Source organism: Syngnathus typhle, linkage group LG1, assembly GCF_033458585.1.
Source record: "Syngnathus typhle isolate RoL2023-S1 ecotype Sweden linkage group LG1, RoL_Styp_1.0, whole genome shotgun sequence".
Classification (NCBI taxonomy): domain Eukaryota; kingdom Metazoa; phylum Chordata; class Actinopteri; order Syngnathiformes; family Syngnathidae; genus Syngnathus; species Syngnathus typhle.
In genome coordinates this window covers 9,822,844-9,884,060 of record NC_083738.1, presented here as the reverse complement: position 1 = coordinate 9,884,060, position 61,217 = coordinate 9,822,844, and the positions used below count along the sequence as shown (strand labels likewise).

Here is a 61,217-nt window from a genome sequence, read left to right as displayed (position 1 = left end):
ATGTCCTTAATCTGCTGATCGGTGATATTGTTTGTGCGGAGAGGCATGTCTTTAATTTTCTGAATGATCTCGGTTTTATTTTTGAAGTCCGAAAATAGCCACTCTGATATTTTAATGAATGAATCCCTTCATGTACTCGGTGTATTCGGTGAATGATTTTCCGGATTGCAACAAAACTTGCAGCAGTAGTAGAGTTTGGAGATGCAAACTTCTTGAAACTGTTTTTTCGGGCTTCAAATGTCGGTAGCAAATTTAACATGCTTTAGCTGAAAATGTCGCTCCAATTGCTCTTTTTGTTATTTGACAACTTCTCATTGCAAATCAAACATGCAGGCAATGATTTAGCATTGGCAATGAAAGCAAATAGTTCAGTCCATTCTTTCTTGAAGCCTCTGTTCTCATCAGCAATCTTTTTCTTTTTTGCCTTTTGAATCCATGACCCATCACTCACACACCTGTTTGTTTACAACTCACCTGTGCTGTGTCGCAAACGATGACGCAATTTTGCTATTTGACGTCATTCTTAAATTCTGTATTTTTAATATATTTCATCTACATACATTTTTACAGCATAAGTATGGTTGTGTCGTGATTACCATCTAAAAACCATATTTAAAAAACCACCACCACCAACAACTAAAAAGAAGTATTTTTCCATTTTCACGCATTTTTGCAAAAACTCCAGGGAGATGCTAGGGGAGTGCTAAAGATGCGGCTCTGGAGCCGCGGGTTGCTAACCCCTGCACTATACCAACGGTTAAAAAAAATAAATAGAAAAAAAACACGCCAGGATGGATGCATGACGCCAATCGTGACCTTGCCAAGGAGGTACCCGCTTTTTTTTTTTTTCAGGGAGTTCGCAATCTTAACCTGACACCAGAGAGCAGCATTTCCCCGACAATAATTTCCGATGGCATTAAACTCTCCCGGCTTCAGGTTTCAAGTTTCAAGCTTTAATCATTATATGAAGCAAGTACTTCGCCGTAATGTTTTGCTTTTGCACATATTGCCTTTAAAGGCTCTTTAACACCATGGTTGAAATAATATTAATATGCATTAGAATTCTGCTTTCCCCCTAAAAAGCCAACGTTTTACTAGATAAACAGAACATTTCCTAAAAAAAAAATAATAAAAAAGACAGAGGCATAAAATGTTACAGTTTTCTTAGGAAAAATTATTTGGTCAGTAAAAGGCTTCACAGTCTTAACAGGCGAGTTATCTTTTACCGTGCAACATTTTAACATTTGCTTGAAAAATAACACAGAAATTTGATATTTTCTCACAGCAAACACCAATGAATAAAAAATGATTTGCAATTGCATCATCATGGCAGCATCATAAACACCATGTATCTTCTGTTGTTGTCTCCCACTTGGCACATTAAAGTTTTACACTCCGAACCTGAATACAAATTGAATCATCATAATGTTGTTGTTGTTTTTGTGGCTGCAGTGACATAAATATGTTGCTGCCAAATTTGCACCGATGATTTATTGCTGCATGAAAGTTGAACATTTTCAGTTACAAACTAATTAAAAGTTGCCAGTCTTCCAGCACAACAGATGATGAGAACATGACTCACTTGCAAGAAGAACACTTAACTTGTCATCACCAAATGATTATCCCTTATGCCTTGCAAAGGAGTACACTGAAGAAAAGGGGATGCAATTGGGGATGCAATTGTATTCGTACAATAATAAAATGTGAATAAAGGTTTCTAATTATTGACTGGGCTGCAATGTCCGATCCAAGGAGAAAATAATGATAATCGCAGTTGCTTGTTTTTTCTCTCTTCCCAGCTCCATATGTTTTCCAGGTATTTTTAATATGCACGGGTTAGGCCGTCTGCCTCACAGTTCAAAGGTGCAGAATTGATTTCGGCTTGGGCCTTCACCCGGTCACCCCACTCTTCCACCCGTGGGGCTGTCAGAATTTTGACATTTGGCGATAAGGGCTGAGAACAATAATGGCGCAAATTTATTCAGATATACAAAAAAGTTGGGTATCTCAACAGCAGGGATTTCTTTTTGACATACTGCATCTCATAATTCCTTCTTACGAAGTACTCTCAGTTCTATGTTTCAGTTTTTAATGTCAGCCTGCCTCGGTCGATCTCGCTCAGTGCTTCACCAGCCATGAATCTCACCTGTCTTTTTCTGTCTCTTTAAAAGCAGAATAGAGTAGGACTCTTGTATGTGGATTCCAGCTGCACTCCTTAGTTCAAATGTCAGTGTCATGCGGTGCATTTCTTTCACCGTTAGTCAACATGGCCACCTTTTGTCCACCATTTCATTCATTGTTAGTCAACATGGCCACCTTTTGTCCACCACTAAGCGCACCTGAAATGTCAGAGCAGGCAGGCGAACGCACACTGCTGCATTTATGCTCGCTTCTTCTCCTTCACTATGATTGCATTTGGGGAGGATTATGAAATAATGGCTGCCATTTGTTGCTTTCCCATCGATTACAGTGTTGAAGGCAGCAGACGTATTCTAATTTTAGCTGCCAAGACATTCTTTTCTTTGATGACCTGGACAATTACAGAGATGAATGCTGAGACACTTACACTCAAGTGATGCCAACGTGTGTGTGTGTGTGTGTGTGTGTGTGCGTGTGTGTGTGTGTGTGTGTGTAAGGACACATGCTGCTCTGTGGATGTAAATCACAGCATGCTGCTAAAGTGTTGTACTACAGGCGTTGAGGCCAGCTCAGTGGCCTAGTGGTAGAGTGTCCTCCCTGAGACTGGAAGGTTGTGGGTTCAAATCCCGGCCGGGTCATACCAAAGACTATAATAATGGGACCCATTACCTCCCTGCTTGGCACTCAGCATTAAGGGTTGGAATCGGGGGGTTAGATCACCAACTGATTCCCGAGCGCGGCACCGCTGCTGCTCACTGCTCCCCTCTCCCCCAGGGGATGGATTAAAATCACACGGGCATGGGCTAAATGCAGAGGACGAATTTCACCACACCCAGATGTCTGTGTGACGATCATTGGGACTTTCACATGGGTTCAAAGAGATAACTAGACTGAGAAATGAGGGTTTTGAGCCTGAGTTTGGCCATGATCTACACAATACATTGCCAAAAACGTTATTAAAAGCCAGATCTTCGTTCAAATTTATTACAGTAAGACGATGAATTGCTGCCGTTTTGTTCTAACTACAGTATTGTTATTGTTTTTTAGAATCTCACATTGCATTGTTTTAAATCAAGACAAGATTAGGGTTTGAAAGGCGCGGTTCAAATCTGGGTTGCTATTTCGTATTAGGGTTTGAAATAAGGGTAAGTATTTCTAACTACGGTCTCAAGCCTGGGTTAGGTTTTCAAAGTGGGGAGGGTTAAGCTTTCAACTTTGAGACTGATGTCTGAGTTAGGCTTTTAAAACAGGGTTTTAAGTAAGGCTTAGGGATTCAAATGACGGTTTTAAGACTGGTTTACATAGAAAATGCAAACGTCCACATATAGCATATGTATATATATGGAGAGAGTGGGTGTCAATAAAGTCTCTTTTTATTTACAGTATTTTACAAACTGCGCTCACTCACTCACTCTGTTCCAATCAACAAAAACAACAACAGATAATCGAAAAGCAAAGACATCAAAAAACATTGATTGAATGAATTTTAAACATTATATTTTTCAGATTGTTCTTGTGTGTGTCAAAGTGCTCGTGCTTCACACATGGGTGAGCTCACAGCTTGAAAAGCAAAACACCCCCCCAAAACAAAATCATGAAAGTAATGCAGTAATCCATCAGAAGTGAAACTACACAAAATAGACAAAAGTATTGGGACATCCCCGAAAGTGATTCTTCTAAATCAGGGGTCACCAACCTTTCTTAAACCAAGGGCTACTTCCTGGGTACTGATTAAGGCAAAGGACTACCAGTTTGACACACACTTCTGAAATAGCCAATTTGCTCAATTTAGCTGAAACTATGTTTTATTATTAATTGTCATTTCCAGTTCACGTGTAAGTGTGATTTAAACAAAAATAGAAAAAATAAAATAAAATAAATAGAAGCCGCTATTTCACGAGGTCCTCACGGGCGACCTGTTGCCCGTGGACACCGTGTTGGTGACCCCTGTTCTAAATTGTCTTCTTTCCTGACTTTTAGTTCAATCTCTTTTGATGAACTCGGGAGGTGTCTCGGGACTTTATTCCACCCACTGTTTGTGAATGGAAGGAAATGATTCATTAAATGCCATTTGAGTCCACCCATTGAGAGTTGTAGGCAAAATCTAAAATTGCAGCTTCAAATCAACATGGCAGAATTCCCGTGTCTTTAAGGCATGGCTTTGTGAGACCTTTGCGTTGGTTTTATTCATGACACTAAAATTTCTTCTTCCAACCACAATAGCAAACCCTGTCCGTGTCTCTTTTCAGAAATAGCTTCTTGAGATGTTTTTGTGAGAAATGTCTACGAAAATACGAAATTTCCATTCTCAATTTATTAGAGTTTCTGTTTTGAGAGTCATCATACGCATTGAGAAAAATATTTCCCAATTTAGTGGCATCCATTTGTGTGGTACAAATTTGGTAGCGATCAGGCAAAGTCTAAAACACATTTGTTTTTGAGGGACTCTTGAAAATTGACAATTGAGCCTACAATGGTGACAAAAAAATGGCAGACCTTTGTCTTTTTGTGGTTGGCTTGTTGAGACTTTTTGGGGTCTCTTCACGACATACTACATGCCAACCAACTTTAATCATGCTAAGTCAAATGGCGTCGAGGGCCTAAATTAAAGACCAAAAAAAATCAACAACATAGATTACTAAAGTTGCATTATGTAAACATGTTTGAGTACGTATACGGTCCTCTACATTCCCAGTCCTGGGGCCAATGGGTCATGTGACACGCGGAGGAGGCATGGGTGCAGCATGGAATGACGGGAGAGTACTGTTCACGCACGCGCACAAATGGTTGTAAGAGACAAAAAGAATCCCACATGCCTCACCGTGAAAACACACATGTGCAGGCATGCACATACTGTTGGAAGGAATGCACACGCATTCCTTTGCACTTATCTGAGGTGTGTCAGAAATATCCCGAGACTAGCGTCACAAAAGACATCTTTCAAAATCCAAACTACGAGTTTTCCCCTATGAAAAGAACAGACGGGTCTATAAATATTGGGACTTTGACACAATTCTTATCTTTTTGGCTCTAAACACCACCGTAATGGATTTGAAATGAAACCAAGATATGCTTTAATTGCAGACTTTCAGCTTGAATGTGAGGGTATTTACAAGTGATTGCTTTGCATTTATTTCTGATGTGATTGCTGACATGAATTCTGATGGGGTTCTGCAGGTATTATATGTTCATATTTAATCAAATGCTTTAAAATGCATTGGATGGTGCGTCTTAGTGCAGATGGACAATGATGACACAAAGCTCACTGCGAAAGCAACCTTAAGGCAAAGAAGTGGAATGTTACGCAATGGTCGAATCAGTCACCAGACCTGAATCTAACTGAGCATGCTAGTTTGCTCAAGGCAAAACTGAATGGAAAATGCCCCAAGAACAACAGGAACTGAAATCGTTTTCATTCAAGGTCTGGCAGAGCCTCACCAGATTCATTTCAGACTTAAGGCAGTAATTGACTGCAAAGAATTTGTAACCAAATTGAAAGCATGATTTAGGATTGTTAACTCCCTTTTGGTCCCTACAAAAGTGGGAGGCATACACGCTTTATAGTATAATCCCTACACCAGTCACCTGAACTCAAATCAAAGATGAAAGTCTGCAGTTAATGCACATTTGTTTGTTTGCGTGCACCAACACATCCATGCATACACACACATTCATACAAATGCATAAATACACACAAAGTGCACACACGTGCACACAAATTCACACACGCACGTGCGCACGCACACACGCACGCACAAAGAGGTGATATAAATGTACCGTTAAATTAACTACCATATTAACATTCGCTTCGGAAATATCACACCCTCAAAGTCCCACAGGTGGTGCTTGTTTGTAGTCACATTGGGGCCAGAACCAGAGCCAGAACCAACTAGTTTGGCCACGGTCCACCAGACTCTTAGCAGCCGTGGATCTAGGCCGAGTCGGCGTTGCGCACCATTCCCGCATATGGGCTTCATGGAGGTGTGTGACGACGCGTCACAAGCAGGACTCTGCGTGGTCGTGCAGCTTTTCCTTCTCCTGTGCCACATGGTTCCCATTTTGAAGCACCAAATACCTGAAACGCACCACATAAAAGAAGGCACAACATGTAAAAGAGGGACATGAAACAGGTTTCTTCATCCCAAATCAAAATCATGTGAAGTTGAGGGAGTGCCCTAGGGCTCCACTAAATACAATGCTCCTTCTCGATCCAAATCAAAGTCCTTTTTCACAAAGAGTTGGTCAATAGCGTCTCTGGCTGAGAATTACAGTAAATCAAGCTAACAGGAATGGGAACAAAAAAAATGCAGTAACCTAACCGAACTTAACCGAAGTAGAAGAGTAACTAACTTTAACTCACAAAATAACACTTAGTCGGTCAGTTGCTTGCTCGCTCACTCACTCGCTCGCTCACTCACTCACTCACTTGCTCACTCACTCACTCGCTCATTCACTCACTCGCTCGCTCGCTCGCTCATTCACTCACTCACTTACTCACTCACTCACTCACTCACTCACTCACTCACTCACCCAACACACATGAAAATCAAGAATATATTTGTGAAAATCGCGGGTTTATTTGTGGATCCAAAAACCTACTAGGAAATCAGGAATATATTTGTGGATCTGAAAAACACATGTGAATATTGCAGACGTATTTGTGTGAATAACCTTGACACAAACTAGGTGTTGAGGGCACTGCACTTGACTGGCTTACCACGTATCTAACCAACAGAAACCAGTTCATCTCTCTCTCCGGTCACACATCCATCCTCTCCCCAGTTACACAAGGGGTCCCCCAAGGCTCAGTTCTTGGTCCCCTCCTATTCATCTGTTTCCTCTTCCCCCTTGGTACTGTCGTCCGCAAACTCAATCTGGACTTTCACTGCTACGCTGATGACACCCAGATCTATGTACGTACCACACCAACCCGTAACCCTTCCCTCACCCACTTTGAAACCTGCATCTCTACAATAAAAACATGGCTGACTCACAACTTTCTCAAACTCAACAGTGACAAAACAGAGCTCCTCCTCATAGGCACTAAATCCTCCCTTAATAAAACTGGATCCATCACACTCACCATTGACTCCTCAAACATCACTCCCTCCCCTCTGGAACGCAACCTTGGCGTTATGTTTGACTCCACACTCTCCTTCCACCCTCATGTTAGCTTAGTTGTCAAGACCTCCTACTTCCACCTCCGACGCATCGCCAAAATCCGGCATTGCCTCTCTCTCCCTGCCGCTGAATCCCTCATCCACGTCCCGTGAACACATCACTCCTGTTCTCCACTCTCTTCACTGGCTCCCCATTAAGGAGCGTATCATTTTCAAGATACTCCTCCTCACCTTCAAAGCCCTTCACCATGTGGCTTCCACTTACCTATCCGACCTCCTTGTCCCCTACTGCCCTAACCGTCCCCTCCGATCCTCCAATACTTCACGTCTGACAGTCCCAAAAACTAAACTAAAATCCTTCGGTGACAGAGCCTTCTCCTGCGCATCACCCCGACTCTGGAACTCTCTCCCTCTGTGACTCACCCACACTCCCCATATTTAAGTCCCGTCTAAAACTTACCTCTTCTCCCAAGCTCATGACCTTCCCTACCCATAACTGGTTTCCTCTTCTTAATTTTATCCGATTGTTTCTTCCCCGTCCCCCTCCCCTCATGTATGTCTTTGCTTGTTTCCTGTAAGCGTCTTTGGGTTTTTGAAAAGCGCTATACAAATTTAATGAATTATTATTATTATTATTATTACAAATCTCTCCCCATACATACTGGCACCGGTTAATGTCACAAATCGTTATGGAGAATCCAAAGCGCATTAGCAGCAGCATAAAGCCAAGAAGCCAATCTGTGTGTAGTCGGGCAGAAAACCAACAGAGAGATGATGATGACTGCGGTCTTGCTATTCCTACAACCATGGAACACCATGAACGCATCACGCACTAGATTTAATGAGGAACAACAGAGGAAAAACTTTTACTGTCTACTACTTAAATGAGTGTGTTAGTGGGTTTGCGTGTATATGTGCATGCATGCTTCTGTACGTGCATGTGTGTTTAGCATCTCACAGTAGATTAGAGATTCATTCTTTCGAACGAGTGACAGCCGTGGCGCACCATTACACCACTAACTGCTTTCAGGAGAGATTCTGAGCGTGTGCATGCATGTGTATGTGTATGTGTGTGTGTGTGTGTGTGTGTGTGTGTGTGCGTGCATGCGTGTGCGTGTGTACGCGCGCATGTGCTCAACAGCCATGACGGTGTCCAATGAGGCATCATCAGGTCAACACCCTAACTTGTTCCTTTGAAGTTTAAGTAAACAAATGTAAAATGTTCACTCCTCGTATATTTGATTTGTCGTCATGGCAACAATCACATTCCCGTTTACGAGATCTTTAATAAACAACAATTATGCCCAGACGTTACCTAAAAGGCCATGTGGTGAAAATAAACCTCAACCAGTTAAAGGCCTTTTTGGTCATATCAGTCTCTAGAATTTGTTTCAAAATCAGAATGTTGCTATTATGTTAGCACTCAAAACCAAAATCTGTTAAAGGAGTCAGTCTTTGAAGGTTCCCGTAGACAATGCAAAGCCTTTAGAGACTTTTTGTGGGTCTACACATGATAGAAACTTCTTCTTACTTTGACACACCCAAAACACATTGCTCAATCGAATCGACGTTGGGGGCTGAATTTTCAAAGGGTTATGCGAAGGAACTGGGCAGCTTGCCAGATCAGAAGAAATGTACATATTTTGGCATTAACAATCTTCAATCACAAGACAGGATGTGAAAATGAACATGGAACTGTATCTGCAGCATCACAGACGATGCAAAGAGAGCAGAAAGCTCCAGGAGCTGAGCTGAACGGCTTTTCATGCAATCACATTGCAGCTAAGCTTCAGTGTTGCCCCCGGCAACAAACGCTCCTCAAAAAAAAGAACCATTTGTGTCATTAAATGTGATCCTTGGTGCCATTTACCCTTCATAAACCAGCCAGCGGGAGCACACGTACACGCACAGAGCTACAATTAACCTTTTCAATTAAAATAGCACGATATTTGACATCAATACGCTGCACACTCTGGTCAAAAACAAATCAGATGCTAAGACAGCATAGCATTCAGATTGCAGAGAAAAAGGTCAACGGGGTTGTTTGTTCCTTAAAGGGCACAGTAATTCCTGGTCGATGTACTATATACAGACCTCAAGGGCTAAGATAATTAAACTTGGGTGAACTATCTTGAGACAGTTTAGATTACAAAAATGCAAAAAACATTCATCGCCACGAATGCACGAATGAACACACGCACGCACACGCACGAACACCACACACACTGAAGCGTCGAAGGAAATCTGTCTCCGGCGAATCTCTTCATCGTCCTGTGGCGTGGGCGTGGGGGGTAGGATTTGGACACACGGCCGCTCAGCTGTGTGCATACTGCAGTACCATTCAAAGAGCTATAACCAAGGGCACTCACTTATAGCTCTGAAAATGGCGCTGCCATCTGCACCAGAGGCTCGTGGGGAAACCGGTGGATTGATTGTTGCATATGGGCGCACACAATTATTCTTCATAAAACAAAAGAGCAAAGGAAGTCTTTGGAGACAGACATACAGATACGTCAGCAATCGTACATTGGTTGGGATCTACAATCAGCACATATTTATTGACTCAAAATGAAATGTACATGGAATGGATGAAAGTCTTGGGAATACAGATATTTTTTAAATTCAGTGTACTGTCATTTAAGTGAGTTCAAAACATTTGCATTTAATGTTTAGTTTACGTATTTGTGTAAGAGCATTTTGATTTCATTGATGTGAAATACAAATTAATAGAATCATTATTTAAGTACATTTACAGTATTTCCTTTCATACACTTAAAGGTGAGATTCCAAAGATTATTTTAGGGTCAGTTAAAAAATCCACTGGAAGTGGCAATGAACAGTTTAAAGCCTCTTCTTTAAAGAATTGACATTGTGAAGCGAGTTGAGTTGCATTCACTGCCAGCTCGCAACAAAACATTTGGAGAAAGCTCATAAATTAAGATGCTTGTATCTGAAGGCACTGTTGACTGTTGGTCAAGGCCCACATTTGAAAAGAGAGCAATATTTGTCACAACCGCCCAATACAAACACAAATGAAAACTTCTTTTTGTATTGCAATGTTAATTTACCCCAGCCCAAATTTACCTGAATGCCTAACCCCAAGTTACACTAACAAAATTACTAACCTGATGACGAACTATTGATTGATAAATGTAACCGTTACCAGCTGCATCTTAATACTTTTGTTCTCACAGCATACTCCCTCTCATAAAAAAATATATTTCAAACTCAATGGGAGACATTTTGCCCATGGGTAATGGGATAAATAAAAGGCATTCAGAACAAGGCAGTTGTATCAGTTGGTTGGTTTATCACCACTAAGTAATTAGGAGCCCTGTGGGGTCAGCAAAAAGCAACCGTGACACATACATTAATCACACTTAGCTTGTCTTTGTGCACAATTACTGTACTTTCTTTGATTAGACTCAAAAGTCACAACAGACTGATGACAAAGAAGAAAAATGCACCGCTCGCTAATTTATTGAATTTTCTTTCTCATGTGATTAATAGACACTATCAGTATTCTCCTTGTATCATTAAAATGAGTAACTATAGTGTAATTAATAATAATAAATTAAAAAATAAATAAATCGCAAACAATTAAATCTAAGTGTTTCATTGTGGGATTAAAATTAGTACAATTATTCACGAATATTTCTTTAATATTTAATATCTTGTTTTTGTGGTATTGAAATGAGTAAACTAAACAGTTTTCAAACGAGTTAAATATTAAATTATTGTAAAGTTTATGCAAATACAAAACTATAAATACAGCAGGGTCTTTTCTGTGTTCAAAATTATGAAAATGATTTTGTGCCGCCACCAACCGCAGCAATTGATATCATTCAACCCAACGTGAAACTCCAGGTGTGAAAGTGATTTGGCAGCTGCGTATTTTGCTACTATGGAGGCGCTAGTATATACGCAGCAATGCACCAGAAGCAACTACTGAAGAAAATTCAGAATGCCCCCAAAAAAGGAGTGCCAGTGGCGTTCCGACTGCAGACACAGTGCACGTATGCTGGCCGCGATTGGAAATGAATGGGAGCGGAGTGCACTCTTCTTTCCAAATGTGCAGTGTGAATTTCTGAACGTGCCCAGATCATTTCTTTAAATGATTTTTTTCCACTTTAAAACTAAAATAATAGAGTTTAGATGGATAGTTTTAGAAAGAACTGTGCCTGTAAAAAAAAGTGAGTCAGTTCATACAATATATGCACATCATATGGCTCATTGTCAGGTTGGTAGCGAATCTGCTTCAATTTAAGCCAGCAAAAACGCTGTACAGTATTGCATTGGAGGACTAAAAGGAGTACAAGGAATTAACAAATATTTGAATAAATGTATGCCTCTAGACTAGACAGGCCGCGGGTGGTGAAAGCTCCGCATCCTAACCACTGGACCATCCATCCTAATTCATTAAATTACTATCAAAATGAGTATGAGTAAGAAAATGTTCTTCTCCATGTGAGGGATTAAAATGGACACAATAAACAAAACATAACACAAATAAATAAATAAAAAGAAAATAGTTACCGTAATTTTCGGACTATAAATCGCTTTTCTTTTCATAGTTGGGGGGGCGACTTATAATAAGGAGCGACTTATATATAAGATAAACGAAGCACGATGTAGCAAGGGATTACTGTAATTTGAATTTCAAGTGACGTCAGCAGCGCGACGCGCCGTGGCGCAGCGGTTGTTTACATAAAGGACAAAGATTGATCACGGGATGACGAAGATGACAAAGGGCCCCTGGCGTTTGGCCGGGTGGCTGTCCGGGGATGGTGGATGGGGCTCAGTCATGGCTTTTACGCACGCCAGGTCCTATTCTATGGAGCTCTCTTCCACTTCCGTGGCTGGAAGTCCACGCCGCCACACGCCTGGAAGTTTGGTTTGTTAAATAAAGAGCTGTTTACCAAACCCACGTCTTTCCTTGTACTTTGTTAACGCTATGTTCTAGTTATATACTAGATCTGTGGAATAACGACGAGGCTGACGTCAGGGTTCACGCGCGGCGTTGTTGACAAAGGACGAGGAATTTGATCGATGGATTTAATGATTTCAAGTGCACAGATGGTTTGATAATACTATTGCTTATATAATAGTTATTTGATATCTAATTTATATATCGTTATTTGGGCTTGTGGAATATTTTGAAGTGCAAGCGCCGTCAGCTGCGCGCACGCATTGTTGACAAAGGACGATCGATGAATTTAATGATTTGGAGTGACACAGATGGTTTGATAGCATTATTGCTTATATAATAGTTATTTGATATATCATTTATATATCGTTATATGGGCCTGTGGAATATTTTGAAGTGCAAGCGCCGTCAGCGGCGCGCACGCATTGTTGGCAAAGGACGATCGATGGATTCAATGAATCAGGCGAGACCCTTCACCACTTTTACCCCTCACTATCCGCAGTAATACTATTCTTTCCACAGACACCTTCAAGTTCCTGGGAACCACAATCTCTCGGGACCTGAAATGGACCGGCCACATAGACTCTGTCCGGAAGAAGGCCCAGCAGAGGCTGTACTTCCTGAGACAGCTCAAGAAGTTCAACCTGCCGCGAGAGCTTCTGAAGACCTTCTACACTGCCATCATCCAGTCTGTCCTCTGCACCTCCATCACTGTCTGGTTTGGATCGGCCTCCAAACAAGACAAGCACAGACTACAACGGACAATCAGAACTGCAGAAAAGATCATTGGAATCAACCTCCCATCTATCCAAGACTTGTACCTGTCCAGGACCAGGAATCGGGCAAGGAACATCTCTACAGACCCTTCTCACCCGGGTTGCAGTCTGTTTGAACTACTCCCCTCCGGACGGCGTTATAGAGCTCGGTACGCCAAAACCAGCAGACACAGAGACAGCTTCTTCCCCCAGGCTGTTGCTCTGATGAACTCACACCACTCATAGAGTCTCAGAGACATTACTGTGCAATAACATCCTGCTCCTCACACCTTCTTGAATTTGTCTACACTGTTTTTGCATTATTCACATGTCCTGAATGTTGTTAGTCACCTAAATGTTGAACAGAGGGTGTGTTTCTACCGAAGTCAAATTCCTTGTTTGGCACGCTCAAACATGGCGAATAAAAAAACTCTTGAACTCTTGAACTCTTGAATTGGAGTGACACAGATGGTTTTATTTACGTGTTATTTATGTAATAGTTTTTTGAATAACTCTGAATGTTACGTCAGGGCCGTTCTCAGCTCTTTGTTTGTGTTTATGTCACGTTAGCATACCTATCGTTTAGCCTGTTGTTGCTCGTTCATGACTGTTCTTGGTGTTGGATTTTGTCGAATAAATCGGCCCCAAAATGCGATTTATCTCCGGAGCGACTTATATATATATTTTTCACTTTTTGGGGCATTTTATGGCTGATGCGACTTGTACTCCGGAGCGACTTATAGTCCAAAAATTATGGTAGTCTCTTTGATAAAAGATATTAACTGAATTTGGAAGAATATTTAAACAAATTAAAGTATTCACATTGAGAGATTAAAAGTTACATACTGAATATTTTCTAAATATCAATAGTATGAAAAATTAGCATGATAAACAAAATATATACAAAAATACATATTCACTTAATTTTTCAGAATTAAAAAAATACAAATTGATGCCCCTCGAGGGAATTAGATTTAAAAGAAATGTGCAAACTATTAAATAAAATTAAAATAATGCTAAACCCTTGAAGAATTACATATCCGAGAATAACAATTATGTGAGCGAAGATGCAGAGATGTTTCCATTAGCGTTGTTCTGCTTCCAAATATGATTTAAAAATATATATATTTTGGCATTTGGAAGCAAAGGACTTTGATTTGGATCTGCTACAACAATTGCCATGAAGTAGCAATGGGTAAAGTTGAATTCATTCAGATTTGAATCCTTCTGTAATTGATGTCAAAGAGATGCGTGTGCGTGTGAGTGCGCCAAACTCACTTGAGCGAGCGAGCGAGAGTGAGAGAGCGTGCCTGCAGGTGAGGCTTAAGAGTGGCTAGACAGGCACTGGCCTGGTGTTGCACAACCAGAGCAGCAGTTTGGAGGCAGAGGAGCAGCTGCTGGAGACACGAGCAGGGAGGATGAGGAGGAGAAGAAAGAGGAGGAAAAGAAGGAGGACAAAGAGGAGGAAGAAGATGAAGCAGAGGGATGTAAAGAAAGGGTTCATTTGGGGAAGGAATGAAAAAGAATGCAAGAGAATATAAAACGCAAGTTACCGTTCAATGTATGCGATGAGCAAATGAAAGAATGGTGACAGAGTAGATGGAAATGAAATGGACAGATGCCATGCAAAGCAGAAAAAGGTGGGGGGAAAGCAAAAGAAACCCAAAAGAAAGTCACAATAGGTTTTGAGACAAAAAAGAAAAAAAGGATGATAGGGGTGAGCAAAGGAAGTGAAGTGGAAGTAAATATAAAATATAGACATAAAAACAGGTGAAGCAGGTGGTGAAAAAGGACAAATGAGTGGAGGAAGAGGGGTGGAACAAAGGGCGGCGAAGGATAGAGGGAACTCAAATGGGGACGAAAAGAGGTAAGGTGTGAAAAAAGGATATTGTCAGACAAATAGGAAGGGAATGGAAATATGCATTGATAGGGCAAAATATGACAAATATATAGAAATAGGGAAGGGGGTGTAGGAAGAATAATAAATAGTACGGGATAGATTGCAGGGAGGGGTGAGAGAAGGAAGTAAAGAGGATGGATAGAAGTTGCAAATGGGGAAGAGAAACAAAGGGAGACAAGGACAGAAGAATGCGGAAATGAGAACCGATGGAAAGGAAAAGAAAGAAAAGGGCCAAGAAAAAAAGGAGGATAAAAGAGGGAAGGGAATAGAGGGAGGGTGAAAAACAAGGTTAAAATTGACACATACAGTCGACCAATTAGATGTTAGATCAAAACCCGTGGATAAACACCGAGGGTGGACTTGGACAACAAAAATCATTTCAAGTTCAAATGAAGGTAGCAAAAAGTTGTTTCTTCTCATCATTTTAGAGCATTGAAGTATGCGGGAAAATGTCTGCGGTATGGTATGCATATTAGCGACGTGTGTTTGTGTGTGTGTGCGCATTAGTCCGTGTGCGTGTGTTCGTGTGTGCATGGCTTGTTGCGATTGGCAGCCGAGAGCAACATTTCCTGTTAGAATCTTTTTCTCTTTGCTTTTGTTTATGTCTGCAAGACATTGTTACCCACACATACACATGCGCATGCTCTAAACATTGCGAGAGACAAAAAAAAAGGCCACACATGCATTCTGTAGCTAAACATATCCAAATAATGTTCATAAAAGGTCCAACGTTTTAAATCAAGACCACCACAGATTTCCTGCAAGAGATTTCCCAATAAAAGATAAAAAACATCTTGTGGGGTCATCGACTGATCAGTGAGGAATGTCTCAAGAAAGTTGGAACAACAAGAACAGTTTTCTGACATGAAACTACTAAGGAAGTAGTTTTCCGCTATTTAGACTCCAAAAATCCCAAAAGATCCAAAATTTGGAAATCATGTCCTTAAAAGTAAGACCTTAGATCCAACACTATCCATTCATGTGATAACAATCGTGTAAAAGAGAGCTACTTGTAAACAATAGCCATTCTTTCGTTCACATTGAAGGCAAGTGAACGGCGGCATCGCAGCCATTCCGCACCCTTTGTAAATTAGGCGTCGGGCCTGAACTCTAATAAATTCAGACTGAAATCCCAAATCTAGTCCTTAAATCTAATACCTTAAATCCAAAGCCTTAAAGCTAAGACCTTGAATCTGAGGCCTTGAACTTATCTTTAAAACCAATATAATGTAAATCCAAGTCCTTAAAACTAAGACCTTAACAGTCAGTTGTTTAAATAAAAGTTCTTTACACCAAAACCTTTAATACCCTCCTTTAATACCTTCAAACTATGGCAATATTTTTTTAGCATTGTAGATTTTGTCAATGTTTTCACAAAAAAAAAGAAAAAGTCAAGAGCCGGCAATCTCAGGAATCGACCCTCGGTGGGGCTTTTCACGTATCGGCGGCAGAGTGGCACTTACTTGAGCACATGCGTGGACCCATTGATGCGTGCAGCGGCGCAGGGTGCGCGCGGGCCCACCAGCACGGAAGGTCGTCGGTAGTGCTTGCGCCCGCAACACAGGATGCTGAGGAAGGCACGGCGGAAGGACTTGTTGAGGAAGGCGTAGAGGATGGGGTTAAGCATGGAGTTGATGTAGCCCAGCCACAGGCAGGCCGCCCACAACTGGTCGGGCACTGTGTAGCCGATGAAGGGGTCCACTACATTGGTGATGAAGAAGGGGGCCCAGCACAGGCAGAAGCAGCCCATGATGACGCACAGCGTCTTGGCCGCCTTGGTCTCTACACGCATGTGGTGATTGCGCTGCTGGTCGGCTGAGTCCGACGAGGCGCCGCCCGCCCGCCGCAGCGCGCCGATCTGGAGGGCGTGCGCCCGTGCCGTCACGTAGATCCGCTGGTAGGCCAGCACCATCAACACCAGCGGGATGTAGAAGGCCACCACTGAGCATGTCACCGCGTACGGCTTGTTCACCAGGAATACGCACGTCGTGGAGTTGCTGCCCTCCGTGTGACGACGTTCGTCGATCTGTGCGCACGCAACACACAACACTTAGTGGGACTCCATCCATTTGGGGAAATCAAAATAAATAAAATGGCTGAAGCAGCTTGTGATTTATTGTCCAAGGTATGACAAAATATTTTTGGTATCAATAATAAAAGTAGCACTCTATAATATTGCATCGTTGAAAAACACAATAATTACATAATAGAATGTGATGAATCAAACAGTTTTTGAGAAATGTTGACTTGGTTCGGGACAGAAGCGGCAGTCAACAGTCCAGACGCCAGCGTTGCTCTAACCCTAACTAACTAATAATGGTGCAAGCAATATGCTCCAACATCCAAGTCCAAATGCCAAAAAACACAATTTCTGTAGCTACATGTGGCGATAATCATAATGTAAATCCGTAATTCACTCAGTTGTTAAGCAACTTTATTCAACTTCATGTATGTCCAAGATAATGCATCTGATCAAGCTGCTTTGCCAACAAAACATCATTGATAGCAATGCAAATGAATGCAACGCAAAGTATGACCATCTAGCTGTGGAATTCCTCCAGAAACGAGTCGCTGCCAGAACTTTTAATTGGACCCTTAGAGAGGAATAAAGTTCCTAACCGGACTAAACTGCTCTTTGTGTGTGAGTATGTTTGTGTGTGTGTGTGTGTGTGTGTGTGTGTGCGTGTGTGCAGGGTGCCAATTTGGACCGCGAACCGGGTCACCGAGCAAGGGCAACCGAGGGCGAGCGAGGTTAACAGAGGCTGGGGAGTACGTAGTTTGCTCGCTGGCCTGACAAGAAAAAGCAAAGTGTTTTTCTTAAAAGGTTTTTTGGAGACTACTTTGTAACTAAAGAACGGAAGGATTAATTCAATGTTTGGGTTGCTATTGGGCGATAACTCAACATGTAGTTTTGGTAGTTGCCTCAAGGGGTGTCAAGAGTTAATTCAAAAGCATTTCTAGCCTCTGTGTTGTCTATCCTACTCATCATTTCTTAGCTGAACGTCAATACCCTTAGAGAGTAATTTTTATCATGAAATCACATTAGAATATATTTTTTTCAATGACATAAACTTACAAGGAAACAAACTCGATGTATGAAAACAAAACACTCATCATTTTGCTGTCAATAATTATGAGCTAAATTCAACGCATAAGACCGAGTTTTATCCAATACTGCTAACAAATCTTTCCATGTCTGTGTTAGGTGAACACTTTGCTGAGATGATCCTTAGGCAACCCACAATACAAAGTGGGGAGGGCTTCTCATTGCAGTGAGAACACCAGCCACTATCAATTTGCCTCACAAAGTGTGACACATATTATTTCCTGGAAAAAAAAAACTGCTATCATAATTGTTTTTTTTTCCAAGAGAAATAAATTATTTTCTGCGTATTAAGTACCATCATGTTCAAGGAAAATAAATCATAATTGTATGCGAAAAGTGATGGGAACTCAAATAATTGTAATTATAAATGATATGGTATTCAAGAGAATAAATAAAATAAAATAAATATATAAATATATTTTATGAGACAAACGAACAAAAAAATAAAAAATGTCCAATTTCTTTGAAGTTGTCCTAAGAAGTAGAAAAATGTTATAATCTTGACATTATAGGTATTTCTTTCTCAAAATAAATAAATAATGAGCAACCCTGTGAACAATGACATTTTGTTTCATCTTTAAAATTTATTATCTCACTCCATCAAAATTGTCAAGCTAAAGTCATAATGGGAACTTGTAAAACTGACAGATATTCTAGCAAAAAATTTGCAGTTGTATGATTTTGTTTTCAAGAAGGACATTTGGATTATTATAAAATGAAGACACTCACCACATGGTCAATGCCGATGGTGTTCCATCCTTGCATGATGGGCAGGAAGGAGATGAAGGTGGGGATCACCCAGCAGCCACCGATCATCAGGGCCACACGCATGGGTGTCATTTTGTTGCGGTACACCAGAGGCTGGCAGCAGATGGCATAGTACCTGGACGCAAACACTTCATATTGTTAAATTCCTCACAAAATGATATCATCATGATATCAAGTGTAAGCATTCATTGTAAAAAAACTGAAAGCAAACAACAAATAAAGACTGCTACAACACATTTATTCAAGCAAGATATTTGCAAAACAATGCTGAATGCGACGGGGTGTTGCCTTAACTGTCCCCAATGCAGACTGAGTCAGCATTGAACATTTGCTTCCATTAAGGATTGTGTTGTCAGCCCCCATTTATTGATTTTCAAGTCCATATTTGCACGGACACTATTTCCTGTTTATGTGTGACTATTGATTAGCATTGATTGGCAACATAATGACAGAGCTGTATCTGAGTTTGTCATTCGGCGAGTTTAACGCGTTACTTGCGTGTCTCTTAACATTTAGACTCAAAGTAGATTCCATCCGGACTACATGTAGGGCATGTAAAGATTATGGGCTCGATTATCACGGATGAAAATCGAGGCGGGTTAAACCTGGGGCCTCTTTGGAAAATCAAAGGTTCTAACCTTTAGGCCATTTTCTGTCACCTTTTTGGATGACGTCATCAGGTTAAAGAACAATCGAAAGGTCCTTACTTTCCAACATAGGACTGAATTGAATTCGATTCTACTTTTCCTAACTCACATGCCGAGTGTTGCCGACGCCACTTTCAAGCGCATGGATTTCACTTCCAAAATATTAGTGTGATAATAAAATGAAAAAGACAAAGACACGTTGTTTTCTCTGATGACAGTTTTCAATGACCGTAGATTTGCACATTCTCGTTGACTATCCACTAAAACCCCAGCCTCTGTTAGGTTTGGTAGGCGGCTCTTTATTTAACAAAACAAACTTCCAGACGTGTGGCGGCGTGGACTTCCAGCCACGGACGTGGAAGAGAGCTCCATAGAATAGGACCGGGCGTGCGTAAAAGCCATGACCGAGCCCCATCCACCGTCCCCGGACAGCCACCCGGCCGAGCGCCGGCCCCCGACTTCTATCCACGGAGCTGAAAGTGAGCTCCGTAGAGTAGGACCGGGCGTGCGTAAAAGCCATAATAGTTTTTCAAACCTTCTGTGTCACTCCAAATCCTTAAATCCTTCAAACTCTTCGTCCTCCGTGTCACTTAGAAACAAAGCCGCTAATGATGCCGGTAGTACGTGGGGCCCTTCGCCATCGTCGTCATCCCGTGATCAATCTTTGTCCTTTTTATAAACAACCGCCGCGCCGCGCTGCGCTGCTGACGTCACTTGAAATTCAAATTACAGTGATCCCTTGCTACATCACGGTTCGTTTATCGCGGTTTCACTTTTTTCTGGGTGAACATTTTTGAAAAAAACACATAAGTTGCTCCTTATTATAAGTCGCCCCCCCCCCATCCAAACTATGAAAAGAAACGCGACTTATAGTCCGAAAATTACGGTAATTGTTATCTCATAATAGAAGGCAGTGGCACGGTGGAACTTCTTAGCATGTCCGTCTCACAGTGCAGAGGTGGTAGGTTCGATTCCGTCCTACCTGTGTGGAGTTTGCATGTTCTCCTCGTGTCTGCATGGTTTTCCTCCGGGTAGTCGGGTTTCCTCTCACATTTCAAAGACATGCATGGTAAGCTTATTGAGCACTCTAAAAATTGCCGTAGGTGTGATTAAAGCGGTTCAGAAAATGTATGCATGGATGGATGGATAGTAGAAAGCTAAGTTTAGCCTGTTTGATATCTCAGAACTGTATTTGAAACGTCACATCAATCAACTCCCAAGAAGTATCTTGCGGTAAAACAACCATGTCAACAACGCTGCATAAATTAGAGTCTTAGTGCATCCAAAAAGCAGGGGAAAACTAAATTTGATTTGTTATGATATTTGAGCATTTGGCATGGTTTTCATTCTGTCTTTTGTCTCTTAGTATCCGTCTTCATTCATTCCTCCAATGTTTTTTTTGGCAAGGAAAGAGAGGTTTTGTACGTGCAGCTGTTCACTTCTCTTGTTCTGCTCTCTTCTCCGTTTCCTCTCTCATTGTCTTCTTGCCCTCCCAATGCCTCCGTAGAACAGGAGAAGATTCTCTAATAGCTCTATTCTTTTGTATCTGATTGTGAAAGCTGCTGTAAACGAACTGATTTAATGTGTCTCGTCTCGCTTTCCATGACTTCATTTAAAAAGCTCTCCATGCTGTGACAGGAAAAAACAGCAATGAGTAGCCGACTCACAAAAGTATCAACAATCAGGGAAACGACACATCAGGACAAAATATAGATTGGGTGAATATCACACTTAGACACAAATCACGGCAAATCAAGACAAATACGTCAGTTGTGATCGTCACACCTCATCCACATCAGGTCTATACTAAACTGTGTGTAAAGCTCATCTACACTACATGAAAAACAAATCTGGACCACATGTAGACTAGATGGGGCTCACATTGGGAACACATGTAAACTATTGAAAGATTACATCTGGCCACCATGTAAACAAAATGTGGATCACACCTGGATCAAATGTGAACCACAACCTCTAAAATTGGAGAATCTGGCCTGCACCCTAGACTCTTGTGCCCCCTAACAGTTGTGGACATTCCCATTACAGCGGTTTAGAAGAAGGGTAACACGATCAGTGCCTACGTCAGGAAATGGCAAGGAAACAATGGTAGTTATTGACAATACTACATTTATTCATTTTAATATCAAGGCTCCAGACTTTTTTTTTTAAATGAATTTTTTTTTTTTTGCTGCACTTTGGATGAAAAGACTTTTAAAGTCGGGATAACAGAATGTTGCTATGACAAAATAAAAAACGGCATATCCTTGGGTAAGTCATACGCAAATGCACACGAGCTGAATATTAAATTTCAGCTCGCTCAATAGCTGCTATCTTAACGATTAGATTTATATCAGCGGTGCAAATTGACCCTTTGTCACTATAATATCCAATAAGACGCGTACAACAATTAACGGATCACACGGATAGAGAAACAAAAATCTTTCCATCCATCGTGAGTTGCCCTTCGTCCTCAAAATGGGGGTCCGTCAGGGAAGGACCATTCTGTCCCTGGGACTGAATGCCCATCGCGGAAACCCACTAAGATGTGCAGTGTGAAATCCGCTAACTTAATAACGTGCACAGTCTAAATGAGTTGACATTTTTTAGTATTTAAGCTGTATAACTTGAATTTAGTTCATTATATGTTGTAACTTGTGCAATGGAATGTGAATTGAAAGTGTAGTTTCCGCATCTACGTAGCCGTAATACCAAGTGGATGGAGCGAAATGTGAATATATACTTTGCAAGCCACATCTATCGTGTGTGCCCCTAAATGTTCTTCCTCCGCTCATACATTTTTAAGTTCGGTGCTTCTGCGGTCCTAGCAAAAATTGCTAGTCTGGAGCAATGACTGTGGATGATTTCTCACAATTCCGTTTATTGCTATTGTGCGAGGTGACAGTTGTCATGAATGACTGTCGAGAAACACATTATAGTGAAGAAAATGGCAACAAGAGGAAAGATGAGACAATGTTATGATGACAGCAGCGGGGGTCCCATGTGGGCGAATAGAAACCGATTAATTCTCAATAAATTGGGAAGAGAAGGGCCTAAGGATGCAAGGGTAGCTGCACGATATACATTAGCGTCAAGGCCTCTTACCTCACAAGTCAAACAAACTCAATTAACAGTTCATTTCCTGTCTTAATTCCTTGTTTTGTCTTTTTTTTACATCAGTCAATGATTAATAAAAATGCAGCAAATATGAAGTGATGCAGAGGAACAGTTTTTCATCATGTTTTCATCACAATTTGGTAAAATATGACACAAATAAAGACCAAAGGGCTTTTTCGCTCCCGCTGAATTCCATCATTTCACTCAAAGAGGAAAAAGTCATCCCCAGTGAGTGCTCCAACAGAGTCTGACAGACGTCGCATGTGACACGTGTCACATGAAAGGCTGTCGGACCGCCGCTTGCCAGATTGCATGGTGACCCATCTGGACCTCAAATCATCACCAGCATTCTCCTCCAAATGATAACGATGATGTATTAAGTCATTTTTTACACCAAGGAAAGCCGTTCTCAATTCTCTTGAGGGCCAAAATAGTCAAAGAGTTAAGAATTAAAGAACCTTAATCAACCTTTCTAAATATCACTTTTCAGTTTGAGGAATTGTGTTGGAACTACTTTTGATGTGTGTATATATTTATTTGTTTTCAATTTGTTTTTGTTTCCCCAAAAATTTAATTTCTTTGGGCAAAAATACACTTGATTGCTTTGAGTACACCATAATCATCTTAATCCGTTGGGGGGGATTAAATCTGCACATATTACAGTAGCCTAAAGAATGAATTGTGGTGAATATGCGTTTTCGGTGTGTAGCTAGCGAATAATGGTGGAAATAGGAAATAGCCACCAGCTGTCTTGTGAGGAAACAGGTTCGAGTAACTGGACTGTAATAACTAGGCTGAAAAAGAAGTCGTTCGCATTTGTGCCCAATAGCCACTAATGTGAACAAAAGCATTCAGCAGGGAGAGGTTACTCATGCCCGATGGCTAAGTTTGTCATTGAGCACCATTCACTATGGGAAGTCCACTGTCACTGGATAAGTTTTCAGGTCTGTCTTACTTCAGTAGTAATAACGTCAATGTCAAAGGAGTCTAGGGGATGTAGGGGATCAGACAGCGGTTATATCCGGGCGGGAGGTGTCCTTGGAACGTCATTGTGAGGCATAGTGATCATTAAGCGTAAAATACTCATTCATTTCTTTTGTTCTTGAATTATCGATCCATTATCTAAATCGCTTATCCTCACGAAGGTCGCGGGCATGCTGAAGCCTATCCCAGCAGTCTTCGGGCGGTAGGCAGAGGACACCCTGAACTGGTTGCCAGCCAGTCGCAGGGCACACAGAGACGAAGGAGCATTCACACTCACAATCACACTTACAAACAATTTGGAGCGGCCAATCAGCCTACCATGCATGTTTTTGGAATGTGGGAGGAAACTCACGCACGCATGGGGACAACATGCAAACTCCACACAGGGAGGCCTGGAGCCACAATCGAACCCTGCACTTCTGAACCGTGAGGCGGACATGCTAACCAGTGCCGATCTCTGTTACTTCTTTAGGTATAAATTGCCTTTTATTTCTATTACCGCTGTTGAATTATTTTGCATGAGGCCAGTTTTGATTTGAATATTTGCAGAATATTTAAAGAAAAGGAAAAACACTGCCCAGTAAGTGGCTTTTGATTTTTTTGGGCATAATTTCACTCAGTATTCCTTTGTGTATATATCAGCTAAGTGGTCGAGCCTTGAGCTTGGTTCTGACCTGTCGAGGGCTATGCAGCACAAGTGCATAATGGAGGCGGTGGTGAGCAGCACATCCAGCGAGGTGCGCACCAAGCAGAAGGTCTCGCCGTAGATCCACTGCTGGTGCACCAGGTCGATGGCACCGAACGGCATCACCAGGAGCGACACCAGCAGGTCAGCGAAAGCCAGGGATACTATGAAGTAGTTGGTCTTGATTTTCCTGCGTTGGACGCACACAAATAATATCATCTAAACACCAAACATTCTTGGGTCAGTGTTAATAATACAGAGCAGGTCAGAGGGGTCTTATAACAAATGAGCCCTCGAATGATGCAACCCTGACTCATGTAGGCTGAAATGCTGAGTCACGCAAAATACGAGCCTGCTATTCACAAAATGCACGCCCACATTGAGCTTTTTGTTTGTTACTCACCCACTGCAGCTTTTTGTGAAGACAGAAGAGTAGGTTAATCTTAGGTTCGTTTCAAATATTCTTTTATATTTTTTCAAAAGATTCATTTCCTTATTTTTATTCAGATAAAAATTCCCTTTAATGATTGCGGACAGGCCAAATGTGGCTTGCGGGCCCGACTTTACCCAGATGTGCTGTAAATCTTTACGTGTATCCTTGAGGTCAATGGGTCAGGGAAAGAAATTAGAGCCAAACAACAGTCTCAGCTACACTCATCTCAGAAGCACGTTAACATTTTCCTGTGGACTCCTGCACCACAACATACCTGCATTTAGAATCAGCGTTAAGCCAGCACACTAAAAGGCTATGGACACTTTTTATGTTCACGAGGTGAAATTCACTTTGTGTCGATTAGTTTGACAGTAAATAAAAGTCATTTTTTCAATAACTATTTGCAACGGTGATGTTTATTGTAAACTGAGGTGTTCACTGCCAGCACACAGCACTTGCATCTCAAGTTTGATCTGGCAAGTCAAAGCAAAAAACGGCACCCGTCTCGAAGAACTTGGAAGTCGAGTCACTCATATCACAAGGCACCACTGTATTAAAAAAACCTCACACACGCAAACATAATAACACTTAAATGCAATCCGTGTGGAGAATGTTTTGCTCACTGCCATCTTTTTTATGATGGCATAAAAAAGTCTGCAAAAAAGAAAAAGCTACATTCAGAATGTTTTGGGTGAAATTATAATGATAGGGATGTTTTTTGTTAGCAGCAGTCATCCATGAGATGTCTCATTTATTTTCTGACACTTTGCGACAGTCTTACTTTTTTTACACGTGCACTGTGTGTGTTTAGGTGTGTGTGTGTCTGTGCAAGTGTATGTGGGTTTCCCAGTGGACCAAGAGGCAATGAAGCAAGAAGAAGATACAAAGATGGTGTGTCATTGTTCTACCCCTGGGGAGGCCAGACGCCAAAGTACACGCTCCTTGTTCAACCACACATGGACGCACGTGCACACATGCAAGCACACGCACGTGGACACAAATCATACTTTCATCTTCACGTGACACACACCTGCCAGCATGCACACCCACTCTTACACTCTCATACTGTTTTTTCTTTTTTGACAACGTCCTAACTTAATGCTTTTAAGCCCAAACCAAGCTTGCACACATACGCATGCACGTACGCGCACACACACATGCACACACCCACCTACACACACATACTACACGCACACACACACACACACACGCACGCACGCACACACACACACACACACACACACACACACACACACACACACACACACACACACACACACAAGGACATGAAGTGACCGCTATCCAAACAAGAACTAAGACAAAGACAAAATGGAGGTGACAGTTTTCTCCCATGGGACAATCATCTTATTATACTTGTGTGCACACATACACGCACCCACACAGACACACGCACACACACACACAAATGCAAAAGACTACCAGTTTCATACATACTTCTGAAATATATATTTGTTAGTAATTATATTTTTGTATGACACTGATCATGCTCATGATTTATCACGGTAACTAGCCATAATGATCTAACATGTTATGAAAGAGTTAAAAAATACTTTAAAAGACCTTACATAAATTTTGACAAATATTAACATCAAATGATCACTTTACTAGTGAGCTATTTTTAGATCAGGCCCGCCGGCAACTCACGTTAGTGACCCTGATATAAAGTTACTTGAAAGATTGCCAGATGGTCATTTGGAGCCTCTGCGTTGTGTAGTGTTTCAATATAATGTCCCAATACTCATCACATTGACAAATATATCGGGACTAATGGCAGCCCTAATGAATATGTGTAGTCAATTCCTTTCGTTTTAATGTTCTTCTTTGTGACAGTATAATAACTTTTACAGGCATTTTCCCCTCCATTAGCAGTCACCTCATCGGGGTGGGGAAGTTTGTGTGTGGTCACACATGACAAACAGGTTCTAGGTGAAGAAGCAGACAAAGTATGGCTCAAAAGAGCCCTAATATGAGTAAAAAAATTGGATTATGTTTTCCAGAGGCCAAGGCGGTCAAATGCAATGTGATCTGGGTAGCGGTCGGAAGCAGGGACCTTGGCAGTGCCGTTGCGAGTAACAGAAGCAAACTCTAGGGATGGGCAATGTCACCTCTGTGGCAGGCCAGGAGCCTGATCTGATCATGCTCAGTGACCTAAACACAACTAACTATTGGACAGCACTCCTTCTGGAGATGCCGTTGTTTTGCTGAGGGAGGTCACTGCTTATGCGGGAAATGACAGTGACACCTGGTAGGATGTGATGGGGAAGAATGGGCGCCTGATCAGAATTCCAAGGGGGTCGTCTGTTATTGAATTCCTATGCTCATCATGGATTATCCATCACAATCGCCATGTTCAAACACAAGGGTGTCCATATGTGCACTTGGCACCAGGACACCTTTGTGGTCGTGTTTGTGGATTTGCAGACGCATATTTTGTAGACTCGGGATGAGAGAACGGTGGAGGTGTCAACCAATCATTCCGATCACTCAACTTCAGCAACATCCCGAGAAAATCAGGAGACATTGAATCTGAGTGGATCATGTTTCATTCATATACCTCTTTTGTCAAGGAGGGTTATGGTTAGCGAGAATAGACTTGCCCCAGTGTCAAAATGAAGTTAGGTCCCGTCTACTGAAATAGGAGTCCTTGAACTGTTCATAATCCAATCCAATTTGACCTCAGGTCTCATTTTCGGTTTAAGTAAATCAGTCCAAAAGCATGACGCTGCTATCACCAAGGTAAAAAAACCAAAAACATTCTAAATGAAACGGTTTGGTACCTGAGTTGCCTGTCCTTGCAGACGGCCACCATGACCAGTAGGTTTCCCAGGATGCTCATCGCCATGACCAAAGACAGGAAGCAGATGAGCGATATCCGCTTTGGCATGCTGTTGCTACAGAGAGAACAACACAAACAGGTAAGTTCAACTCTTTGTGTGTCTGTGCGTGTGTGTGTGCGTGTGTGCCTGTGAAACCCAGAACTAATTTACAAAATAGATTTGAAAATAGACTTTTGAGTCTTGCATAAGACTGCATTAAAGATGAAGGTGAGAGTTAAGGATTTAAAGTTGGATCATTTTTGGCAGAGGCGGAGTTCTCCTGACATCCATCAATGACAGACTATTGCATGAATATTGCATGCAATATGAAGTCCACAAGCTGGCAAAATGAGTAAAATATATAGATATATTTGGAATTGTAGTGTAGTGTAGTGTAGTGTAGTGTAGTGTAGTGTAGTGTAGTGTAGTGTAGTGTAGTGTAGTGTAGTGTAGTGTAGTGTAGTGTAGTGTAGTGTAGTGTAGTGTAGTGTAGTGTAGTGTAGTGTAGTGTATAACTCTTCAAGCCGGTGTCACATAAGTAAAATGGGTTATGAAACTAGAGTTATGGCTTTAAAAATAAGGGGTTAGGGTTTCAAATAAGGGTTTAACCTGGTGTTATAGGGCTTTAAAGATGGACCAACTTCATGTGTAAGAGACAAGATACAATGATTCAGATCTATTTGAAGTTAGGTCTGCAGGTCAAACCCATATAAAACCAGTTTGAAAATGGACTTCAAAAGAAGTGGCGGCAATAAGAGGCTCATTAAAGTGTCATGTTTGGTGCACTTTTGTTGCTCTGTTTATGACGCTGCTCAAAGCGCATGCACGTGTCGTTCGTTGAGCCTCGCTCTGGCTGGAAAGTCGAGTGTCGGCCTCGCCGGAGAGCGTGAGCGGGGGCCTCCGACCTGCGGTGTATTAATCACGTCAAACATAAGGTGCGTCAAATGCCAAAAGCGAGATTTTATTGTTTCCCGCTGCCTACGAGTTTTTGTAAAAACACTCAAGAATGAGGCAATCTATTTATTTCGATAAAGCCACAAATTCTCTGCCCCTTGACAATGTCTAGCGTCAGAGCTTTTCTGTTGTTGCTGAATCAGCAGAATGGACTGTCATTAAAGGTCAACTTAAAGCACTACCACCTGCTTTTTTTGTCTGTTTTAGTTTGATTTATAACTTTTTCCTTTGTGTCCACAAAAGAAGGAATCGTATGAATTATAAAAGGTTTAAAGTGGCAAGTCACTGTATTCGTTTAGCGTTTCAATTAAGGTGAAGGGTTCAACGTAGTCAGCGTTAGGGTCACACAGTAGGGCTTCAAATGACGAGTTTGGTTTCAAGTTTTGACACCGATTTTAGCAAGAAGCATGGAAGTTGACATTCATGATTTTCTTTTGTGGGCCATATATAATGGTGTAGCGGGTGGCATCTGGCCCCTGATCTTTGAGTTGGTCATGTGTTCTAAAGTAACATTTCGCTTACTTAAGTGCAATTTGGGGATGTTGTGTGATAAGGCCTTTCGGGATTTAAACTTGGATCATGTATAAACCAGCAAATAACATGACTTTAAGGCTTGGTCTGCTATCAGAAACTATATTCACTTAAACTAAAAAGACAAATTAGAAATAATGACCGCATTTTCTTGACTCTAAGATGCTACTTTTTGCACAAGCTTTTAACCCTGTGGCTCGTAGTCCAGTGTATTTTATCTATGGATTTTTTATGATTTTCATTACTTTTATTATATTGTATGATTCGTGCATTTTCTCTTATATATGGAAATTAAACATTAAAACACCTGCGGCTTATAGTCCAGTGTGGTTTATATATGAACAAAAGAGAATTTTCCCCTAATTTTAGCTGGTGCACCTCATATTCGGGTGCGGTTTATAGTCCAGAAATTAAATTCCTTTAAATTATATGAGCCTGACAGTAGTCATCCCATGTTTGGCAGATATAACTGCATAAGAATTATCGTTATCTTTGTCAGAATTGTGTGGCTCATCGACGCCACAGGTCAATGAACACAATTTAAAAAATGGGAATCTAATCTAAACCTCCATGGGGATCTTTAATGTAGCTCAGTTGGAATAGTAAGAGTAATTGACAGCTGTGAGAACGTGCTGTGCTGCCACATTGTTAAACACCACCTTGTGTGAGATTAATATGAAATCATTTTCATGCCGTGATACTGTAAATTATTATCATTTCCCCATAAACCCTTGAGGAACCACTCCGAAGTGGATTAGCAGTCCAAAATAGTACAATCCGGTTTTAGGGTTTTAAACAAAAGATTAGGCTATGACATTCGATTTCTTGTCATGGGTTATGATTTCAGAATAGGATACAAACCATTGCTTTAAACAAGGGTTAGAATTTCAAACTAGAGATTCAAGCCAAGGGCACTGCTTTGAACAAAGAGAAATTTTAGATTTGAAACAAAAATTAAGATTAAAAATTAGGATTCAGGGTTGAGGGTTTTTAAATTAAGGCTCGAATGAATGGTAGTCTGTAACACTCATTGTTCATACATCATCCTTGGTTTGACACCTTGCTACACATGTTGCTAGTAAGAGAGTTGAAATGATAATGGACAGGTCAGAAGAATATAGGACAGGAGAGAAGAGGGGAGGATCGGACAAGAGAGGAGAGGAAAGGAAAGGAAAAGAAAGGGCGTCCCCACATTTGAGAGCTCATCGGCTGCCTGAAATCTGACTTTCAGATGTGTGCCTTGTAAATATTGCTTGACCTTGTCAAAATAAATTACTGTAGGAGATTAGTTTCATTCCAAACACATTCTAATGAAACTCTGTCACTAGGAAACTGCATTGAATTGTTATTATAATAGCAGTGTAGTGGGGTTTTATACAAAGATTAGGGTTTCAAATTAGGGACCAATGCCAAGATGGCTTGAAACAAAGATGACAGTTCCAAATAAGGGTTATAACAAGATTAGAACGGCGAATAAAGATACAAACAAGAGCCAACCCTGACCTTTTTACAGGCGGCTTTGCGTGTGTATACTGTATACTTGCCTTTAAGACAGAGTTGGCAAGTTGCCTTTTTTTGTTTTTTAATTACCGGTGCTAAAAATAAATGGTATTGAACCATTTTCGACATCGAACTATAGAGGTACGGTACTGGTACCGGTATTCCGTGCAACACTACGTATGACAATGATTTTTGGAAACAAACACCTCTTTGCTCATTGTATGCATTTAGATAGTGTCGCTTGATGCAGTACAAGCATAATGTATTTTAAACTACATTATCTCTTATCTGATGACCGCAGTACAATATCATGTGTCCAACCACTCAGCTGCAAATGGATCCTACATCTACTTCTCACTCACCCAAAATGAATGAATAAAAAAACAAATACATGAGTCATGTCTCTCTTGCACGTGCATTATCATCAACCACAGGAATAAAGGTCAGGAATTGCTCTTTTTTTTTATTAATGGACTGTTCCGACTTACACCGAAATTCATTATACACATTAATACCAGTTGTATCGTTCCTCAGTGACATCTTATGGCTCTGATGGGGCACATTTCAACTTGCCCCAATCTGAAGGGTACGTATGTCTATAAACAAATGGTATACACCAGTCAAACTTACTACACTGTTTCCACGGCAAATTTGGGCAGAGCAAATCATTTTCCCATGTAACACAAATATGACAAGATATCAGAATCAGACATTAGAATTAAGAAAATAACAGGGACTACAGTAATCCTTGACTTTATTGTGGTTTGTAAATCTTTGCCACACTATACCACATTGTTACACTGTCCCATATAATGACTGTGGTAGGGAATAACTTGCCTCAAATTCCCAAATATAATGTTCGTCATGCACAATTCTAACGAAATGTTATTCAAAACAATCGAGAGGACAACATTCATTCTGGCCTGTGATGAGTGAACTTTAATCTTGTAGGAATAAGTGCCTCCCGTCACTTGCCTCATCACTGAGCATCTTCGTCTCCTTCCAATTCATTAAAACACACCAGCGAGCGGCTTCACTTGCGCGCTACATAACAACTGTGTGTGCGGGCGCGTCAATGAGATGATAAACACACTCGCTGCGAAGGAATTCCAGGGAGAGAGAACCCCAGGCGTTGTTTCGCTCAGAGCAGCTTGTCAGCGCGCATTACCGTAATGATTTTCTTATGCCGACGTGACATGTGAACAGCAGAATAACACGGGACACATTTTCCATTTGTAGTGATATGGAAACAAACTTTTATTACAACCTTTGCCTTTGGAGCAAGAAGGATACAATTATTTTGATTTTGTTTTTTCCGGGTGTACTTTAGACATTTTTCTATGATCCTGGGGCACCATCATTTTTGACCGAACCCCCAAAGCAGAATTTCTTTTTTATCTAACAAAATATGTTGCAACAATGCTGCTGCTCGTTTTTTCCGGTGTTTTCTTTTTTTTTTTTTTTTTTTACAGCAACCCAAAAACACATTGTGAAATGAAAATAAACGTCCCAATTTAAGTCGTTTCATGGCACAATCATCCTCAATCAAGGCAATGAATCACATCTGAGGACATCATTTACTTGCGTCACGGTTGGGGCGCATTGGACATGATGGGAAAAAAAAAGAAATGTTTTTCCTGTGCTTTCATGTGGAAAATGACAGATAAACTAACAGCACACCCAGATAATTGAATGCCTCTGGCAATCACAATGACCATATACCGTTATAATATAAGTATGTATAAATTCTAATCAATCTCTTTTAAATATAAGTCTTATATTTGATTAATTATTTAATTGTTTAATTATTTAATTAATTAGAAATTATACAGGGTGGAAAAATTAAGGTTATGAGGAAAATTACCCAAACACTAAAAGGTTTGTATCAAGAAAAAGTAAGGTTTCAAGCCAGGTGTTAGGGTTTTGTGGAAGGCCAAAGGTTTTCAAGAATGTTTTTTACAACAGGATTCGGGTTTCATCAAAGTATGTTTGTAAAATAGGATTTCGGCTGCGAGCTGAATCAAATGTAGTGGAAGGCAATTATCAAATAACAAAGGCTGGGTTTCTGCCGCTCTGCTGTTATCTTTATTTGAACTTAACATTCAATCGGGTCGATTTTCTCAACTCAAGTAGAAATAAAAATGCTTCAGGTTGACTTTTTATTTACAAGTCGTCAAAAAATCTATTGAGTTTGTCTCCAGGTAATTGCAGTCATTATTGCCCAAGGGGCCTTCTGAACATTCTGTCTCTAACACTTGACAAATAAGTGGGAGGACAGCCAATAATTTAGCAAATAAAATAATTTACGTTACAAACAGCTTTAAAAGGCAGAGGTTGCAGTTTAGTGTTTTGTGGCAGATTATTAAAGTTTGCCATCATGCTTTGCCCACATGCAATGGCAAAAATGAAAATTCCTGTCAATTTAGTGTCATCTACCTGTCGAGTATAGATGGTTAAAATTTAGATGCAATTGGGGGAAATCCATTCGATAGGTTTAACTTTGAAAGCTCCCTGGAAATGACCGGATGGACTCTGAAATAGCTGCTTCCTTCCAAAATGGTGGACATCCTATGCAATTTACTAGTATAATTTACAAGCTGGTTTATTCTGACTTTTTTCATGATAGACATGCCAACCAAATTGCACCACAAATCTATGGTCATTCATCAGTGGAATACATGAGGATCACATTTGGTAGTAGAAAATAATTCTAGGCAAGTAGAAAAGGGGCTTGCCTTTGAAGGACCTTCAGAAACTGAATTGAGCAAGAAAGCAAAATGGCCGACTTTTTGTGCATTTTACAGTAAGATTTATAGAGATTTTTTTTGTGAGTCTTCACATGATTTCCATGCCTACCAAATTCCATTTTGCTAAGTCAAATTAGCTTCAGGGGCTGAATTTGGAAAAATTCCACAGTGGTGGGTGGGGGGAAATAACAAAGGAAAAACAAAACAATTTCAAGAGACTCTTGGCACCTTGTGCCCGGGCCCTAATGATGCAACGTCTGAGTCAACACACAACTTTCCCGTCAGGAGCAGTCATTCGGAAAAGCCAGAACCCCTAAGGCGGGAGAGCATGGAGAAGGTAAACATGGAGAAAAAGGCGAAATGATGAATCCGCGAGAAAAATAAAGCGCTAATATGTTGTTACCTACTTGGCTACACTAGTAGCACTCACTGGAATCTTTCGATCGTATAAACGATTATGCCACAGCACAGGAGAAAAGGATCATAATTGTAAAATATGAACATATGGTAAGAGGGAGAACATTGATAGAGCAGCTCCTAAACATACAGTATGCAAATCTTTGGCGTAAAATAGCCTCCAACAGTGTGAACAAAATCGTGTATCACTTTTTCTTGAAAGGCAGACTACTCAATTAACAGTAACATGTTCGAAACTTCTTTGCGACAGGAAAAACCTGTTTGCAACCATTTGCAACTGTTTGAAACCTTTTAGGAATAACCTTTTAGGATGAGATACGGGTTTCAAGTTTAGGTTTCAAGCCAGGTTTAGGTTTTTAAATTAGGGTTTCATACCAGAGTTAGTGTTTTTAAGTAGGGCTTAAGTAGTATCTGGTTGAGAGCTATCATTTCTCCTCATTTATCACAATAGTTTACTACATTCAGATGTTCCAAACAAACATATTGAAGTTGTGAGGATTTTTTTTCCTCCACAGAAATAATGAAAATAGAAAAGATAAAACTTCGACCCATATAAAACATGCACTGTTCTCTGTGAAAACTGTCTTTATCACATATTTTTTCCATCTTCATCATTATGCTGAATTGAGCGTGAGCCAGAGCGGTCTGTGGATAAATAAATACAAAACGATGAAATGATTGCAGCCGTCTTTTAAGCAAAACAAGCTGCAGGCTGTAGGAGGTTTTGCAAAGTGTACAAAAAGACAGAAAAGCTCTATGAAAGCGCACACAGCATTAGTGAAGTCAGCACAATGGTTCTTTTCATAACAAATAACAGTTATATAATAACAAAAAATATATAAGCAGCGGATACACAGGTCAAATAAAATACCGTAATTTTCAGACTATAAGTCGCACCGGAGTATAAGTCGCACCAGCCATAAAATGCCCAAAAAAGTGAAAAAAAACATATATATGTATATAAGTCGCTCCTGAGTATAAGTCGCCCCCCCACCCAAACTATGGAAAATACCGCGACTTATAGTCCGAAAATTACGGTAAATAAAACAAAAAAAATATTTTTTTAATAAACAGCTGTAGCTCTAACTGAGCTTGTACAATTTGGAATGTGATGAAAACATCCGCCTCACTGTGCAGAGTTTGTGGGTTTGATTCTGGGCTCCGGCCTTCCTAGGTGGAGCTTGAATGTTCTCCCCTTGACTATGTGGGTTTTCTCTAGTTACACATTGCGAAAACATGGTGAAGTGAGCACTTTAAATGTGAATGGTTGTTTGTCTATATGTGCCCTGCAATTGGCTGGTAACCAGTTCAGCGTATACCCCGTATACTTCCCAAACACCTCTGAGATGGGCTCCAGCCCGCCCGCGATCCCCAAGAGGATCGGTTTAGAAAATGGATCGCTGGATATTCTATTTATTCATTTATTTATGTACGTGTACTCGTACGTGTACTCACCTGTCAGTGAAAAGCTCCTCCATCACCAGCATGTGGCCTGAAGGGCTGATGCTCATGTGACCATAAATACAGAGAAGCCCTGCAGACATGACAAATTTATTAATAACTTAATCATCATCATCATCACCATCATCAGCTCAATTACCCCCCATTTGAATTTTTTTCATGACAGAAAAGCACAAGCAAATGTCAGATTTAACAAAGATCAACACTCAGCAAATGGCGCCAGATTAAACGGATGATTTGGCACCACAAATTATCTGTTTTTTTAACCAAATCTGCCACGGTTAATGAAGTGCTCGCTTTGAAGCAAATGCTGAACATCTTGTCTTCTCAATTACAGTATGGCTAGCTATTAAATTCAATGATATGTCATGTTCAAACACCCACATGCGCACACATTCACATGCACACACACACGCACGTGCACACACACTCACCCACACACACATACACACACAGTACACACACACACACGGGTCTTCATATTGTTTTCAGGTCAAGCTTCAATAGGGACACATTTGTAACAAGTGGAACCCCAACCACAACAAAACACATCTACAGTAAAACAACTATCTTCAGTCTGGTGTTGGTAAGGGAAGGAAATTCTAGTTTAAATATCCACACTTCATAAAATTATAATGAATCTTTTCAAAGATTTATGACATCCCAGACAAAATCAGGAATGACTCCCTGGGATCCCTGTCAATGACCCTAAAATGGCTGCTTCACAAAAAAAAAAAAAAAAATGAGGCATGGCTTCTTGAGATTTTTTGTGGGTCTACTCATGGTAGACGTGCCAACCAATTTTCTCATGCTAAGTGGCTTTGGAAATTGGATTATCAGAAAATTCTTGGATGTACAACTAAGACAATTTTGGCAGAATTCCTGTCAAATTCTCCCACATCAAACGTATAAACCTTGTTTTTATTCACTGGATACAAAATGTTTGAAGCATACTATAACAACACGGTAATCAATAGAATATGACTGACCGACCGACCGATCGATTGATTGATTGAATATACTTATGGAAGATTTTTTTAAGAGTAGTATAGCTGAGTTCCTAAAAGAAGTAAAAGGTTGGTCATTGTCTTTGGGTCATCAGTTCAGGGATTCACTTTTTACATTCCCACCCAATTAGGTCTTAATGTGTTCCCAGAATGCAACACAAGGACAGCCGTTCCACAGTAAAAGCGAAGGCCAGCTGGCGGCCAAATGTTGAAATGGTTATTTTATGAGACTCTCTGCTCATTGGCAGGCATTTTACTTTAAATGTGCTTTAATGACAGAGAATAAACAGACTTCAGCTCTGTTTGGACCCACTGTCTCGATGTCACATATAATTCATCTTTGCTCTCAGCTACCAACATCAGACAAGTAGATTGTCCTAAGAATTTTGCCCATTTGCTTCTTCTTATCATACTCAATGGAGGGGCACTAATAAATTGTGACGTTTTGCGCTATGGCGACCTTCAATGAGTCGTAAAAACTCTAATAACTCCACAAGTTCATGAATTATTTACTTGGCGGTATGCGTAAATGTGGCAAGAATTCTTCCTTCTGGGTTTGAAGCAACTATTTTAGGCTCAATTGGCTTCGTGGTGCTCAACAGGATGCAAAAAAGCAACCCCCAAAATCAGACTCACTTTTGCAACATGGAATTTGGTAGACATGCTTACCATTAGTAAATGCAGAAAAAAAGTCTTAAGAAGCCATGAATAGACACATGAAATCTGTCATTTGGGGTTAAGATGACCATTTTAGCCTCAGTTGTATCCAACAGGATTTAATTAATAATTTAATAAATAAATTAAAAAAAAAAAAAACAGCTGAATTCAGTTTTAACTAGCAACATGAAATTTGGCAAACGTGTTTATAATAAGTTGATTCACAAAAATGTGTCAAGAAGCCCCGCTCAAGACAGGAAGTCTGACATTTTGATTTGAAGTAAGCTCAGCGCGAGCAACAGCATTAAAAACAAATAAATTAAAGAAAAAGGGCAACGCAGTTTCGTAAAACTGCTGAGCCGTGACTGGTTGTGACCTGAGACTTGGCAACTGCGATGTCATTTTCAGTTGACAGCAAGTGGCAAAATGGCCGCCCCCAGAGATGGATAAAAATGAGTTGATTTAGCCTGTTTAATTGATATCCCATAAACAAAACATTAATCACCCCACTGTGTTTTGACTAGTTGGACTGCACGGAATGTATTATTACAAAAAAAAACATTTGTGGTTGACTTTTCTTTAGATTGCCATTATAGACATGAGAATATAAACTATAATCGAGGCAACGTTGTATGTCCAAATGTTAAATTATTGCACACATTCAAGCGGGCTGTAGGAGGAGAATAATTATGATGATGATTGAATCAACTCCCCTGACAGAGCACATGATGTAACCGGTCAATAGTTTGACAGCAGACTGTCCCTTTTAAGCATTTGGCATACTAAGAATATTCAGTTGAATTAGTGCAAATCAAGCCCTTGTTTATAGACAATTGGCATGTCTGACTTGGAAGAGAATTTATAGTCCCAGCAAAGTCATTACATCTTAGAAAGAAAAAAACTTTCTTTCTAACACACCAACACACGCTGACAAAACCCCAATTTAATTTCCAATTACTGTTGTCCATCCGTCTAGTATACAAGTTTCAATATTTAGTCATAATTGGAAAAAGTATTCTGAAAAAAATGTCAAGTTCGACTGAAAATTAGCAACATTTTCCTAAAATGTCACCTGTGGCTCTTTTAGCATGGCTTCTTGAGGCTTTCTTTCCTATGGTGTCTATGATCAACATAGCTACCGAATTTCATGTTGCTAGGTAAAATTGCTTTTGGGACTGTTGACATTCTAGCAGAAGAGTTATCAAACTTGACTACCATGTTCCACCCACACACCACCACAGAAATTCTACTTCTCTGCAGGTTTGTGTTGCCCATCTGTCTATTTCATTTCTTTATCTTATTTTATTGTTACTATTTCGCTGTCTGTTTGTTCAGGTTTTCAGCCTACTCATAAGTACCTCGGGTACCAAATATGGTTAGAAAAGATTAATAATGTCTTATAAGCTCATTTGAGACTCCCTCTGATCGTCTGACATAGCAGACATTTCATTTATCCATCTGGCTTGCATTCATTTAATGTTAACTAATGAGTCACGTGACTAACTTAAGGCCTAATTAGAGTCCCACACTTGATACCTGAGACCTGATGCCAAGTGCAGAGGCGGGCCAGTGAGATTTTGTCCAAATCTGTCCAGTGTAGTCTCAAAGGACTAAAAGGAGGTGTCGTTCATCTCTCCTGCACCCCCCCGCCCCCCCCCCCCCCCCCGAGGTAGCCATCAACTGGCAATTAACATGTAAATTAAAGTGGAAAGTTCATCAAGGAGCACTCACGCTCACTCAGAGGGAAAATGTACTCTGTGGATGGAACGAACAAGAACAGGGAAGCTTCCGTCCACCGGCTACACACAAAACGATATAAATAGTAAGGATAATTAAAAATCACAAACTACTATAACCAAGTCTATAACAATTCCTTAAATCAATTTTCTACAGTCATGTCTAGAAACTTAATTAATCTATGATCATGTCATTACTATAGTAAGCTGTAAACTTGCGTGTGAGCGTGCGTGCTTGTGTGGGCACGTGTGTCTTACATGTCGCCAACAGCAGCTCAAAATTGATAACATGAAATAAAACGCACTTGACCCCAAAGTCCACTTCCTTCAAAGTATGATAACGCAAAATGTTATCTGCAAGACATTTTTATGGCTAGTCACATCAACATATCTTTGGATTACGCTGAGAGCTGGAAACTTGGAACCATAAATGCGTAAAAATGTTCCCCATATTGTCCTCGCTCAATTACGAGACAAAGAAGGTAAAAAACAAAGTTCGACTCCTGAGTTGATCAAATAATCACAGTATTTTTTTATTGTAAATTTTATGACAACCAGGATGTGCCTTTTGGTTTGGGGGTACACATGCACATATGGCAAAGACTTCCATTCCAAACTATACTTAGCTACTCCCTGACATGCAAAGCGTGTCTCTCAGACACAATGCCTGACTTCAACTTTCAGCAAGAGCACAAAAACAGCAAAAAGGTCAGAAAGGTAAAAAAAAAAATATGTAAAGGTCCATCCCTTCCAGTGAAAATCAGAAAACGTTAAATTTTTGTTTAAGATGGATTGTGGTTCGTACTCCTATTGATTTGCGCATGAAGTTAAAACATTTATTTGGTTTTTCTCTACCAGGTTACGACAATTCTTATCATGTTTTAATGAATTCCCAATTTATTTAGGATGTATGTTTCTTAAGCAACAGCAGATGCCAAGTTTTACAAATGCAAAACAAGGTGGACTCATCCAAACCACATCCACGGGACACTTTTAAGTCCATAAAACCAGAGAAAGTGCTTTGTGATTTATTGCCCCCCGGGAGACAAGGCCGCTCCCACGCAAATGCACGCACGCGCACATGCACATGCTGCACTTTATCCAGCAGTAGCTTTCCCAGCTGTAAAGCTTCTAGATCACTGTTATCTGCAGAAAGCCGGGATACACCATTACACTGGACATCTAATAGGAGGGTGGTAATGGAGTTAGAGCTCAGTTGAGTGAGTATCAAAAATTAAACAGATTCTTTTTCAGGAGATAGGGATTAATTTGTTTCATTTGTTCCATCAATTTAGAGTTTTCCCCACGCTAAAACTGATTTGTTCTATTTATTCCTTTATTTCAGGGGTGTCAAATTCATTTTTTTCGCGAGCCGCATTGTAGCTTCTTTCGGAGGGCCATTATGACAACCCAAATGAATGTATGAGCACCTCATCTTATACACAGTAAAAGCTACAAAACAAACTGACAAATAACTCAAATCAGATGAGTAAAAACTGCTTAAATATTTTTTAAAAAAGATATTAAAAGTGAAGACAATTTGCAATTCTAGTAATGACACAAATTTGATGCACGTTTTGTCTTCGCGGGCCACATAAAATGATGTGGCGGGCCGTATCTGGCCCCCGGGCCTTGAGTTTGACATGTGTTTTAGCTCATTAAATAGCTGATTGATAATAAATAATAAAACAATATGAATGAAATAAACAATCTTCATATACTGAGCATTTTTCTATGTCTATAGGCTAATGATTTATTGTGAATAACAAAAAAAAAAGGAATAAAACAAACCTTTATAAGATTACTTTAACTTGGTTCATTCAATAATCAATAAATGAATTATAAATTCTCCATTGACAAGAAAATTATGATGTTGATGAACAAAAACAATGTTAGTCATGGGAACGTCCACAACAGGGATTCAATCCGCATTAACCCACCAGGATTGTACGTTTAGCTAGAATGAAATAAGGGAGTCGTTTTAAGGTCAATTTGTAATAAAAAGAAAAACCTAGTTAACAAGCAGACGTTTCATCATACTCATGTACTGAGGATCCTAGGATCGCTTAGTCCATTGTTTGAGGAATACCCAAAGCACCTTGCAGCTGCCGTTCAGTGGACTCACTGAAGAGTTTATGGTGACCAGAAGCCCTGCATTACAGGGAATCCAAGGATGATGAAGGTTCTCGCAAAAGAAAGCCTGTTTTTTGACATCTTTGAGAAATATAGAGCTGAGTGTGGAGGTTTTTCTTAAAAAACAACAGTATTCGAAACCTGACAGCTCTGGTTTCTGTGCTGTCAGACAAATTGCCTGTAATGCCTTTAGATAAATTATAAAATAATCACAAAATGAAAACATGTAAATAAGATAAAAGAACAAGACAATCACTTTTTAATTTTGCGCAAATAAATGCAAACTAAACAACCCAAATGAAAGAATATTTCATAAAAATAGTATTAACACTTTTGACAACACTACATTCAACAATCTGAGTTTACAAACAGTCTGAGTGTAGATTGTGCTTGAACCCTATTTCTGAACCCACAATGAGGGAACTGGAATTTTGACTGTCTTAGAAGGAAGAAATTCAGCAAAAAACAAACAAAAAAACACACAAAATAGTGAAGTAATGGTGCAAGAGATGAAGTTACAAATGACAACCCATGATAGAGAAGTCACAATAACTGAATCTCACAGTCGCCAGGGGACACTATAATCAAAATTTAGTTCAGTTTTTCATGTGTTTGTATAAAAAACACGTGTTTTTATTTTAAGAGAGTGAAGATATTTTATAACTTCATTGCTGTATATGTATGTGTATGTATTCCTTTAGTTTTTAAAGATTGGTTAGCATGTCCTGCTCACTGTGCAGTGGGCGTGGCTTTGAATGTGGGCTCCGGCCTTCCTGTGTAGTTTGCGTTTTGGATAGCTACACAAACACATGATGTGTATGAGGATGTGGTGTGGGTTGACTTAAGGACCCCACACACGTTGACTTGGCAAACACAAATGAACATTGCGCACGCTCTATTGACCATTTGCTAACTCAAATTTGCAACGGCTGCTACTACAGCGCTTCTGTGCACAGTGAGGCCACCTGCGTACAAGTTGGAATGACAAAATACACTTCTTCAGAAAAAGGGAAACAATCAATTTTAGTTCCTCTGAAGTGCTTCCTCCCCCCCATTTTTTTTAAATCTAAGAAACATATCTATCCATCCATTATCTGAGCCACTTATCCTCACGAGGGTCGCCGACGTACTGGAGCCTTTCCCTTCACCCTGAACCTGTTGCCAGCAAATTGCAGGGCACACAGAGACGAACAAACATTCGCTCTTACAATCGCAGCAAAGGAGAATTTCAAGTGGTCAATTGGCTTCGCACGCATGTTTTTGGAGTACCCAGAGGAAACCCACGCAAGCATGGAGCTGGAATCGAACACTGCACTTCTGAACTGTGAGGCGGACGTGCCTCACCGTGCCACCCGAAGAAATGTAGTAGTCTATAATATTGTCCTTTATAACATGCACAACATGCATGCTAGGCCGATTGACCACTCAAATTTTTAGTAGGAGTGATTGTGGGTTTGGATGGTTGTTAGTCTCTATGTGCACTGTGATTGGCTGGCAACCAGTTCAGAGTGTCCCCTGCCTACTGCCCGAAGTCGGCTGGAACAGGCTCCAGCACCTCTATAAAGAATGTGGAAACACCCAACAAAGTACACGAAAAAGAACAGTATTGAGGAGGAAATTTAAGATTTTTTAATTTAACCCAAATAAAAACAAAACAAAGGGGGGAAAAAAACAATTTAAGACATTGCATGTTGGTATGATTATTGTTGGTACAATGATTGTACAAAGTAGATATCCAATATATTGTATACTATATAAAGTAGATGCAATGATTATTTATAGTACACCAGATATGTATATATTAGGGGTGTAACGATTCATCGATACACATCAATTAATCGATATAATGCTCTACGATTCATTGGCATCGATGCTAAACGTGTTTGACTTCGGACATTAGACGCAACTTTATTTTGAAATCCAGTTCATTGTTGCTTGCTTCCTCTTTCCGGGAGCAGTGTGCGGCGTTGTTGTGTTGTGAGCAGAGCAGGCACGTGAAAGGGGAGTCGACAACTAGTACGCGGCTCCTGGGCTGGTGCTATGGCTAGTGTCCAAAAAGACAAGGGAATTTGCTCCCCTTTAGGCTTCAAGTCATTCGTTTGGAAGCACTTTGGATTCCAAAGAAAAGATGGCTCAACGGACAAGACACGTGCAGTTTGTAAATCCTGCCATGCGGTGATCAAATATTCAGGGAGCACAAATCCCGCCGCAAATTTAAAGAAAAAACACAACATCAAAGTTCAGTGTTAAAGTAAGCACTTTGTATACTACAATACTCTTGTAATTTCCTAAATAAAGAGTTTGCAGTACCTTGTTGATTTTGCGTATGAATTGTTATAAATCAGGATATTGTTCTATATTTTTTATTTAAAAAAAATATATATATATATATCGTGAATGAATCGCAGCAGGCTTTAAGATATCGGCAAATATCGTATCGTAGTTCTTTGTATCGATATTATATCGTATCGTGATAAAACCCGCGATTTACACCCCTAGTATATATGTATGAATTTATATGCATAATACATACTATATGCATAATATTTCTGTTGTATACTGAAACTTGAATTTAGTCCAAACTGATGTATTATTTATGAAAAAATTCAGCAAAATATACAGGTTTTTTCCCCCACCCACAACACATAAGATTGTCCTCCCTGGCAAAGGTCATTCAAGAATACTTTTTGTCTCTCATGGACATTATCAAATTATAAAAATTTGAATATAGAATACTTAAATAAAATTAGAATACTAGACAGCTGTCAACACCTTCAGACTAAACATGGCTGTGCGCCATTATAAAATCAGAGTTGACGATAAACTGCAGTCACAAGCTGCATAAAGTTACTAAAATATAAGGAACAATTGTCAGTATGATGTCTTTTTTCTATTTATAGATAATATGCTTCCTTGGTTGTTCCACTTCCTTGACAACACCGTATATGGGCACGTAATGTAGTTACAGTTAGTTCCCATCAAACAGAAATGCACATTTCTCTTTTAAACACACCCTATCATGTTGTTATGGTCCAAAATGAGGAAATGAAACGACGCCAATAAATAACGAGGTTGTTTAAAAGGAGGGTAACGAAGGGGAAGAAAAGGGGGAGAAGTAAAAGAAGGGGCCAGTGCTCCATTTGGAAAACTAGATTTCTCTATTCCCAGCAGCCTTTGAGTCAATGTCGTTGGCCTGTTTAATCAAAAGGCATGATTAATGCCACTTGTTAGTTTTTGCAGATATTACTAAATCAATTTCACAGAGAGATCCAGTGGACATTTATCATAAACCCATTCACACACACACACACACGCACACACACAAGAGAAAATTGACATTGACGTAAATTGAACAGGAAGTCTGACAATTCAGTTCGAAGTGGTCTTTTTTGACAGAATTCCAGGACTTTTGCACAAATGAGCCCCGATCGGAAGCAAAGAAGCAGAGAAGAAAGCGCATCTGTAATGGCGGCCTCCGTATGATATCCGGATAAAAAAAAAAATTGTGCCCGTGTATAATGCGCACCCCAGATTTTAGGACAATAAATTAGTTAAATTTTGCGCATTATACATGGAAAAAAACATATATTAGTAACTAAGTTTTAGCTTTTGGGGGGGGAAGTAATGGAAAATAAGTTCAAGGAAAAACTTTAAGCCTGATAAATTGCAAATGCTCAACCGCACATACATGGAGGTCGACCATTTAAAAATATTGGGTGGGAAATTCACTAGGTTGGTTCTTTGGGCTCTCATTTCTCCACAGATGATGGAGAGCTCCATGGGAGGAGTATGTATGATGTTTGACAACATTCCAGTCGTAGTGGGCCAACAAGCCACTGCTGTGTTTATCTTTGCAAGGGAGGTCAGCCTCAGTTTTGGCTTTCAGAGACCGGAGTCAGCGCTACACACTCGCAGACTGTTGACCTACTTGGGTCAGACATCTTTGTTTGTCGACACTTATCACGCTCACCACATCAACTCTTTGAGGCCTCAACAGCACGCTTTTCTATTCTTCTATTTGTACTTATTCCAGTTTTTTTGGGTCATAATAGCTTTGCTCAATTGTTCCAGAAAAATAGCACACGTCTCCCAAAACGCTACATCATATATTTTTTTAACTAGGACATAATTCGCCAAGCACCATTGTGTCAAAAGCACACTATTGTCAAATTTTGATTTGTTTTAAAAATTAGCACACACAAAGCAAAGGAAGGACACTGCACTGTTTAATACAAAACACTCTCTCCTCTCACAGTTTTTAAAAAATGAAGTATAAATAATGAATACAGTCCTTAAAAATGACAAATTAAACACAAATGCATCCTATAAATCAGAAAGGGCCATTGCAGGGCCTGACTGCTCATTACAAACTAAAAATAATGCTACACAATAACACAGCACTGTATTGTACATACTACAGTATGCAAATACTGTAACTGCAGCATGTCTGCATCAATTCTTTTATCTTGGTCAGGGCACAGGACCTCATCAACACCACAAGCTATGTTTTCTCTGGCTAGGCAACATGGAAAGAAAGACCTAGTGTGTTATTAATTATTTGCCGTGCTTTTATTTTTTGGTTACTATATGAAACAAAATATACATACACATTGCACACCTAGGTTTAATACTCAACAGGAATTCAAGGCACAAATCTATTTAAGAAGTTCGCAAGCAAGACATCCTAACCTTATCTACGTAATCGAATAGAGCAATTTTCTTTTTGCTGTGCTGCGCCACCCAACAATTCTCCATTTCGTGGTCCCCGCCACATACACAATGAATGGGTTTGACAGCAACATGCTATGGCTGCACCCTTTGTCAATGTGGAGTGAAATGGGCTTAGCACTTTGACGTGGCAGCAGGCTATGATTATGTTTCTATGGGATGATTCTGTGCATTTGAAAATTGAAATGAATTCCTTTGCTCCGCAAGTTAGCATCAAGGCTTCCAACAGGTGTAGGTGTGTTGCCGTGGCAACCCCTTTGGGGGTCTTAAAGGGACGTCATTAGCATATCATTCAGGTGGTCATGTGGAGGAGGACAAGGGGGGAAAGGCGCTTGGAGGCTGTCTCAGGGCAGCTTCAGGGGGGATTTGAAACTCAATAGTTCCTTGATTTATTTCCTCTTAATGAGGACTGAGCAGATTTCATTTGATTTTAAATATGGCCAGATGGGCAAAGTCGTTTGAAGATGAGTAAAAAAAATGTAGGCATTAAAAAAAGTGCTAATTATTTATGATTTATTTATATTTGCTAGGAATTCGCCGGAGGTGTTGCTCTCAATCAGATGCCATTAAAGTGAAACGAGCATGTGAGAGAGAGAGAGAGAGAGAGAGAGAGAGAGAGAGAGAGAGAGACAGACAGACAGACAGACAGACAGACAGACAGACAGACAGACAGACAGAGGCAGAGGCAGAGGCAGAGGCAGAGGCAGTGGCAGTGGCAGAGGCAGAAGCAGAAGCAGAAGCAGAAGCAGAAGCAGAAGCAGAGAGAGCAGTCTCTCGGCCACGTCAATCAAAGCAGTGGTCCTCAACTACCGCACTGTGGCCCGGTACAGGGCCGTGGGCCACCTTGGACCAGGCCATGGTGGGCCGCACAAATGAAAGAAACAAAACACAGCAGTTCTTTATTAGCCGAGGCTGATTTGATTTGATTTCGAAAAGTGGCAGGATTCTCTACGTTACATGAGGGATTGTCAACTCGTGGTCCGCGTGTCATTAGTGGTCCGTGGCTGTTTTGCAGATGGTCCGCAAAATTGGAAATAGAAAATAATTGTAACATTTTCAAAATCGATTATTTAGACTTTATTTTTTTTCCAGCTAATTTTGTCAATCATTTTGCCATCCAAATTATGTCAAATGTAGCTGAGATTCCCCAAATAGACATACAGATGCAAATTAACACCCTGTATAGGTCTTGCCAAATTGTCTCGTAGTATATTTTTCACTGTGGCGCGTTAACATGATTGACTCACGTAGCGGGGTTTGACAGGCACCTGTGAAATCACAGGTCACTGGAGATGCCACCAAAAAGTCTCAAGTCAAGACGGTACAAACAGGACACACAAAAAAACTACTTGACATTGAAACAATGACTGTTTTTTAAATGTGGCACGACAAATAAAATTGAAAAAAGTTGTGCCAGTCCAAACACAAAACCATCAAATATTTTTATTTCTTTTATTTACAGCTTGTGGTCTAGAAAGAAAATGACGTCATTCTTGTAATATATGGCCTATGTTAAAAAAGGAATTGATTTGTGCAACAGTGCATGAATAAAGTCATGAAACTATGAGTTCAGCGTGAATGAAATGTAAAAGTAGCACTGAGTAGCAGGTGCGGGGGTAGTCGGCGGCCTGCGCCGCATGCATAAGAGATGAGTGAACACATGTTAGCTCGAGCACATTTTGGGAGGTTTTAGTCACAGCTCTTATCCGGAGCGAGTTAGAATGAGATGGAGACTTCAGCTCTCATAACTTCACATTTACAGTCGCTCGAGCGCTCTCAGATCCTACACCATCAAACCATGGGAGCTCAGGAACATGAGACTCGCTAGACTTCCACCAAAAAAAAAAAAAAAAAAACATCTTTGTTTGCCTTTTAGATTTAGTCATTAACACAAAGTAACTTACATATATTCATTGCACACACTACTTTTCTTTTTCCACAAACATTTCTGTCAATATTCCTTTCTAATGCGATCCACATTTAGAACGGTCTTGCAATAAACCACAATTAATGCAACTCTCCTCTCACACGTCACTTGTGATTCCGGCTTGAACAATAAACGCACATCCATCCATTTTCTGAACCACAAAGACAATAAATAATTCAGAGAGTTTAACAAAAAATGCCACAGCACATGCGCACAAAAATGCACATGTCATGTAACCAATAAAATCAGTCCTCCAAAATAGTAAAAAATAGAAATACCCAGTACTAGAAATAATCCACAAAAAATCACACACACATACTCTATGATTAATGTGACTGCATTTGCATACGTTTCCATGCCTTAATTCTCTTTTCGGGCTCCACTTTTATTGCTGAAAAGCAATTTGGAGACATATACAGTGGCCCTGAAAGGAAGAACGTGAATAGTGTGATCCATTGTAAAAAGGATTGATGAGTTTTGTTCAAGTCCATCTGTTGGACTTGATGAGTTGCTGCACATGCACTTTTGGCCCCAATGCAAGTGACCTCTAGCCCCTTAAAGTATTTAAATCTCAAAAATGGGCAATATATTTTTTTCCATGAAAATTGCTTATACAGGCATTCCATAATCAGCAATTGTGTCATAGAAATAAGCAACGATGAGAAATAATCCACAAAGTGAAAACAGGAAAAAGTCCATAGCTTGCTCAGTCCCATACATGCACATAATATAGTACATCTTGTACGTAATTAAAAAAATAAATAAATAAAAATAAAAATAACACAGTCACGCATGTGTTATTTTAATGTGATCGCTCCTCCCACCAGGTATTCATGATAACACAAAAGAAATGATAAAAAGAAATAATGCATAGACTGCTTTGAGAGCAATGTGAGTGCAGGCACGCGGGGCACAGGGAGGGAGGGGCTCCCGGTGTGCCCTCACACGCTGTCACGAAGCGTCTCAGGTTGGTTTGCGAGTGGGTGAAGTCATCAAACAGAAGCTTTGTGACCGAGCCGCCGGAGGTGCAACAACCCAAAATAACTCCCGCACTCTTCGTCGTCCTTCAGACGTCTTCGGCCTCGCGCTGAACCCTCCTGCTCCTGCGTCGTCTCTCCCATAGTGCTTTTACTCGCCGCAATCTGACCTCACCAGTGCTGTCTTTACATGACTCAATGACTGCTGCAGCACAATGACACCCTTATGAACGCAGATGATTATAAAAGACACTTGACATGGTGGACTCCTTTGAGAGAAGTCATGCCATGGAAAACACGTCTCAAACGGAACAGGAAGTTGGTTATTTTGGTCTGATATAGACATGTTAGGCTCAATTTAGCTATTTGTGTAAAAAAAAAATAGCCACAGGCACCAAATTCACCATGCGAACAAAACTGGGTGGACAACCATCCATTTTCAACACTGCTTATTCTGCTCAGGGTTGCAGGGCTAGTTCAGGGTCGCAGAGGGTGCTGGAGCCTACCCCAGCTGACATCGGGTGAACAGCAGACTAAACCTGAACTGGTCGCCAGCCAGTCGCATGGCGCATATCAAAACGAACAACCAATAGCAAACCGCCATTGAGCGAGAATCGATCCCATGCTGCCTGCATATCACAGAAGCAGCAGAATTTTGGACCAACTGGAGACGCTTGATGGAGGGCCAACTGACTACAAATAAATAAAACATTTCCTTCAAATTTCATTCGGCCTGGTTCCTATACCGGGAAATAGCAAAGGTCAACTCTAGACATTTTAGGGTCAATTTTGCTTTTCATGCAAATCAAAAGAAAAAGCATACCAACAAAGTCACAAATCAATGCAACATTAGGGCAGTGCTTCTCAAATAGTGGGGCGCGCCCCCCTTGGGGGGCGCGGTGCTATTCCTGGGGGGGCGCGTGTGACCCTGGGGAACAGGCTTTTTTTTTGGCAGTACTAGAATAAAGTGTAATTGCGCGTTTACTACAGCAGGGGGCAGTGGCGCTCTCATTGTTACTTCTGTCACGTTTGCGACAGTGCAACATTTTACGACTTACAAGACAAGTTAGGATAGTCACGGTGGGGAGGGGGGGGGCGCGAATAGTTTTCTTCTTGCTAGGGGGGGGCGTAACAGAAAATAATTGAGAAGCACTGCATTAGGGAGACATAACATGATACATGAAACAAGTCTTGTGGACCCATAGCTGAAATTGAAAGAAGTCAGTCAATTTGATTTGAAACCATTTTGGATGAATTCCAGAATCACGAGATACATAATTGTCTAAGTGCAAAAACATATATCGATATCCACTTCCATTAAGTGTCAAACAACCTTTGTCCATACAATGCTACACTACCACATGGTATTCTTAAGAATCCATAAGTCCTCAAACTCCCACAACACATTTCATTGACTTTTTGGACTTTGTTGTTCTTTAAAAGTTGCATTTACAGCCAATTAAATGGTGCAATAAAATAAATTAACGACTTTCCTAAGCACTGACACCAATAAACATTTAATTGCTCTCACTAATTTTGTTCAACGACCAAACACATTTTGGGATGATGTCCTTGTCAAAATGTCAGGGTTGACCGGTTCGCACATCCGCCTACAGCTTAAATCCACCTCCCACATTTAAAAAACCTGCATAGTAGATGAATCAAAGTCTCTAAATCGTCTGTTAGTTTGAATGTGAGGTTCTTGCATGAACCCGTAATTTGAAGATATATTCCGATATTAAAACCTCACTTTAAATCTTCAATAAAATCATAAACCTTATGTGAAACCCCAACCCTGGCTTGAGCCCCTAATTTGAAAATGTTAACCTGGCTTGAAACCCTCATTTCAAATCCTATACCCAAGATCTTATTTTTCAAGACTTCATCTGTCTTAATACTTAATATCTGACATATTAACAAATATACTAAATCGCAGAACATTAAGTCCAGCAGCAAAAGACATCTACAATATTTGTTATAGCACCAACTAAAGGTCAGCAAAGCACACTGTTGCCACATTGTTTACAGGAAACAAATTGATCACATTTATGATTCTCTCTCTCTCTCTCTCTGTCTGTCTGTCTGTCTGTCTGTCTGTCTCTCTCTCTCTCTGTCTCTCTCTCTCTCATGCACACACGAACACACACACGCGCACACACACACACACACTCATAACTTCAATAACTTGATAACACTAACTTCCAGCCCCAATTGAAACCTGTTTAACATCTTAATTTGAAACTCCAGACCAGCTTTGAAACCCTGAACCCATAACTCTAGTTTGAAACCCTTAGTTGGCATTTTACTCGAATTATTACACTGGCTGCTTGATACCAAAACTCAAAACCATAATTTGAATCGTTAACCTTTGTTTCGAAGCCCAACAATGCTTAGAACCTGAAATTGAAACCTCAAACCAAAATTCCTAAACCTGGCTTGACACCCTAATTTCAACCCAAACACATTGAAACCCTAATTGGAAACCTTAACCCTTGTTTGAAACCCTCCTCGGATTTGACACAATTACATTTATTTCAACTAACCCTAACCTTTCTTCACCTTGGTGGAAGTTTCACAGGCATTTTCCTTGTGCCAAACACAGGCAGCAACAGTAACTACAAATGTAATTCAAATTCAAAGCACAACAAAAAGGATATGGAGAGGTGACGTCCTTGTCAACGTCCATCTTACCTTCAAGAACATTCCTCAATCAAGTCCAATCATTCCCATCTTGGCTAAGTCCCAGCTTGCTGATCTACATCTCCGCAATGTCATCAAGACTCTGTGCCTCTATCAGTTGTGCCTCTCACTGTTCTGTGCGTGTAAAATTATGGCATGCAAGCAGGTTACAGGCAGGCGGGCCAAGGTGTGAACTGACAGTGCTCCCTTGTAGCGTAATCAGCACCTTTGACCCCACTCCATAAAATGTTGCATAACCATAAAAAGCAGGACGGAGGGTGCATATAATTTTCAAGCACACCTATTGTCAAGCCCTTCAACAAGAATATAAAAATCAAATATAGTATGAAGGACTTTATGCTATGCATACAGTGGAACATTTGAAGGTTGATAACCGTGTCTACAAAGTTCAAATGATGTCACCTCCAGGATGAGTCCATCTATAAAAGACATCTGGAAATGGTCAAAATGACAATTTATGTAACATGTCAGCTTCAAAGCAAAATCACAGACTTTATGTTCTGGTCCGCTCAGAATACACGTGACTAACAAACTTTGTACTGCTAAGTGAAACTGGCTTCAGGGGCTGAAATTTCTTTAGAAATTCCGCACTGTAAAAAAACACAACTTGTATTTTTGGGGCGAGAACTTTAAAATTCAATTATTTATATAAATGATTGATATTTATGGAAACAATTTTAAAGTGGAACTCCACCTAAAATGTTTCTTAACAATAATATGTTGTATGTGCCCCCACTCGTCTAAACATGGCATTCAGGTTAATATTGCGTTTGTGGAATATGACAAAACTCACCTGCTTTTATCTAAGGAGGCAGACATTTTGCCTCTCGCTGTCAACTGAAAATGACATCACAGTTGCTCAGGTCTCAGGTCACAACCAATCATGGCTCACCAGTATTCCGAAGCTGTCAATAGTGATGTCATTTTCAGTGGACAGCAAGTACCAAAACGGCTACCCCCTAAGATAGATAAAAACCAATGGATTTTGCCTGTTTAGTTTATATTGCAAAAACTAAACATTAATCAGAACACCGTGTTTCAGCGAGTTGGGCTGCACAGAACACATTATATACAAAGATTTTTTTTTTTCTTCCCCTTTAAATGCCAGTACTAAGAACTTTGGAGACAATACTGAGGACAGTTATTTCTTTAAATTTTTATTTATTTGTTGAAAATGTGAGTAAGCCCAATATTGCATTAACAAAAATGAAAAACAAGATAGATTTGTTGAATTTGTTGCTATTTTATCAGTTTGCTGTCTTCAAATTTTGAGTTCATTCACAACTTCATTTATTTTCTAAAATGTTGTGGACTAAGATCCTAGCTAAAATGCCACTTTAAACCAAAACAGCCACCATCGTTTCATAAAATTTCTTGATAGGTCGTGGTTTATGCTTTAGAGGCTAGATTTGTTAAAGATTTGTAGGATCCCTGGAAATGACCCCTAAAGTGACTGCTTCAAATCAAAATGATGGACTTGGTCTCCTTTTTTTTGCGACTCTACTCCTGATACCCATGGCTTTTTCATGTTGCCATGTTGGATCCCTGCTGAGCAGATTTTTGTGGTAGATATTTAGCAAACCAAATTAAAAACACAATAATGACATCGCACAGTGCAGAATCAGTGCAACAATCCAAGCAAACACGAACACACATAATCCCTTAGAATTATAGGTCTTCGTTTTCACAGTGTGGACACAGTGTCGATCTCAATGAGAAGATCCATGGATTACCGATACCCCCCATCACACACGCCGACACATGCATGTCATCTCATTTGACTCTTGACAGATGGCAGAAAGCTTTTGAGTCACATGGGCGTCATACATGTACATAGTATACGCTTAGCACTCCCACACACACTACTCCACTCCTGATAAATGTAGTTAGAATGTATTGTGTTTACTCTTGCTTTGTTTCCTACAAATGAAATGGCTTAGTCAGAATCAAAAACTCACCCTGTATCGCAAACCTTTTCATCCAACTAAATCATTACGTTCAGTAGTTGTGACCCCTCAAAACAGCACCTGTGACTTTAGTAAATGTATGCAGTGCATCACACACGCACAAAAACCCAGACATTATTTCAATCATTTGTCATAAATACATATATATATATTAGAGATGCACCGATCCGACTTTTTCAGTTCCGATACCGATACCGATGCCGTGGCTTTGCGTATCGGTCGATACCCGATACCGATCCGATATTATGGTTGATTTTTTTTTTTAAACGTTTATTTCGAACATTAAAGAAATACAAGAAAAAAATAAAAATACAGAAAAATGATAACTCCATAATACAATAGAATATAAAAGAAAAAAGATATTGCATCATAATTTTCCTTTATCGTAAAATCATATTTGTTCAAAAAGGGAGTAGAAGGAAGCCTAAGCTTATCTGACTCTACCCCATGTAACTACATGTTTCTATTTAATTCTGTCAAGAATTTGTCCATAGTCAATATATTAAAGAAAGAAAAAAAAAACATACATATATATATATACATATATATATATATATACATACATACACACATACATATATATATATATATATATATATATATACACATACATATATATACACATATATACACATATACATACATATATATACCATATATTTTCTCATTAAAATACAAAGCAACTTAAACAACTTCACAGCATGTTACGGTATCCCGTCAATATTTTGTCCTTATACATTTTTTTAACTTTAGGTAAGGTACTACAGTTCTTTAATTCGTCACTGCTGGTGTTCCATAGTTCCACACCTCTAACTGTTATACAATGTAACTTTAAGTTTGTTCTCACCAAATCTCTTTTAAACATACGTGTTCCTCTTAAATAATGGGTACTTTCCCTCCACTCAAACAACCTCTGGATACTGTTTGGTAATTGATTATTTTTTATTTTGTACATGAGTTGGATGGTTTTAAAGTCGACTAGGTCGTTGTATTTCAGTGAGTTCAATTTAATAATTGAACTCACTGAAATAATAATTCCGATTTTATTTAAGAAGCTACATAACTCTACATGTGGAACAGAAAAGACCAAAGGCAATGGCATCAGGCAGACTACACAGTTCTTTGCTCTAAATTAGGGGTGTCCAAACTAACGGTCCAGTTTTTATTGGCCCGCAGCAAATTCTGAAAACATAATTGAATATGACCCGCACAAGAAGCTTGAGCTCAGCTTCTCAGTTTCCACACTAGATGGAGCCCGCCACACAAAGCGTTTGACGTCCCATTAACACCCCCCCGGAAGAGAAGCGAACACACAGCGTTTGACATCCGATTAGCCTCCCCCCCCCCCCCCCCCATTCGGGAGAGAAGCGAACGCGCAGCCTTTGACGTCCCATTAGCAACCCGAAGAGAAGCGAACGCGCAGGGTTTGACGTCCGCTTAGCAACCCGGGGAAGAGAAGCGAACGTTCGCTCCATGTTTGCGTTTGTTCTAGCGTATGACGTAGCCCGCGTCCCAATAGATTAAGGAAAGTATCGGCTCACAGATCGGCTGTATTTTCCGATACCCGATCCATCTATTTTGTTGATATCGGGACCGATATCCGATCCAGATATCGGATCGGTGCATCTCTAATATATATATATATAAAAAAGAAGGAGGCCGAGGACTACTGAGTGTGAGAGCCACTGTTCGGGATGAAACAGCCTTCCAGATCCAGACTGACAAGATGGTGATGGCGAACCAACCGGACATTGTGGTGGTGGACAAACAGCAGAAGAAGGCCGTTGTAGTGGATATAGCAATACCAAGCAATGGCAACATCAGGAAAAAAGAACTTGAGAAGCTAGAGAAATACCAGGACCTCAAAGAAGAGCTTGAGAAGGCCTGGAAAGTGAAGGCCTCGGTGGTGCCCGTGGTCATTGGGGCACTTGGGGCAGTGACCCCCAAACTGGAGGAGTGGCTACAGCAGATTCCAGGAACAACATCAGACATCTCAGTCCAGAAGAGTGCAGTGCTAGGAACAGCCAAAATACTGCGCAGAACCCTCAAGCTCCCAGGCCTCTGGTAGAGGACCCGAGCTTGGAGTGGGAGACCACCCGCGGAGGGTGAGAGGGGAATTTTTTATATATATATAGATATATATAGATATATATATAGATAGATATATAGATAGATAGATATATACGCATAAAGGAGCTTTCAAAGCCGCCCCCCTCCCCCATCTTGGACTTTCTGACCATATCACTGTTATGCTTTTGCCCGCATACAGACAAATGGTGAGAGCGTCCAGGCCGGTTCGCAAGCAGGTACGGGTGTGGCCTGAGGGTGCCTCCGATGCACTGCGTGACTGCTTTGGCTCTACTGACTGGGACATGTTTAGGAAGGCTGCCACTTGCGACGATCGGACAGACATTGAGGAGTATACTGACTCTGTTTCCTCCTACATCAGGAAGTGCATTGATGATGTGACTCTCAAAATCCATCGTCACTCGGGCTAACCGGAAGCCATGGCTGACAGGGGCTGTCTTCAGGCTGCTGAGGGCCAGGGACAAAGCCTTTAGAGCAGGGGATGAGGCTGGCTTGAGGACTGCGAGGGCCGACCTGTCCCGGGGCATCAAAGAAGCAAAGAGGGCGTTCTCGTGCAGAATTACCGCCCACTTCAAGGACAGCAGGGACGCACGGAGCCTTTGGCAAGGCATTCAGACCATCACGGATTACAAGCCCGCGCCGCAGAGCTGTGAAGGCGACGTCCGTCTCCTCAATGACCTCAACCGCTTCTTTGCTCGCTTTGACGGTCAGAACAGCACTTGCCCGCTAAAGGCCACTCCCCCTTTACACGAGCTGCCCCTGTGCCTCTCCGCCAACAGCGTGAGGAGGGCGCTTGCCGCTATCAACATCCGTAAGGCGGCGGGCCCTGACAACATCCCGGGTCGGGCGCTGAAGGACTGCACTGGTGAGCTGACGGATGTCTTCACGGACATCTTTAACACTTCCCTGCAGCAGGCCATCGTCCCGTCGTGTTTCAAAGCTGCCACCATCGTACCTGTGCCGAAGAAACCCGCTCCGTCCTGCTTCAATGACTACCGCCCCGTGGCACTTACGCCCATCATCATGAAGTGCTTTGAGCGGCTTGTCATGGAGCACATCCGATCCGTTCTCCCCCCCACCATTGACCCCTTCCAGTTTGCGTACCGAGCCAAACGGTCTTCTGAGGATGCCATCTGCTCTGCCCTCCACTCGGCCCTCACCCACCTGGAGAGGAGGGACTCGTATGTGAGATTGCTGTTTGTGGACTTCAGTTCTGCCTTCAACACCATTGTGCCACAACGCCTCATCAGCAAACTTGACGCGCTGGGCCTCAGTACCTACCTCTGCAACTGGCTGCTGGACTTCCTCTGTCAGAGGCCACAGGTAGTACGTGTTGGCAACAAAATCTCCGCCAGCATCACGCTGAGCACGGGGGCCCCCCAAGGCTGCGTGCTCAGTCCGCTGCTCTTCACCCTCCTGACGCATGACTGCACTGCAACCTACAGCGACAACCGTATCGTGAAGTTTGCTGACGACACGACTCTGGTGGGTCTCATCACCAAGGGAGACGAGACTCAATACAGGCTGGAGGTTGACCTTCTGACCAGGTGGTGCAGGGACAACAACCTCCTGCTGAACGTCGACAAGACCAAGGAGATTGTTGTGGACTTCCGGAAGGGTCACACCCAACACCTGCCGCTGACCATCGACGGTGCTGTGGTGGAGAGAGTGAGCAGCGCCAAGTTCCTGGGGGTGCACATCAGTGAGGATCTCTCCTGGTCCACCAACACCGCATCACTGGCAAAGAAAGCCCAGCGCCGCCTGTACTTCCTGCGGAAACTCAGGCGAGCGAGCGCTCCTCCGGCCGTCATGACTGCATTTTACCGTGGCACCATTGAGAGCGTCCTCTCCAGCTGTATTGCTGTTTGGGGTGGCGGCTGCACTGACTACAACTTGAAGGCCCTGCAGCGCATAGTGAACACGGCTGGTAAGATTGCTGGTGCTTCGCTCCCCTCCTTGAAGGACATTTACACCTCCCGTCTCACCCGCAAGGCGACCACGATTGTGAGTGATGTGAGTCACCCCGCTCACTCTTTGTTCGAGCTTCTGCCCTCTGGGAAGAGGTACAGAAGCCTGCGCTCCCGCACCACCAGACTCTCAAACAGCTTCATACTCCAGGCTGTTAGGATCCTGAACTCGCTCCCCCGTTCTGCGTAGCGTCCTGTACTTTTACTGTCTGTACTGTCTGTATGCACACTGGCTCTTATTTGTTGTGTTATCTCTTTATTTATTATTTATTATTCCTCTTATTATTTATTGTTTGTGCCTTTTGTTTATGATGTTTTTTACTTTTGCGCTATGCTTGCTGGCTCCGTTTTGCTCCTCTTATCTATTGTGTTATCTGTTTATTTATTATTTATTCATCACTCTTACTATTGATTGTTTAAATTTTTGCCTTCTTGTTTTTATATTGTGTCGCGTACTTGTATGTCTATCGTGTTATGTGTCTCATCACCGTGGGATAGAGAAAAACGTAATTTCGGTCTCTTTGTGTGTTGTGACATGTGGAGAGATTGACAATAAAGCTGACTTTGACTTTGACTTTGATGGTGGTGGTGGCTCCTTTTGGCTTTTCCCCGAAGGGGTCACCACAGCGAAACACCCGTTTTTGTCCAGATGAGTCGCATGAGAAGTGTTTGGTACAGTTTTTATGCCGGATGGTCTTTCTGACGCAACCCTCTGCATTTACCCGGGCCTGGGACCGGCACGGAGGAGACACTGACATGTGCCCCCCTATGGCTAAATATGGTTCCTTGACCGGGAATCGAACCCAGGCCGCGGGCCGACCAAGCATGTTTTGGGGATGTGGGAGGAAACCGGAGTGCCCAGAGAAAACCCACGCGGGCACGGGGAGAACATGCAAACTCCACACAGGGTATGGCTTTAAGATACTTATTTTTTTTATTTTTTTTATTTAGTTCTCTCTTTTCTGTTCAGTGTTTGTTGGGTCATTGTTATCTGTCCTATGTGCTGTTGCACTCTATGCTGTGCTTTGTGTTGCCCCTGTCCTGGTCATGCCCAAGTCTGTTTAGTTTATTTTTTATTTTGTTACTTTGCTTTGAACTGCTGTCTATTTAGTTCCTCGTGATCACTGAACCATCCATAGTCCTCGAAGCCTTGCCTTGCATTGTTGCCACAGCTAACCGTCAGAAATCTTTTTGTTGTTACTTTTTTCACAGTGATCTTTTGCTTGTACTTTGTCATGAACTCTTCCTTTTCGTGTTGAACTTTTTTCAGACCTTGTTTTTCTCCATTGCATTAGTGCTTTGATTTCCCTTTAGTTTTATTTAAATTAAATATTCTTTGGACTGAACCACAGCCCCGCTTCCGTGCTTCCCTGCATTTGGGTCCTCAATCCCACGCTTACGTGACAACCTGTGTATTTTCAGGTATATGAGACTTTTAGTGGGGTTGGCTGATGGTAGACAATGTGTATTATAATTCATGAAACTGGCTTTGAGAGCCAAATGCATAGGTTAAAGAGATTATTTATGAGTCTCCTCATGATATGCATGCTGACAAAACCTACGGAAGCTCAAATAAAATAAATGAATGAATTCCAATGGTCACCAAATAAGCCAAGTTTGGTCTTCTTCTTCCAAAAAGACCATTGTCACGAGGATGAACATGATGAAAAAGACTATTTAAAAGGCTAAATGATTTAAGCAATGTCGTTTCTCCATACTCACCTGAAGGTTTTAAAGTGGAACTACCTTCTCTCATTGCAAGGAGGCATGCTTGACGTTCTGATTTGGGAAGGTCAAAATGTCGCAAAGATGGAAAAGGAGCCCATACTCACCATGTCTCCGCGCGCTTCTAGCCTGTTACGGCGCAAAATCCAGCCTCCTTCCAAAAATCACATTGTCCTCCGATCTTAGAGCTCCATACACAGACCAAGCAGGCGCGTACGCAACCGACGCGAGAGGAAAACCAAGCAACTTGGACAAGGAAGGTCCAGCCAGACAGCCAGCTGCGTGTGCGCGGGGATATTTGGGAAGCGTTTCTGATGTGAGGAAGCGGACAAGTGGATGCAGCGCGGCTGTTTGTGCGTACGCGCGCGCTCTTGTCCCTCCTACACATGTGAATGACACATGCTTCCACGCAGACATACGCGCGCGCGCACACGCCGCCACTCTTCCATTCAAGCAAAGTGAACGTGCACGCGAGGTAGGGATACGTGAATGAACGCGACAAGAGGAAAATAATGATAATTAAAAAATGGATTCAAAATATTTAAGATAAATAATTTGATGGTGTGCAAATAGCTCAAGCGATTATTTAAGATCCAGTGCTCCGATAAAATTAGTTACTCAAAAAGTTAAGTACGGTGTTCAAGTATCTCTGTCGCCCCCTGCTGCAAACTGTTTAAAGTGATACTACCTTTGGGAGCTTAAGATCAGGGGATGCTTTGAGAATAATTGTCAATTTCTGTCTATGTGAAGCCCTTTGAGACTGCTTGTGATTTAGGGCTATACAAATAAACTTGACTTGACTTGACTACCGTAGACACGAGGTCGGTCGTGTTTCCTGAGTCAAGGCACATACATTACACACCCCAGAAAAAAATCTCACGGTACACCGCCAATCAAAACTTATATATTTAGCAATATTCCTTTCTTTTTTTTCCTTGAGTCTTCTTGTGTTAGAAAAGCCTACCAGGTTTCATGTTGCCAAATAAGTAATACTACCTCAGGGGGGTGAATGTACAAACTCTCTGTCTCACTGGCTGCTTCAAAAGGAAAACAAAACAATTTGGGTTAAAATTGGAGAAAAAGTCAAAACGCTATACACACACATGCACACGCACACACACGCAAAACACAGCATAGTAGGGCAATTAACTTTAGAATTTTTGAATGATTGTGTGTTCCTTGTGAAAACGAGATTTCCTTCATGAAAATTATGGTCAAATACAGACAATTGTGTCGAGTTTTGAAAAACGTGTTTTAGAAATGCAACTTGAGTGTAAAGCAGAAATTGTGCTTGTAGTTAAGCAGACTGCTTGTAGTTAAGCAGAACTGGTTAAGGAGTCTGGGACATGAGTTACATGTTGTGGTCATTGTGTCTCAAGTACATGTACTAGTGTGTAAACAATTGGAAAAAAATCATAAAACGAGTTGACTTTTTCTTAGCTACATGCAACTGAAGCGAAAGCAAATGGATACTCAGGAGCAAAAATACCTGTGAAAGGAAAAAGCATCGTTAAAGTGACACACCAGGACAAAGTATATACACTGCGGTGCAGCCCATAATAGGTTTACAATCCTGTAAAGGACTGAACCTAGTCAAGAGGGTGCTTGTTGTGCAAATTGATGATGACATGGATTATAATAATTTGATGGAAGAATACAGGAATTTATTCCAGGGTCTTGGTTCCCTCTCAGGAGAACACACAATCAGACTGGATGACAAAGTGTCACCATGCCGCAAAGTACCATTTGTTCTTCAAAAGCCATTGAAAGGTGAGCTGGACTGGAAGTGATTGAAAAGATGGATGAACCAAAACAGTGGGTGAGTTATCTTGTTATTGTTGAGAAAAGGAATGGATAGCCAAGCCAGGTTATAATTCCAGAGATCTAAACAGAGCTTTACATGACAGAGAGAACATTTTATACTCCCCACAAGAAAATAAATGTCACCATTTGCAAATGCTAGATATTCTAACAAATTGGATTCATCATCAGGAAGTTGGAAATTAAAGCTGGATGACAGAAGCTCAAAACTGCACATTCAAGATTCCATTTAGCAGATATAGATTCCAGCGCCATTGCTTCAGTCCGCGGGGTGTAGCACAAAACAATACTCGTGATCTATGAGCACCTGGAAGGAGTAGACGCAGCATTGTATGGGGAACCACATAAAAAAAAGAGAAGACCAGACTGAGAAATGTGCTTGAGGCAAGCAGCAAAGCCGTTCGAAGCTGACTGAAGAAAAAAAGTCAACTCGGAAGGGACATTTATAGGGGGCATCCTGAGCAGTGAAGGCATCAGACCATATCCCAGAAAAGTGTCAGCAGTCGAAAATATGCCAAGGCCACTATGCAATAAGAATGTACAGAGGTTTCATGGCATGGGAAGGTTTCTTGCTAGTCAGTGTGAAGAAGACCACAGAAAGCAAATGTGCCGAGTGAGGTTCAACCAAGACAGAAAATTGAGCTCTCCTCAGACAAAATCAAGGAACCTGTTTTTGAGTTTTGAGACTGCTAAACAAGCTCAACACACACTTACGACTCCATTACACAAGTCACCTGATGAAAGAACCAACACTCAGAA

At 40.9% G+C, this 61,217-nt stretch overlaps 1 protein-coding gene across 2 annotated transcripts; it reads right to left on the bottom strand.

Annotated features, from left to right (window-relative positions):
- Positions 1-3,494: 3,494 nt before the first annotated feature.
- htr4 (5-hydroxytryptamine receptor 4) lies at positions 3,495-58,885 on the bottom strand. Of its 2 annotated transcripts, none has more exons than XM_061282379.1 (7): positions 58,745-58,885; positions 35,020-35,098; positions 27,377-27,490; positions 24,135-24,335; positions 18,677-18,830; positions 16,305-16,867; positions 3,495-6,214 (listed from the first exon to the last, which is right to left on the bottom strand). In XM_061282379.1, exons 2-7 carry the CDS (start codon positions 35,073-35,075, stop codon positions 6,136-6,138), a joined length of 1,167 nt encoding a protein of 388 aa, XP_061138363.1. In that variant the 5' UTR covers positions 35,076-35,098; positions 58,745-58,885; the 3' UTR covers positions 3,495-6,135. The 2 variants fall into 2 exon arrangements, with proteins under 2 accessions (XP_061138363.1, XP_061138356.1); XM_061282372.1 differs by having other exon boundaries at positions 58,635-58,769.
- Between the last annotated feature and the right edge of the window lie 2,332 nt (positions 58,886-61,217).

What these genes read in the sequence shown, in the direction of transcription:
- htr4 (XM_061282372.1), bottom strand. Translation starts at nt 58,668, where the DNA reads ATGAGAGAAGGTAGTTCCACTTTAAAACCTTCAG. An exon ending in TTCCACTTTAAAACCTTCAG is followed by an intron (nt 35,099 to 58,634) that starts GTGAGTATGGAG and finishes TCATGTCTGCAG; the next exon opens with GGCTTCTCTGTATTTATGGT. An exon ending in TGCTGCATAGCCCTCGACAG is followed by an intron (nt 18,831 to 24,134) that starts GTCAGAACCAAG and finishes GTTTGCGTCCAG; the next exon opens with GTACTATGCCATCTGCTGCC.